This window comes from Coptis chinensis, chromosome 3, assembly GCF_015680905.1.
Source record: "Coptis chinensis isolate HL-2020 chromosome 3, ASM1568090v1, whole genome shotgun sequence".
Classification (NCBI taxonomy): domain Eukaryota; kingdom Viridiplantae; phylum Streptophyta; class Magnoliopsida; order Ranunculales; family Ranunculaceae; genus Coptis; species Coptis chinensis.
Window position 1 is genome coordinate 18,418,340 of NC_141458.1, and position 72,089 is coordinate 18,490,428.

The window sequence follows — 72,089 nt, forward strand, 5'->3', positions numbered from 1 at the left end:
ATCTAGTTTGGCCTTATCTACTTCTATGCCATCACTAGATACGATGTGACCTAGTACTATGCCCTTTTTCACCATGAAATGACACTTTTCCCAGTTTAAAACGAGGCTCTTTTCTTCGCACCGTGTCAAAACCTTAGACAGGTTAGACAAACAGTCTGTGAAGGAGTCTCCATAGATAGAAAAATCATCCATGAAAATTTCCATAAAACGCTCTACCATGTCACTAAATATATGAAGCATACACCATTTGGAAGGTACCGGGAGCATTACAAAGGCCAAAAGGCATTAGTTTATAGGCATACGTTCAAAGGGACATGTGAAGGTAGTCTTTTCTTGGTCATCAATATCAATAATAATCTGAAAATAGCCCGAGTAGCCATCCGGAAAACAATAAAAAGCATGACCAGCTAGGCGTCGAGCATTTGATCTATAAAAGGTAAAAGAAAGTGATCCTTTTCGTGTCATAGCATTTAAACGCGTCAGAATCAATACGAGATCCTCCATTTCATAGGACCTTGTGTGACAACATAGTCACCCTTTCCGATTACGAACCATGGTAACTCCCGATTTCTTAGGAACTACATGAATGGGGCTTACCCATTCGCTATCAGAGATTGGGTATATGATACCCGCATCGAGTAATCGTAAGACTTCTTTCCTAACCACCTCTTTCATGGCAGGTTCAAGCGACGCTGAGGTTCACGAGAAGTCTTCGCGTTATCCTCCAAATGGATACGATGAGTGCAAACATTAGGGTCAATTCCCTTAATGTCGGCTATGGACCAACCAATCGCCGACCGATGTTCCCTAATCACCCGGATTAAATGTGTCTCTTCATTCTTAGATAACAGAGAAGATATAATTACCAGATGACTACCATCCGGATCAAGTTGAATATATTTTAACTCCGGGGGAAGAGGTTTAAGCACTGGGGTGGAAGGAAAATCAATAGATGTTTCGTCGGGGTCCTAATTTTGCATAATGAATACTTGCTTAGGTAGCAAGTCTTCATACTCAGTATATGGAGCAACCGAAGGGTCTACAATTGGTGTGGACTCAAGGATGGTGTTGACTTCCTCTAAGTAGGAGTCATTTACAAAATCTGAAATTCGAAAAGAAAGGAATTTGTACATATTGTTTTTGGGAAATGTGTTGTTAAAATAATCTTGAGCTAAGCTCTCGATCATGCTAACCTCCCCATCTATAGACGAATCTGGTAACTGTTTCATCATTTTAAAAACATTTACCTCAACTGTAAGATGGCCAAAAGATAAGGACATCTTACCATCGCGGCAATTTATAAGTCGTTGGCGGTTGCCAAGAAGGGGCCCTAAGATGATCGATGACAGAGTCGTTAGCGACTTCGTATCGAGGATAACAAAATCAGCCGGGATAGTAAAAATCACGAACCTTAACAAGCACGTTTTCCACTACACCCTTAGGATAGTTAATTGACCGTCCGCTAATTGCAACATTATTTTTGTAGGTTGCATTTCCTGTAGACCTATTTGTTTATACAAGTAATACGGGGAGTAAGTTAACACTTCGCCCGTGTCTAATAAAGCGGTCGCCGTGTGGGAATCTCCTAAGGTGCATTTTCTGATGGGGCGACTAGGGTCCTTGTACTTAACAATTCCATTATTTTCAGATAAAGTTGGGAATTGGGTTAGAAAGCGTCTTTAGGTATGTTGGTCTTACGCCTAGTAGTGCACAACTCTTTAAGAAACTTAGCGTGGTTAGAGAGCTTTTTAATAGCTTCGAGAAAAGGAAGGTTTATCGTTAGATTCTTGAAAACGTTCCTAATCTCCTCAAAGTTTGTATCCCTGGTTAGCATGGCTAACTTCTGAGGGAATGGTGGTTTCGCTTTATATTTAGCGTATGGCTCGACTTGATGTGTTACCTTGGCTTTCTGTTTCTTAGTTTGTTATTTAACTGGTACCTCTACAGTGGTAGGCTCTTCAGTTTCTACTGCGGTATCTAGTTCAATATCCGATGTAGGGAGTACTGATGGGGTAACTATAGGCATAGTTACTTTGTTATCAACCACTCTTCCAAAGCGGAGATTGGTGATGGCATTAAGGTCACCTACGATTGTAGTTTCAGTACTAGTATTACCGTTTACCTCAAAGGTCGTGGTTTCTTGTTTTAGGGTTTGGTATCGCTTGTCAGGAAACACGCCTTTTGGTTGGGCTTTCTCTTGGGCTAACTGTTGTATGCCCTGATTTATGGATTGTAAGATTTGTTGGTTTGATTGAGTCATTAATTGGAAAAGTTGTTGGGTAACCTGTATAAAGGCGTCTATACGATCCGGATGTGATGGTGTAGTAGTCACAGGTGGTGCGACTGGAACTATCTCACGTTGATTATTTATGGGTGGGTTATGATAGTTACTATTGTTAACCGGAACGATACCTCTATTGGTATTATAACTATTATAATTACCCTGACCTTGTGCTAAACCTTATCGTGGTTGCGCTTGGTTGTTATAATTATTATAATTTCCCTGACTTTGTCCCTGTCCTTGCCTAGGTGGAGCTTGATTATAGTTGTTTGCTTGCCTAACATTTTGGTTATTAAACCCTAGAGGTGAAACTTGTTGATTGTTTCGCCAACTAAAGTTGGGATGTTGTCTCCATGGGGCATTAGGAATAGGATAGCTATTAATGGAGCAAACATTGTCTTGCTCTAATTGTTGTTGTTCATAGGCAAGAGGACAATAGGATTCAGGGGTGCTTTCGGGACTCAAACGGACATTACATGGGTTGGAGTTAACATTCATGACGGGGATAGGCTTTTGTTGCACTGAGAAATAGCCTCAACCTTTTTAGTTAGAGATTCGATTAAATTTTTAAGTTCTAGATCGGGTTTCATCTCAAACATACCCGTGACTTAAGCTGTTGAAGAAGAACTAATGAGCGGGGGATATCATCACTACCCCCAATTGTTATTACGTTTAGTTTGATCTTCTAAAAATTTGTAAGCCTCCGGGCTCCTTTACTTAGGAAACTACCCCCATTCATTATGTCAAGGACTTCTTTATGGTGATGTTGAAGTCCTTTGAAAAAAGGCACGAACTAACGTGTCTTTTGCTAGGTTATGGTGTGGACACTCTATAAGCGATCGGTGAAACGATTCCAAGCCTCGAGAAAATGATTCATGAGGATTTTTGTCGGAAAAAAAATGAATCTTGGAAAGCATCTCATCCGTCTTTAGGGGTGGGTAAAAATGTTCCATAAACAACTGAACAAGTTTAGCCCACGAGTCCCTGAAGTTAGGGCTTGGGCAGTTAACCAAGGCGCTTTTTATCGGCTAAGGTGAAGGAAATACCCCGGTTTAATTTGTTCCGTACCAACCGTAGGATGATGGAATGTTGTAAGGACTTGTTCAATCCTACGCATGTGTTGATAAGGTTTTTCATGATCTAAACCATGGAAAACGGGTAACAAATTAAATATGTTTGGGGGAATTTGAAAATCCCCCACTGGGTCTGCTAGAACGATGCAAGATTTAGGGCTATCACTCAAGGCTTTGTAAAAGTCGGAGAGAGGAGTCTCTCTTTCTTTAGCCATTATGTCCGGTGTGGTTGGTGGAATAGTAGCTAGAGGTGTAGTGATTGGTATATTCGATAGATTTGTTTGTTGACGATGACGGTTAATTACGTTCGGTGTTTTTCTCCGACCAGATCTTAATCTCATGCAAGTCTAAGTCTAAACACGACAACACTCCAAACAATCTTGATATTTTAGTATAAACCTCTAACTGGAGATGCGAGGTATGGAAGAAAGGAATACCGATAAGCGTCCTTGCTTAAGCTTTATGAATAGCGTCTTGTTTTCTGGCGTGTTGAGTGTAAATAACAAGTTAGAACACCGAAAAACTTAAAAATCGGTTCAAACAAAACTGTAGAAATCCGAAAATTTAGCTTAGAAAGTATTTGAATTGCGCTCACTTAGGGTGTGGTCGCGCTCCATGTAACTTGAAGTTACAGTGTTTTAGGGTGGGGTCGCTCGATTGTTCTGATCTTTTAAGTAGGTGCTTTTCGCTTAAAGCGTGCTGTCGCTCGTGTATATTTTTGCGGAACTTTCAACGCTGAAACGGACAACCACAGTATGAATCAAACAATGGTGGGTGGGTTTAATGGGACTTAAAAATGACTAATTATACTATGAAAACAATACTAAAGTGAAACTAAGATGGCAGCGGCGCCATTTGATAAAACATAAAATTGATAGTTTACCTACGAAATGAACAATGGAACTCAAAACGTAAGTAAACTAAAACTTATTTACGTGTCTATATTTATCAAAGTTTCTACTCTCAATTCTATCGAAATAGAGTGGAGTAACAAATTCGTTCCACTCCTAGTTCTCTAGCATGGAATGTTTTATAATCTAATTAATCGGGTTTAAGTCTAATGAGAGCTTTACGAAGGGTGTTCTACTACGATACAATATGAAATTGATTATGTTGAATTTAACTACGAATGCTATGGAAATATGATTGTTTTTTAATCTAGATAAAAGATTAGAGGGGAATTGAATCCACCTCAAATCCAACTTAATAACCTAGCATAGCTTCTTGTATCTCGATTCTTACGTTCTTACGGCAAGAAATTCGAGTTCTAATCCCTAGTGTTCATGGCATTTCTACCGAATACTAACTAGCATGTGAGGTCGTCCACCTATTCTTATGGCGAATCACGACCTTCTAGAGTGGAATAGATTCTACAATGCTTCTACACTATACCACTAAGTTTTCATCAAAGCTTCATCAACCCCTCTAATGGAGGTTTTAGCCTTGAGTCATCAACCCATCATTTCCCATTAAATTATAACTACACATCATATTAAAATTCTAACTTAACTAATTTAACTAACAATGTTTCAATCTACTTCAACTACGAAATGATAATCAACAAGAATTAAAATTAGATCTATAAATTGAAATGCCAAAAATTGAAATTGATAAAAATAACTATTTTATTTATCTAATCAATCAAGAACAATGATTCAAGGACTTAATCTAAAACAAGAACTGAAAATGGAACTTAAACTTAATTACTCTAATGAAAACTAGATCTAGAATTCTATATAGTTTTAGGTCTAATTAGCTACCATTAACAAAGAGTTAAGCTTTGGTTTTTATACTTTCAGATCCAAAAATCGTGCATGGGCTTGGAGCCATGTTTTGGGCAAGAGAATCAGGCCCAAAATCCAATTCTTTCAGTCCAAAAAGGCCTCTTCAGCTATAGTTGGCTTCAACAGACGTTTCGTCCACTTCTGCTCCTCTGATTGGATCTAGGCTTACACCATTGGAAATCTCTTTCCGAGCCGGTCGTTTTGACATAAGGTCGGACCCATTCTGAGGTCTGAGTCCAAAGATCTGGCCCCGGAAGTTCTCACGACTTGTGTGTTGTTGTTTACGCCTGGCGTCGACTTTTCAGCTTTTGACTGGGCTTTAGAAAGGCTTTGTCTTCTTAAATCTTGACCTTTAATCATGGAACTCCTTAGTAACCGACATTTGCTCCTTTATCTCGCTAAAGTGGCACATTTCTGCACATAATGGACTTTGAAACCTGAAATGCATAAAAACACGTAATCAGTGTTAACTCTTAATTATTACTCACATAATTGGTCTAAAAGTATGACTATTACAGGGTTAAAAACTACAGTTTTGGGCTCTTATCAATATACAAAGGAAAATAGACTTATAAACGTCTACTGCCTGATTGTGAAACCTTGTTGAACATCTAACCTTATGGCCTGGTATGGAGTTGGATAGTAGCTTCCTCTTGCCTGATTGCAATTTGCACATAACCACCATTAAAGGAGAAAACACACAGAAGAAGGTTCTGACCATTTTTTTTAAAAAAGGCTCTGACCACCACTTCCAAATGCAAAGAACACTAATGTATTAAGAAAATTACACTTCTTAACAAACCTTATCGACATTTAAGAAAGTATGTCAACTTCCATTCAAAGTTTGGATTCACATACAGTTCCTACCACAGCCACCAGCTTGTTCAACATGAATGGAGGGTGGGATTTGCTATGGGAGTGTTGCACACGCTTGAAAAGTTTTGAATTTAGATTAAACCTTTAAAGTACATATATTTTTCTTACATCAGGCAGTCCTTACAATCTTCTCAATCAAAACTGCAACCAATAAAAGTACAAACTAATTTTTATAAAAGAATGTTTTTCATAATGTACAATGAAATATATTAAAGGATCAACGGCTACAAAATTAGTGTATCCACCATTTTATAAAGGTTCCTGCTTTCCAGGTTCCACTTCTCTCATTGTTGATAGGAACTCTACATCCTTCAAAATTTCACAAATAAAGTTGTTGCAGTGCATTACAAAAAAAAAACACAATGATAAAACAAACAAAAAATTGTTTTATCACCACCCCCAGTCTCATTGCAAACACTATCATTATCACCATTACCAAAATCAAGTCAGCTTTGTTATAGCTTGAATGAAATGTTCAAGCTCTTTTATCCCAGTATAAGAAAAATTACATCAAAAACAATATTAAAGGACTATGCAAGATTAAGACCATGAGTTAGCTATAATATCAACATTGTTAAACATCTACTCAGTCATACAAACCATTTAGTTTTATTTTCTTATTATTAAGAGAAATATAACACAGATAGCAACCATAAAACTAAATAACTCAAAGCATATTCATCATTCAAAAAGGAAACACACTGATTTGGTGAAGCTTTTGGTTCATGCAAATTGTAAACTAAAGAAATGATGACTGTAACTAACATTTGCTACTACCCAGGGTTCTCATTAATACTTATGTGACAAATTGACTGTAAACTACATTTGTTCGCACCAGCTAGTTTAAGCAGGAAAGTATAACTCTAGGCTAAAAACATTTCCATTCATGTTTAATTATGGAACGACAGACTCTAGCCCAATCAATTTATTAACAGTTGATTTAGAGTATTGTTCTAATGTATAACTTGAAAACAGTGACTGATGATAATATGCACTAAAACTGAACCCTTAAGTTTATAAAAATGTTTTAAGAATATACAAAAAGATACCAATCTACAAAGAAAATATGAAGTATTAAGCATATTTAAACGCCATTTTCGGTCGATGCACCAATATGAAAAGCTCCATAAACACCATTAGAAAAACTGAGAATACTTGCTAAGCTTTAGAGGCATTTCATCAAATATTTGTAACTAAAGAAAAAAGCCCAAATGTCACTAATTAAAATCATATACCTTAAGAAGCAAAGATTTGCAAAACAAAATTCCTCCCTTGTCCGATCCACCATCTTCTCGTCCCCCACTGATAAGTGCTCAAAAGTAATGATTTATAACCTCAATTATGTGCATGTTAGTCTCCATTTTATATTTAAATATTCTAATATGATGCAATTTGAGTTTTTGCAGGTCAAAGAACCTAAATGTGAAATATGGAGGGAAAAGAAGTCAAACAAGTCAAAAAGGAGTCATTGGGAATTACAGCTAAAGGCCTAGGGCAAAAACGTCATATTTGTCTCCATAAGTGTCAAGCCTAATGGGACTCTAAAAGAGGATAATAATTGAGTTAGAAGAGTCTTCAATCTGATCTTAAAGCCTTAATTTCGACTTCATAGGAAGATGAGATCAACATAGAAAAGAAGTCCGAGTTTCACAAGAATTAGGAAACTGAAAGCTGTCAGAAGCTGCAACTTGGGAAATAGCTTGCAGGACAAAGTGGGCCATGTCCAACTTTGGTCCAACCAAATTTAACTTTTCCAGGATTGCTTCTAGAAAGATTATAGAGAGTTTGACACCAAATAAACATAGGATTCGGATCTCTATCCAGACGAGCATGTAAGCCACTATATAAGGCACAAAAACCTCAGTTTACATCATCTAGGAAATTTAGTGTTTGCATCTTAGATCTAAAATTAAGAGAGAAGAAAGTTTAGACATTTTCACCATTAATAGCTATAAAGATTATTCCTTTTCATATTGTGTTCATAGCATAGTATGAGGGGCTAATCTCCCTTCTCTTGGAGGGAGATGAAGCCTTTTTCATATGTTTTAGTTTAGTTCTTCTTCTATCATGTTTTAGTTTAAATCCCTCATTGAGTTTCTTCTTATTCGTCCATTGATCTAACGCTCTTGTAGAGGTTAGGAGGTCTTAGGGTAATTCATGATTGTGTAGAGCCAAATAACACAAACCCTAGATTCTTTTCTTCTAGTTTTTAGTGTTCTAGTGTGATGATTGGATTCTTTATGGCACCTCAATTAGTTGTATGGTTAATGCCAAATGTGGATTTTCCATGGCACCTAGAGTTGTATATTGAATGTCACTTAAAGCACAATTTGGTTAGATAGAAGATATCATTGGAGATTGAAGAAGTATTTAATGGAAAGATAGAAAGCACGTTGAAAGCCACATATTATCATCATGGTTATGAGCATAAGGTTTGTAGGTATGGTGAGTTTCTATTGGTGATTTATATTAAGAATGATAGGTAGATCTATTAAACTAATTCTATGATTTTGGTGGATTCATCTCTCCTAAGATATTCTCTCTCTTGATTCATATTCATATATTTAATTTAGTTTATTTTATGCATAGTTTAAATCTCAAACCAAATCAACCATATAGTCATTATTACTTAGCTACATCTTTTACTTGCATCCATTAGAGTAATTTAGATTAGAAATTTCTATTATCATCAACTAGTTATTTAGAGTAGGATTGATACCTTGCTAGCCACTATACTAATCAATATTTAATAGGCTAAGTAAGATTTGTAAAAGATACGTAACACAAACAACGACATAAATAATTACGTATTGCGTGCTTTTTCAATGGCGCCGCTGCCCGCTCTAAATTGATTAGGTGATAGAATAATTAATTTAGATTACTTTAATTTAGGAATTCATATAGTATAAATTGCATATTTAGCATAATTAGATTAATTTAGCATAATTCAATTAGATTTGCATAGTAGAAAGTATTTTCATAAAGTTTAGTGTTTGTTTAACAGAAAAGAACAGTACAGAAAATGTATTTATAAATTTCAAAAAATTCTGAAATTTTACAGAGTTGATCTGTACATTATCGGTAATTTATTGAATGTTTTTCGAAGTTTTAATACTTGTCTTACCTGGGTAACTAACTTCGTCTTTGCAGTACCCCGTTTTCAGTTTTCAGGACGCAAGCATCTATAAAAACAGTCAAGCAGAGTTATTTGCACATTATCAAAAATTCTAAATTTTTTACAGGAGAAACCTCGATTCGTGAGGAGCTTCCAGTAAAAATTTGAGTATTGTTTGACCTGTTTTGACCACTTAACTAGTTGCTTGTTTTCAGTGTGTTTCTGCAGCTTTTCAGGACCAAGGTCTCTGGAAGAACAGTCGATAAGAAGGATCTGTAAAATTCCAAATAATCCAAATTTTTTACAGGATCATCCCTGACACGTCAGGAGACTCCAGTAAAAATTTCGTGATTTTTAGTGCTCTTTTACTTATTTATTCAGTCGATTGTTTACAGTGTGTGCAGAAAACTTCTTCACTAGACTCTGCAGGATTAAACAATATAGAAGAGGGACTTAGAAAGCTCCGATTGCTCTGAAATTTTATAGGATACTTCTTGGAAGTATCAGGTAGCTGCTATAAAAATTTTAAAATTTTTGGACTTGTTTTGCTTTCTGTAACAGTAAGTGCTTCTTTTCCACCGTGAATCCCCTATTAGCGGTTTCATAATTAGCATTAATAGTTAGCATCATATAGTTTGATAATATAATTTAGTTAATTAAGTGCATATTAGATTATTTTATATAGTTTTATTATCTAGTGCATGAAAACTTGGTTTCGTGATTCACCTCGTAAACGTTTAATCAGAAGAGCTAATTCTTGTAACATTCTTCCAATTCTGGTTTTGGAGGAGACCACACCATCGAACTCAGGATCTGATTCTGAATCTGAAACACACACACCACTAGTAGACTTCGAAGATACACCAAAGAGAGTACCATTAGCCGCCATGGCTGATCAAAGAATTCTTAGCACCTTGTTTCAACCTATCGCGGTTCAACCACCGAACTGCATAGTGATTCCCGACAATAACAATAACTATGAGATTAAGCCCACCATTCTTAATATGTTGCCAAGATATTATGGCAAAACAAATGAAGAACCGTATAATCATCTGAGTAAGTTCTTGAGCATATTAAGTACTTTTAAAGTACCTCATCTTTCCCCTGAAGAGACTAGATTAAGGTTGTTCCCAATGACTTTTGAGGATGCCGCACTACGTTGGTATAGATCCCTACCCTCTAATTCTATAACTACTTTGGAGCAACTATCACAAAAGTTTATGAAACAATATTACCCTTTACGTAAGACTGAAGCCATGCAATTGGCTATTTCAACCTTCAAAGGAAAACCTAATGAAAAGTTTCATACAACATGGGATAGATTTAATGATTTACTTGTCCATTGTCCACATCATGGTTTTGACATACTTAATATCGTACATTACTTTATAAAAGGTCTTTCACCTATGAACCGTCAGTTAATTGAATCAATGAATGGAGAAAGATTTACTAGTCTTACTCCTGATGAAGCCTACACTTTTTTGCAAAACTTTTATGAGAGTTCTAAGGATTGGGCCAATAGTAGTGACCATGAGGACATGGCACGGGTAGATGGGGGGATGAGTTTTAATAAACCAGGTATGTATGAGGTTAGAAACGATAATGATCAAGAATTAAAAGCTACACTAGTTAGTTTAACCACAGGAATCGAAAACTTAAACAAGAAATTTGATTCATTTACTTCAAACCCTCCAATGAATAATCAACCTCAACAAGCAATGAGTGCCAATCAATTTTGTGAAAGTTGTTTTGCCACAGACCATGATACACTAGTTTGTCCAGTTTTTGTTGCCCATAACTTTAGTAATAACTATAACCAAGATCCACGAAATAATTATCAATGGAGACAGAACATGTCTCCACAACAAAACCAATATGGTTTTCAAGGTAATCAAGGGAACAATAGGCAACAATACATGAATAATAGAGGCGCAGTAGCACCTTCTCCACAGTATTACCCACAACAACAACAACCAAACGTAAACAGAGAATTAGCTATTGATCCTATGGCTAATTACCAAACCCAACCCAACACCACAGATGAAACCATGAAAGCTTTAGCCACCAAAACCGAGAATGAATTCAAAAGAATTGACCAAAAATTTGATATTATGGCTCAACAAGTAACACAACAAATTTCTCAAGTAACTCAACAAATAACTCAACAGATGAGCCAACAATTCAATCAAATGCTAGCTAGTCTAGCAGACAGACCCAAGGGAACTCTACCAAGTCAACCTGAACAAAACCCTAAAGGTAGAAATGTTTATCAAGTTGAAACCACCCCTTCATCCCAGACCACGAGGGGCAGTTAACTCAATATCTACCCTTAGGTCAGGAAAGAAAGTAGATAACAAAGTTGACATACTTAATTCTGATGAAGTTGTTATAACAAAAGATAAGGAAAAACCAGTTGAAACTAAAAAAACCAAAGAGCAAGTAACCGAAAAAATTCCACCCACACCATTCCCCTCTAGGTTAAAAGATAACAAAAAGAAAGTACAATATAATGAGATCATGAATATTTTTAAAAATCTACATATCAATATTCCTTTTCTAAGTGCAATTAAACAAATACCTTCATATGCTAAATTTATAAAAGACCTAGTAAAGAAGAAAACAAATATTCCTAAGGACACTTTTATTGCACAAAGTTGTTCATCCTTTCTACAGAACAAAGCCGTAGTAAAACATAAGGACCCCGATAGTCCTACAGTTACGTGTAGAATAGGAGAGGACTACACTGATCAAGCATTATTGGATTTAGGTGCTAGTGTGAATTTATTACCATACTCAATTTATAAACAGCTAGGGTTAAAAGACTTGAAACCAACAAATGTTAGACTACAGTTAGCTAATAGATCTATTAAGATTCCACGAGGAGTAATAGAGGATGTGATTATCAAGGTCTCTGAATTTTATTACCCCGTTGATTTTATAGTTCTTGACACTTTACCTACAAATGGAAACCAAATTCCTATCATCTTGGGTAGACCATTCTTAGCTACAGCAGAAGCTTTAATTAATTGTAGGAATGGGAACATGTCTATCACTTTCGGGAATATGAGAGTAGATGTAAACATATTTATACTATTTAGAAACCCTGACGATGATACGGAAAAGATGGATGATCTATGTGTAGTACACACAATAGCTAATAAAAGTTTTAGGAACACTCACTACAAAGATCCATTTTTATCATGTGTATCACAATTAGGCATGAATTATAACAAGGATAGTGTTATACACCATATTAATACATTGCTAGACACTGGTCAACCTCATGCAAAAATAGAAGACATTCAAACATCTTTATGTCAAGCTACTTTTAATCATAGATTTACCAAAGATTTAATTAAGATGACTCGCCCTCTACTAAAATGTATAGGCCACGCATGGAAAAAAAAAAGAAAGATAAAAAGAGCAAAAATTGGATTACAAACAAGTTTTAAGTCTAGGGAATCTGACTATAAAATACCTACAAATTTTTAAAAAAAATAATTACCTAAGCTAGTTAGGGGGGTAACCTTAAGTTTCCCCCCTCTGTGTCAGCTGGCGACATTAAACGTAGAGCTTATGGGAGGCAACCCAAGTAGTTTAAATAGATAGTAGCTCATGACAAGGAAATCGAACAAAAAAAAAAAAAAAAAAAAAAATGCGTACCTGAACCTATGCTGAAAATATAAAGCTAAAGAATTTGGTGAGTTGATGATTCTTTAGCTTTTTATATATCTAACTGTGCGTAGTTTTCTCCAAATCCAATTCAAACAATGATAGGGGACTAGGGAAGTTCCAATATAACCAGGAAAACTAACCTAGTTCATGCAAAGCAAAAGAGGGAGAGTGCGATAGATTTTAGAATTCAAGTTAAGATAGGAGTTGAAATCTGTCTAGCGTCAGAAAGTTGTAGCTTCACGATTATGACTAGTAGAGTCGTGGAGTACTTCTGAAAGTTTTCCTATAAAGCTATATTTTGTAGCGTCTCCTGCGTTCACTACATCAACACTTTCTACATCTCTGTATTCTCTATCCCATCGCCATAAAAGGTTCGGGAAGGAGCTTGAAGTATCAAGAGTATGGAGAATTAATCTATTTTTAGTCGTTATGGTATAATATTAGAAAGAAGGTATGTAGAAGTTAATTTTATTTTCTACTGTCATGCGATTAGTTGTTTTTAATTTCTTAAAATGTCAATAGTTTATGGAGTGAGTGATTAGTTTTTATGAATAAGAATTAAATTGATATGAGCTTAGGAGTGTATGTGTGATGCATATATATGTTAAGTTGTGCTTTAGTAAGGTGGAATTCTTCTCTATTACGGACTAGTTCTCTATTCCTGACTAGTAAGTTAGAATCCTACTTTGTTTTGGATCACAATCCTAATCAAAGTATAAATATAATCAATTTGGGCCTAAAAACTAAACCAAAGCCCACCCGACTAGTGTATTATTGGAGAAACCAGAGAAAGGTCTAATATATCATTCTACCATTTTGCTCATCTTCTACCTCCAGCCGCACTAGTAAAACACTCCACCTTCAACCTTAATCCGGTAGTAAAAACTCGATCACTCCAAAACCACCACTCAACTACCTCATCGTCAATTAACTCCACCCACTAACAGGTGCTGCAACTTCCAGTTACACCTACCCAAGACGTGGAGCACTTGATAACCGGCAAGATTGACCGCCGGTCAGTTCCCAATTGTTTCTAATTCTATTTTTTGGAATTCTACAATTCCAAACAGTATTTTGGACGACCTGCTTTCTTGATTAACCGCTCAAATTTTTGCTAGTTGCACCGCTCAGCTTCGGTTATGGGTTGTCGAAATTCTCGATTTGAATTCGGGTTTCTATCTGTTTAATGTTGTATGTAGGAAATAAAGGGCTCATGTGATGAAGAATTGGTATTTGGTTAGGCTGAGCGAAACAGGAGAGAAATAGTCCTAAATTATGAACTTAATAACTTTTCGATTACCCTAACTCTTGATTGATCAGGCGCTTAAGTATTCAGTCCTAAATTTCACCACTGTGGTTCTGTTGTACAAACAGTTGCACATGGCAGCTAAACGAAAAATTCACACAGAACCCTGTTATGGAGAGTTGTTTGATAACAATGCCATGAATGGATTTTTTTTAAACGAGAATGCGAAAATCGGGGTTGGGATTGTCTCTTTTATTCTAAGGGGACAAATGTCATGAAGATATTGTTTAATGTTTTTATGATTGTCGAATCGATTATGAGAAGGCGAGTGGCCTGGGAAAATGGAGTTGTATTGGGATAATCAATCTGAGCTTATTAACTGATTTTCTGGTAGAGAAATTTGAACTCTCGCAGTTCCACATTTTCTTAATAAATATTTTTAATCACTCATGTACTTAATTGTCTATTATGGTTCTATCACTTTTATTTGTAGGTAGAGACAAATCTTGTATTCCGTGCAACAATGAAACTATTGATTTAAATTATTATTATTATTATTATTATTATTATTATTATTATTATTATTATTTATTGTTTAAATTTTTATTTTTATTTTTCAGTCGTGTCATTTGTACATGTGACTCTTACATTCCACTCTAGCACCTTTTCTCTGTCTTTTTAGAGATGTATAACTCTACAGATTGAGCACATGACAAATATTTAGTCGTTGTAGTAATTATTGATCCTTATAAATCATTACTCTTATTTGTTTTGTTAAGGATATAAATTCTACAGATTATAGCTAATGTAATTTTGCACGCATTTAAGGTAATACCCCTCCTTCTCTGATTATTTCAATTATGGTAAGCTTTCAGTTATTTTATTTAGTCATTGAGGACAATGCCTAATTTAGTTAGGGGGGTGAGAATTAAAATTTTGCAATATTTTAATTACAATATTTGGAAAGTTTATATGTGAATTATGGTGATTCTAGGTGAAAAGTATATTTTTATCGTTTAAACTGGCTAATGAAATTGGAAATTATAAGTCATGACCAGGATTAGTAAGACTTTTAGACTAAGTTTCTATTACTAGAAATAGATCTCACTGATAAAAGTCTTAGTCTAGAGTAAGTTCATATAATACACCACTAGAGGAATTTCAAATGAAAGAGCAACTTAAACTTCTACCAAACTAGAGGATTAGTACATAGACTTGACCTGTGAGACTTGAGCATTTCAATTTTAATTTCTTGGAGTCTTTACGTAAATTTGAGTCCAAGTTGACTCAACCATTTTTTTGTGCTTAAATTCGTTGTGTAGTCTCATTTATTCTTGATTTGGTTAATCACGAGGTGGCATCAACTGGGGAGATAGCAATTAGGTCTTGTAGTCTACTCAAAGCGGAATATCATACTGATAAGTCAAGTAGTGAACCAATCAGCCTTTATCCCACCTAGTAGGATTATCATGTTAACCACTTTTGAGCCATATATATTAAACATTTTCTTCTTAAACCAATCATCTTAAACCCAACTCCAGATAAGGAGTATATCCCATATTATTAGTCTTACCCATATTTCTGAGGATTTCTAAAGAACTAAAGAGAAAACTAGAACAAAGAAGATTTTGAAGGAAATTTTACCAAAGTCAAATGAAGAAAATCATTCCTTTTGCTCAAAGAAAAAAAAATAAAAAAATAAAAAAAGAAGAAAATAATATATATATATATATATCAGATAAGGAGTATATCCCATATTATTAGTCTTACCCATATTTCTGAGGATTTCTAAAGAACTAAAGAGAAAGCTAGAACAAAGAAGATTTTGAAGGAAATTTTACCAAAGTCAAATGAAGAAAATCATTCCTTTTGCTCAAAGAAAAAAAAATAAAAAAAATAAAAAAAGAAGAAAATATATATATATATAATATATATATATATATATATATATATATATAATTGAGCAAAAGTAGTGATAGAGTTCAAGTGTTGCAGTCTACAAGTGAAGAAAATTTCCAAGAAAGTCAAAAGCACAAAGTCTTTAGTATATTCTCATAAATTTTTGAATCTTTTTTACCCTTTTCTTGTTAACCTGTCCTAAGCCCCGTTTTAATACCCAAAGTTATCACTAAAGTATGATATGAAGTGTAGAATAGGTGAAAGGATGCTAAAGTGAAGGACCTGACATTTCAAATGTGATTGACATTCTTTCCATGAGACTTTATTTATATATTTGAAAATTTTCGTCTTTCTGACTAAATATGTGGGATGCTCTACTTTTTACTCATTTCCCTGCATATGGAAGTAAAATAGAAAACTTATCTGAGAGAGATTTTCTTGTGAGTGTATGAAATGGTGAGATTTGAAGTCAAAATACTAATCCAAAGGTGAGGTAGAAATTACATTGCTTGGAAAAGAGAAAGAAATCAAAATGGTTAAAAATGAATAAGCTCTAGTTAGGATGATTAGTCAGTCTTTTCTATTTTTATGAATAGAACCTTAGCCTAATGTTTTATGATCATAGGTGTGATAAGTAGTAACCTTTTGATTTAGACATTTTAACTGAAAAAGTTGTTTTCTCTAGATTTCACCATAGTTCATATGTAAAATTGATTTTGTGGGTATATCAACTGAAAACCCTCACGAGGCTATAACTCGTCCTTTAAGGGTAACTTAAAGGTTTAAGGCCTTGTTGCATATGGTAAATGCAACCGTGATGCCTGCGAGAGTGAGTTAGTGTAACGCCCCGAGACCCATCACACATCCCGAGGATGTGGAGATGAATCTCGAGGCAGTCACTATCCCAATTCTATTGAAATTTCAGCGGAGTTTCCTTTGTTTTATCGACGTTTCGAATACGAAAAACCTGTCATAAAACCTAGACATTTCATAATTCATCCTTCTAACAACCATATATATACAAACTAACTTCATACGCAACAGTGATGTACAACTATATCCACAAAAGGTTTAAGTGTAACTATTACTCCAATACATCGTTTAGTACATCAAAATGAACTAGCTCTCTATATATACAACAAAAGAATGAACTAGACTCTATACAACCCAAAATGAACTTGAGTCTGCCCCTCGTCAAGCATAGGGGAAACCATCCAAATCCCCATAACCATCCTCACTAGTGGTAGGGAAAGCCTCCTCCGCAATTGGTTCGGCTAAAATGTTAATGTAGGATGAGCAAACAACTATGCCCAGTAGAAACGCACATATCCAATAAATAGACTACTTATAGCAAAACATTTAAAACATGCAGGTTTTCATAATAATATACAAATATCGTGACTATATAATACATCACTAACTAGCAGAAATCATTTCGACATGCCTCGTTAATATTCAAAATATAGTTTTCACAAACATCGTACAACTATTGTGGTCGTTGCATCCTATTAGAATGGTGAGGGTACGACTTCCCAGTGTGAACCATGCACCGTTGTTTTCCTGATTTTACCGGTAGGGAGCTGAAATGCCTTTTTTGTGTTCATACACACAAAATCCCCAAAGCTTTTAGGGCTCAGGTGGGCCCTACAGGCTGTCACCTAACTTACGGTGGTCAACCGCTCGACGACTGCAGACTGCTCAGGATCTTGACACACATCCAGGAGTGGACTAAACTCTCACTCCTCGCATCTAAACCTCATCGAGGTAACATGTAACCTCACACAAGCTAAGCACCATACAACGTGACACGTGCAAACATGGTTATCTAGAAAAATAGAAAAGCAATTCCCAGACTACATCCTGTGATGCATCCTTTTAAAGATGGCCCACCACCTCAGAAGGTGTACACCACAGTTGGAATCTTAGAGCGAACTGCCGTCTCCGGAAATGCGACAACAATTCCTTCTTTATAGGAATTCACAATTTCTTTTCTAAATCCCCTCGTGATAAGCATAGTAATATATATATATACTCATATTACCGATTATTTCCAAATACTATAGATACATATTTAGTTTTTCTTTTAAAACTGTTGGTTCTGTATGTGTGAGTTCCTAGATTCCCAACCGTCGATTCAATATAACCTATGACTCCCAAACGGGCCAGTCATAGTAAATGACAACCGATGATTCCCAAACGGCGAATCATCGAAAATAACAACAACCATATCCATAGAGCAATCCAGAATCTCACACATAGTTACAAACAATCGGGTAATCCATACCCACATAGAAAAATTCATCTATCTTTCTCCTTCCTGAAACAAGAGACGATCAACCCTTCCCAAAACTAGTTTTTTTCTCTTTTAACGAAAGAAAACAATTCCAGCTACCCAGATTTCACAAAAATCATTTCACACGAAAGCTATCCATATATCTAGTTTATATCAAGGAAAATACAATGCAAAACATGAATATCACATATACATGCATGGTTGATACGCAAACTATCTCTTATCAATTTAAACAATTCAAATCATGAATGAAAATAAGCAGGCTATATATTGGTATGTAGGTTCCTACCTTAGCAAGCTCCGTTCTCCTCAAGCCCCACGTAATCGAATCCACTCTTATTTAACTCCTATAACATCATATACATAAGTAGACTATTAGAATTTATCGAACGAAAGAGAATTTCTTATCTAACATAAGTCGAGAAGAATCTCGACGCTAAGAATTTGGTTTTAGGTATCCTTTCCTACAACTACTGTTAACAGTGCTACAGGCCATTTCTAACACTATTACTCTGATAGGGCTCTGCAGTCCATTTACAGCCACAGTAGGACCTTATGCCAACACCAATCCTATCCATTCCAAATTCCACACCCTTCCATTCCCTTAAATCTAATAATAACTAAGTGGGTGTTCTTTCTTTTTAACTCATAACGCAACATGATCTTAACAAAGCCTAGAACTAACATCAATTCTCTAAAATAGATTGAATATACTATAATCCTTACCAAATTGGTAGAATAGCTCCTTAGCTTTCTGCTCCACTAATTTTGATCCACTCTATCTTCACCAACTAGCTACTGTCAAAATTCAACACACCCAGTTCAATCAATTTCATCAATACACCAACAAGCTATCGAATTTAAATCTAATTATCTATTTGAGACGAAATCACACTCACCTTTCTCTGCGATCCGACGAAATTCCAATAAACTTTGAAGCTTTACACGTGAATTTACTGTTTCTAAGGATTGGGTGTTTGAATTCTTAGGTTTGGATCGATAGAAATTGGCGAATTGAGTTTTCTCTCTCCTAGGTTTTCAATTGGCGAAATGGGGAATAATTTGGTGCGATAATTTTGGTTTGGTGCGATTTGTTTTGTGCGATTTTTCTAAAGTTTGGTAAAAAGGACCATCCTACCCTTACCTGGTAATTTGCCATCCAATAAGATTTTGGTCACCGCTCGTCGCGGTAACTGCCAAATTTTATGCGACGCGATAAAGAATCGCGATTGTTGTCGTCGAACTTGTCCAATTCTACAGTTTCCGAGTTTACAAGCGACAAACTCTTATTGACTATTCAATTAATTAGTTATGCGCAAACGAATTTGCTATGTATCGAATTATTTTATCACTTATTATTTATCCTTCTTTTTTTTTCGATCTTCGTATATTCTAAGTAACCAGTGATATGAAACCTTAGAATTTTTCAAGTGGTTTACCTGAACTAACTTGGTTCCTCGGTCGGTGTTAAATTAATTTACGTTACGTCATGCTAAACGTCTATCCGACTGGCCACGTACGTAATCATCCCTAAGGTTCGAGTGTCTTTTACTAATTTACCCTTAATAAGAATTCAAGACTTTACAGTTAGTTTATTATTTAATTAGTATTGTTAGCTTTAAACACTTCTCTAGTATACCACATATTTGCTAAGAGACTAGCAAAATGCTAGTTGGGGGGTTGTGATAAGTGCTCAAAAGTAATGATTTATAACCCCAATTATGTGTATATTAGTCTCTATTTTATATTTAAATATTCTAATATGATGCAATTTGATTTTTTGCAGGTCAAAGAACCTAAATGTGAAATATGGAGGGAAAAGAAGTCAAATAAGTCAAAAATGAGTCATTGGGAATTACAGCTAAAGGCCTAGGGCAAAAACGTCATATTTGTCTCCATAAGTGCCAAGCCTAATGGGACTATAAAAGAGGATAATAGTTGAGTTAGAAGAGTCTTCAATCTGATCTTAAAGCCTTAATTTCGACTTCATGGAAAAGAAGTCAGAGTTTCACAAGAATTAGGAAACTGAAAGCTGTCAGAAATTGCAGCTTGGGAAATAGCTTGCAGGGCAAAGTGGGCCATGTCCAACTTTGGTCCAACCGAATTTAACTTTTCCAGGATTGCTTCTAGAAATATTACAGAGAGTTTGACACCAAATAAACATAGGATTCGGATATCTATCCAGGCGAGCATGTAAGCCACTATATAAGGCACAAAAACCTCAGTTTATATCATCTAGGAAATTTAGTGTTTGCATCTTAGATCTAGAATTAAGAGAAAAGAAAGTTCAGACTCACCATTAATAGCTATAAAGATTATTCCTTTTCATATTGTGTTCATGGCATAATATGAGGGGCTAATCTCCCTTCTCTTGGGAGGGGAGATGAAGCCTTTTTCATATATTTTAGTTTAGTTCTTCTTCTATCATGTTTTAGTTTAAATCTCTCATTGAGTTTCTTCTTATTCGTCCATTGATCTAACACTCTTGTGGAGGTTAGAAGGTCTTAGGGTAATTCATGATTGTGTAGAGCCAAATAACACAAACCCTAGATTCTTTTCTTTTAGTTTTTAGTGTTCTAGTGTGATGATTGGATTCTTTATGGCACCTAAATTAGTTGTATGGTTAATGCCACATGTGGATTTTCCATGGCACTTAGAGTTGTATATTGAATGCCACTTAAAGCACAATTTGGTTAGATAGAAGATATCATTGAAGATTGAAGAAGTATTTAATGGAAAGATAGAAAGCACGTTGAAAGCCACATATTATCATCATGGTTATGAGCATAAGGTTTGTAGGTATGGTGAATTTCTATTGGTGATTTATATTAAGCATGATAGGTAGATCTATTAAACTAATTCTATGATTTTGGTGGATTCATCTCTCCTAAGATATTCTCTCTCTTGATTCATATTCATATATTTAATTTAGTTTATTTTATGCATAGTTTAAATCTCAAACCAAATCAACCATATAGTCATTATTACTTAGCTACATCTTTTATTTGCATCCATTAGAGTAATTAGATTAGAAATTTCTATTATCATCAACTAGTTATTTAGAGTATGATTGATATCTTGCTAGCCACTATACTAATCAATATTTAATAGGCTAAGTAAGATTCGCAAAAGATACGTAACACAAACAACGACATAAATAATTACGTGTTGCGTGCTTTTTCACCCACCACCGTATCCTTAGAAGTTGAGTCAAGATCTGAACCCACTGACGGAAGTGATCGATTATCCACTGGTGGGTGAGCGAAGAAAGAGATGAGTGAGATGGTTGGCTGCTTTATCTGGCCAGAAGTAGGTGATTCTAGGCCAGAAAGTGACTTCTTCCCTCTTTGCATTGGCTATTCGTTAATACATATATCCGATCAGTTGGTTCCTAACTTACTGGACTAAAAAAAAAATTATTTAACAGTAGGGGTTCAAATCCTCTATAAATTCTAAGTATGTTTTATGGTTGTGACCGAACACAACTCAAGGACCTAGCAAAATGCCCAAAAATCAAAGAACTGCGAGGATTCTCTTAACATTAAATTATTATCATGCAATGTAGTACATAGGATTTGGAAGTTTGAAAGACCGAGTAGCTATTGGTGAACCAAACAAATCACTCCACTGATCTCCAGAGTTTCCATGAATTCTATAGCCTTCATTTTCCAGCTCCTTTCTCTTCTCCGATTTATATACCTTAGCTATTTTCCCGTGATCCGAAGGCTCCCTACATCGCACATTATAATTTTAATTAAACATTATTGATCCTCATAAAAAACATGAAAAACAAAGAAAGAATAGAAACCATACCGTAATATAAGCCTCTCATAGCCACTGTACCCTGATATTAGAAGATTTTTTATAGTGGAACTCCTTTTGTGTTCATCTCGTCCTGTCAATAGAATCATAGTAAATCCTAGGCGTTGGAGCTCATTGTACAACCTTAGACTTGCTGGAATTGCAAAGACACGCTGCCGATTCCGGCCACTGATTGATTGTAATGTCATTGAAAATCTCCGTCCTATACATAACGCAAAACCATCAATACAAGAATATGCATATAGCATAATATGATAACTACATTAAAACTTAATTAATTAGTAATGGCATTCCCAAATCCATGTTCAGCATATTATGGCAAGTTAGAAAGCAAAACTTGTCAATATCAAAAATCCAAACATCCTTTCCGTCACCACGAATCTCAACAGTCTTTGCGAACTCTAACGAATCATCAACAACTAATCCAGAATCGAAAACACACTGATCCCCAATAACATAGTTTTTCACAAATTCAAGACACTTTCTGGAACTTGTTTCCATGACCCAGCGTCATTAGCTTCAACACTAAACCTCCAACTGTTACAATAGACCACATCATCTTTTGCGACTTTCCGATTACCTGAGATGAGAATTGATTGTGTTATTACGCCGGATATTAGGATGTAAATTATTAGTAGATTAATCAGGAGAGTTTGACCGGAAGGGAGGTTGGGTTTAGGAAGAGAAAGAGATTTCTTAATCGCCTTAATTAATCTAATTAGTGTTGGTGTTAATGGTAACTAATATTGTATTTATTCTGCGTACAATTCAAACGGTGCGTGGGTTTGGTTTTTTAATTAATGACCACATGAAATGACCGAGTAGCCCTATTAAACAACAGTGTCAAGCAAAACTTTAATTGAAGGACAATATCGGCACTACACATTTACATGGGTATAAAAAGACCAAATAGTCATTCTTAATAGTATTTAGGTGTTTGATTTAATTATTCATTTGAGGGTATTATGCGTAAGAAAAATACCCAGATGAATTTAAGGGTCTAGGTTAGTTATAAGAGATACTACTAGTAGAGATATATCAAAACGTAAATCAAACTAATGTACATTATTACAATCTAAAGATTCAATTTACATACGGAAAGTGTTCATAATCACATGACTCGATCTATACTCCAATATCCAGACTGATTCCTACGCCTCACAAACCTGCATCTATTCACAAGTTCCACAACGCACCACATAGCTACTGAAAGGATGGCAACACCAAAAACAACGTAAATCAACTTCCTGTATCAATCTATAAAGGTAATTATATCCTCGTAAACCCCATAACTTGAAGCTCCATACATCCTGCTATTTCCGCTTTGGAAAATGTCGTACCAAGGGTAAAGTATGGTTTGATGGACGGGGTCAAAGAAGTTCTCCACACCATGAATGATTACATGTCCATCATTGTATATGTCATGTTGGATGCGAATAAAGAAAACAATGAAGAGACAAGGACAGCAGTAATAAGGAACAACTAAGGTGCGGATTAGGATGTCCTTAAGGAAATATTTTGCCCCTTCTAGTGGTGCAGAAAGGCAGCAGTGACGTCTTCCTCACAGGATACAATGGTTTAGCAGTCTGACTTGCACTTGAACAAGCTGCTCAGTAGAACGGCAATATAACTCTCTCTGGCGGCTGATAGGGTTATATACTAAAAGCATTACTTTTGTAATAACTCTAATTCTTTATATTTTGAATGAGAATCATATGGGTAAATGTTATGCATATCATATATGTTATTAGTTATATGCATGTGTCTAATACTTTATGTTGTAGATGATATGGTGTGGACACATAGAAGATCATATCATCAGTACCTTATAAAGTATAAGCAAACGTTCACAACCTAGATGGATTTGGACAAACCATTGGTACGGTTGTAGTATAATCTGGTATTAGTCTATCTTGACTATAGGATTACACTAGTACAGTTTGTGTGTATTGAACAGGACCAAGTGAGGTTGTTTCTCTTTATACTGACTATATAAGAGAACAAACGCTTCTGCTATTATGGATGCTTGTCCTCTTAATCCAGATATAATAACGGGCACTTACGTGCATTGTACATTGTTTTAAATCATCAATGAGTGAGATTCATTTGTGAATTAACAAACTCAATGGATTGGGTAATGACATTGTATGTAAGGTGTGCTGTTGATTATAAAAGGAATCCGTGTCCCGCAAGAAGTCGGGCTGATGATGTCCCCTTGTGGAGCTCATAAGAATTGTCATATAAACCCTACAAGTGGATTTGATCCGACATGACAATGAGGATGAGTGGTATTACTCAAGGACATAAGAAGTTGATTAATGTAGTTGTCAGTAACTTGACTTAATCAATGGACATTCGATATCTTAAACATGGGGAGATCAACGAGCATATAATATGGAGCCCATAAATGCTAACACGTAATTTGGGATTAGGACGGTAGTACAACAATGACCTTTAGTGGAATAAGCAATTTGTTGATGGACTTGGGTTGTGTGTTCTGGGCAAACATGGGAAGCCCAAGCCCGTCAGGAGGCCCAACCCTAATTTCTCCTCATAGTCCCTGTTGTAGCCTATAAAAAGAAACCTCTTTCTCTGGCCGTTTTCTACACAAGAAAAATCAAGGTTTTGCTCAAGAAAAAAAATAGATCCAGAAATCGGATTCAATTTTGTGAGTGAGAAAGGCCAAGTGAGAAAGAAGAGGTTGGATGATCGTTGCCCACACAACGTCCAATCTAAAGATAGAAATACAACAGAAGATCAAGAGGTTGTTGATTTCATAAAGCTTGGATTCTCAGAGATATCAAGAAGCCGATCTAAATGTATTATTTTCTATCCAAAACCGTGACACCACTTATTCCACTGTGCGTGGGTTTTCACGGTTTGTAGAAATTTGCATTCTAAAATAACGGTTCCTACAGCGGCTATAGTAAGAAGAGAAGAAGAAGATGGTAGGACGTGAGTTCTGTTTATCTAATGGGTTTCACGAGTTCTATTGGAGTGAGATACCTCTATGGATGCACAATCCTGTTTATATAGAGGTTAGATCGGTCACAGCAGTCGGTCTCCTAAACAGATAAGGAAAAGAGACCAACTCGTAATAGAACATCGAAAATTGCTGCTGAAGCAAAAGCAAAACCAAGTTTAGGCAATTGGTCAATCTACTACCCACAACAGTAAGTCCAAGCCCGAATCCAACCCGACTCGGCTTGGTGCGGTGCAAGCGAGTGTGGCTTTGGGTAAGTCCCCCCTCCTAACACAAAAGCATTTGTACCCTAAGGGCACGCCCTTATGGTAGAGGAATTCCTCATATACTTCACTTGTTAGTGGTGGATAACCAATGTGGGACTATCTTCTATGCACTAAAGTGGAGAGAACACTCTTTGTTCATCTCCTCTACTTTGCACACACACACACACTAGTATTTAGAAATACAATAGAGGTTCCAACAATCCCCCACTATTTCAAAATACTAATAGTCCCCCACTATTTTGGAATATGATATTACAAAAAAAAATGGGTTAACGAAATGCCAGAGAGAATCGAAAAAGCAATGCCTAAGATACTGGTGCTTTACGGGCTTAAACCAATCATAGGGTAACATGTCTTATAGTACGTGAAAATGGTTGATTAAAAAATCTTTGCACCAACATTCCCTTCTAGTAAAATAGATCACATGCACCCACACTGCTCTTTCATTAGATAAGGTACTCAAAATAGCATGACGACATACCTTATTCCCATTGAGCCAAATAGCTTGATTTCTTTCGAAAACATTAGAACCCTCCATGGGTATTGTATCAATGAGATATTTTGCATAGTTGAGTACATCTAGGGCTAAGAACACCCTTTCTTTCCATCGCTTGAAGTGTGAACCACTGAAAGATTCAATCTTTGACACATTGGGTAAGTTGCAAGCATTTAGTAGAGGTGCAGCATCTCTCATATTCGAAGTAACCTCCATGACTCCTAAATTGGTTTCTTTGTTTGGCGTGTCTGTTGGTGTAGACATCTTGATTCTTTCCTTAAGATTGTTAGATGTGAATAAGGAAAACAATGAAGAGACAAGGACAACAGTAACAGGGAACAACCAAGGCATGGATTAGGCTGTTCTTAAGAAAAGATTTGGCCTCTTCCAGTGGTGCAGAAAGGCAGTAGTAGCGTCTTCCTCACAGGATACAATGGTTTAGCAGTCTGACTTGCACTCGAACAGGCTGCTCTCTAGAACGGCAGTATAACTCTCTCTGGCGGTTATAGTAAGAAGAGAAAAAGAAGATGGTAGGACGTGAGTTCTGTTTCTCTAATGGGTTTCACGAGTTCTGTTGTGACCGACCTAATCTCTATATAAATAGGACTGTGTGACCATAGAGGTATCTCACTCCAACAGAACTCGTGAAACCCAACAGAAAAACAGAACTCGCTTCTTACCATCTTCTTCTTCTCTTCTTACTATAGCCACCAGAGAGAGTTATATCGGCCGTTCTAGAAGCGCTATTCATTCGAGTGCAAGTCGATCGCTAAACCATTGTATCTGTAAGGAAGACGCCATCGCCGCCTTTCTCGCACTAATCGAAAGGGGCTTAAATCTTTTCTTAAGGAAAACCTAATCCGCGCCTTGGTTGTTCCCTGTTACTGCTGTCCTTGTCTCTTCATTGTTTTCTTTATTTGCATCCAACAATGTGAAGGAAAGAATCGAGATGTTTACACCAACAGACACGTCGAACAAAGAAACCAATTCAGGAGTTGTGGAGGTTACCGAAATATGAGAGATCTTTGCACCTTTATGAATACTAACTTGAACTACCAATGTGTCAAAGATTGAATCCTTCAGCGGTTCACACTTCAAGCGATGGAGAGAAAGGGTGTTCTCAGCCCTAGATGTACTTAACTATGCAAAGTATCTCACTGATACAACACCCACGGAGGGTTCTAATGATTTCAAAATAAATCAAGCTGCGCTAATCAATGGGAATAAGGTATGTCGTCATGCTATTTTAAGTACCTTGTCCAATGAAATTTTTTATATTTATTGTTCAAATAAGAATGCACATGATATATGGGAGAGTTTGAACAAAAAATACATAATAGAGGATGCTGGTACTCAAAAATATGTTGTTGGGACTTTTCTAAAGTTCCAGATGAGAGAGGATAGAGATGTAACGTCTCAAATCCATGATTTTCATGTGCTTATTAATGATTTGAAAACTAAGGGTATTGATTTACCCGAAACCTTTGTTGCTGGATGTTTGATTGAGAAACTCCCCAAGTCTTGAAAACACTATAAGAATAGTATGAAGCATAAACGCAAACAGATGACTCTTGAGGATGTGATCATTCACATTCACATAGAGGAAAAGAACAAGACTCGGGATGAGGTGTTGTCTAAGGAATTCCATCCCAAAGCCAATATCTTTGAAGGTAATCCCAACAAATCCAACAAAACCTCTAAAAAGCAGAAGTACAACAAAAATAAGAATTTCAAGGTCAAAGGCACTTCTTTTAAAAGGAGTGGTACTGGCAATGGAAATTGTTATGTTTGTGGTAAACCAAGACATATGGCTTTTCAATGCAGGCACAAAAAGGACACTGATGATCCTCCCAACGCTAATTTAGTTGAGGGAGATGATATAATTGTTGTTGTAGTGTCACAAGTGTTCATGGCCACTGGGAAGAAGAACTGGGTACTAGAGTCTGGTGCCACCCGCCACGTATGTGATGATATTGAAGCATTCTCAGACTACATACTAGTGAAAGATGAAAATGTCTATATAGGTGACTCAAGGTCTATTTCTGTTAAGGGAACATGCAAGATTTTCTGAAGTTAACTTAAGGGAAAACCCTATCACTTAGTAATGTTCTCCATGTTCTGAGATTTTTCAGAATCTGATTTCTGTGTCATTACGAGGAAAAGTTGGCGTCAAGGTGACTTTTTAAAGTGACAAGTTCGTTTTGAGTAAGAATGAGAGTTTTGTTGGGAAAAGTTATTGTAATAATAGTGGTCTTTTCATGTTAAATATACTTGACAACATTATTATTAATGAGAATAAATCTGCTTCTGCTTACTTGCTTGACTCTTTTAATATATGATATGGTAGACTCAGTATATGAAAAGGATGAAAGCATGTGGTTTATTGTCTGATATTTCTGATTTTTCTAATGATAAATGTGAGATATATGCTGAGACTAAAGCAACAAAGAAACCTTGCAGAACTGTTTCTAGAGATAAAAATGGATTACTAACTCTTATTCATATGGATTTGGGTGAATTCAGAAGTACCATGTCTAGGGGGGAAGTTTTATTATATTACATTCATAGATGACTTCTCTAAGTACACCATGGTATATTTACTTAGAAACAAACATGAGGCCGGTGAGATATTTCTGGGACACCAACTTTTCCCAGTAATGACACAGAAATCAAATTCTGACGAATCTCAAGAACATGGAGAACATTATTAAGTGAAAGGGTTTTCCCTGAAGTTAACTTCAGAAGAATCTTGCATGTTCCCTCAACAGGGATAGACCTTGAGTCACCCATATAAACCTTTTCATCTTTCACTAGTATGTAGTCTGAGAAGGCTTCAACATCACCACATACGTGGCGGGTGGCACCAGAATCTAGTACCCAGTTCTTTTTCCCAGTGGCCATGAACACTTGTGACACTACAACAACAATTATATCATCTCCCTCAACTAAATTAGCGTTGGGAGGATCATCAGTGTCCTTTTTGTGCCTGCATTGAAAAGCCCTATGTCCCGGTTTACCACAAACATAATAATTTCCATTTCCAGTACCACTCCTTTTAAAAGAAGTGCCTTTGACCTTGAAATTCTTATTTTTGTTGTACTTTTGCTTTTTAGAGGTTTTGTTGGATTTGTTGGGATTACCTTCAACGATATTGGTTTTGGAATGGAATTCCTTAGACAACACCTCATCCCGAGTCTTGTTCTTTTCCTCTATGTGAATGTGAATGATCACATTCTCAAGAGTCATCTGTTTACATTTATGCTTCATACTATTCTTATAGTGTTTCCAAGACTCGGGGAGTTTCTCAATCAAACATCCAGCAACAAAGGTTTCGGGTAAATCAATACCCTTAGTTTTCAAATCATTAATAAGCACATGAAAATCATGGATTTGAGACGTTACATCTCTATCCTCTCTCATCTGGAACTTTAGAAAAGTCCCAACAACATATTTTTGAGTATCAGCATCCTCTATTATGTATTTTTTGTTCAAACTCTCCCATATATCATGTGCATTCTTATTTGAACAATAAATATAAAAAAATTCATTGGACAAGATACTTAAAATAGCATGACGACATACCTTATTCCCATTGAGCCAAGCAGCTTGATTTATTTTGAAATCATTAGAACCCTCCGTGGGTGTTGTATCAGTGAGATACTTTGCATAGTTAAGTACATCTAGGGCTGAGAACACCCTTTCTCTCTATCGCTTGAAGTGTGAACCGCTGAAGGATTCAATCTTTGACACATTGGGTAAGTTGCGAGTATTCAGTAAAGGTGCAGCATCTCTCATATTCGAAGTAACCTCCACAACTCCTGAATTGGTTTCTTTGTTCGGCGTGTCTGTTGGTGTAAACATCTCGATTCTTTCCTTCACATTGTTGGATGCAAATAAAGAAAACAATGAAGAGACAATGACAGCAGTAACAGGGAACAACCAAGGCGCGGATTAGGCTTTCCTTAAGGAAAGATTTCGCCCCTTTCAGTGGTGCAGAAAGGCAGCAATGGCGTCTTCCTCATAGGATACAATGGTTTAGCAGTCTGACTTACACTTTCGCAGTTGCTCTCTAGAAACAATGATATAACTATCTCTCGACCGCTATCGTAAGAAGAGAAGAAGAAGATGGTAGGACGCGAGTTCTGTTTCTCTAATGGGTTTCACGAGTTCTGTTGGAGTGAGATACCTCTATGGACGCACAGTCCTGTTTATATAGAGGTTAGGTCGGTCACAACAGTCAGTCTCCTAAACAGATAAGGAAAAGAGACCAACTCGTAATAAAACACCGAAACTTGCTGCTAAAGCAAAAGCAAAACCAAGTTTAGGCAATTGGTCAATCCACTACCCACAACAATAAGCCCAAGCCCAAGCCCGACTCGGTGCGGGCGTGTGGCTTTGGGTAAGTCCTCCCTCCTAACACAAAAGCATTTGTACCATAAGGGCCCTTATGGTAAAGGAATTCCTCATATGCTTCACTTGCTAGTGGTGGATAACCAATGTGGGACTATCTTCTATGCACTAAAGTGGAGAAAATACTCTTTGTTCATCTCCTCCACTTTGCACACACACACTAGTACTTTGAAATACAATAGAGATTCCAACATGTCCCACTGCTTGATCTTGACGTTGTTAATGGAAGCATTATTTTGGGCATGTTCTAGTGTACTAACGACGAGGGGGTGACCATGAAGGAGGGTATCAATCTTGGATCCATGTGAGAGTGTTGATTCTAAATCCTCCTTCTCAATCTTCATGGGAGAAACATGGTATTTGACAAGTGTCAAAGGTGCTTGTGGGTATTTCAAAGAGAAGAAAGCTTCGTCAGCTGGACAGAATATGGTAACTGTTGCTGCATTGTTGTTGCTTAAAGCTGAGGAGATAAGGGTGGGGAGAGTCATCTCCAGGGTGAGAGACATAGCACTGTAACCGCCATCTGATATAGCCTTAACAATCTTCTCGTGTGTTTCTCGATTATTATGATCACTAGATGTGACTCCTTCAACAGGAGAAACTGGAAAAGTTGAAAGAAATAGAAAAAAGAGGAGAGACAACTAAAAAGTTGAAGCCATGAGCAAGAACGAATTCTGGTATTCTTGTTGAAGAGTACATATAGAACTCAATTGACCTGCTGAAGGTTTTGACACATTGGTAACCAACACAAATTCCTATTTCCTAGTTAACTTGGATTCTTTAAACCGGGTGTAACATGTGATTTGGATTCCTAAAGGAATCTGGATTCTTTCAAGGCCAGAAACACCTCCCATCCTTCACGTACTCTGGTTGCTCGGCATGGGGATGCATCAAGGAAACAGGATATAGTAAATAAATCCATGCTTAGTTGGATATTGGCCAGTGACCTAAAAGTTACACCAAGCTCAGCTAGCAGCCTTAGTGGCTTGTTTTCTAACGATATTTTTTGTTTCTTTAACAAGAGCAGAAAGTTTGTAATGTTAGTCTTTACTCCCACAACGACGAAATAAGGCAATCCAATAGGTTATTTGAACCTTTGTGCGAGAGTGATGGATACGACCTTACTTGAACAGGATCTGTTCTATAGGGAAGTACCTCTGTTTCCTTGAGTAATCAAGAGATGGTAACCAAAGCTTGGTAGATGAACCATGACCGTGCCATCAGAGCGTGATTAATGGTAGGATTATCCTGATGGGGTCATTCTTGCTGATGGTAGGATTATCCTGATGGGGTCATTCTTGCTGTAGAGGATCGTTCTCAGCAGCCTCTGGGTTGCCTGGGGTGATCGTGCGGTTGTCTGACAAGCTTCAATAATTTTTTGTTCAATTTATTTAACATAAATCACAGACTAAATTTGGAATACGAAATTTTTTGTTCAATTTATTTAACATAAATCGCAGACTAAATTTGGAATACGATGTGTCAAACCTTCAGACAAAAACTAGAACATCACCATAGAGACTCTATCTTGCACATGAAATTGCTGGCCAGTACTTAATTCCAAAAAAACTGAACTCAATCCAATAACTCCAGCAACAAAACCATCAGAAACAACCAGCCCACAAACATCATCGACAAACCAACCTCACCACGCTGAACTACATAAAACTTCAGTGTCATATTAGAGTGCATAATTCCTCGTTGTATCCAGCAGCTTCGAGCCTGAATACTCCTTCGCGTCCTCATCAAACAACTCAAATATACAATCCCCGACTCTATTTCCGCTAAGGCTGAGGAACTAACACTAAAATTAAAGTGGAATACAACTACGCTTGAAAGGAGATGAGGAAGCCTTCTGAATTAAGTCCAAAATCATATAGACGGCAAGTTGTTATGGTTATGTCTGGCAAGATACACTCACACACAGGTAGTATGATACGATGAACGGAAATAGAGTACGAACCAAAATGTCAACAATTACACAATAAGAGCATCTTTAGCAGAGCAACCAAAAAAATCACCAAAATTTTGAACCAAAAAAACACCAAACAACTTTAGGAGCAACATCAAAAAAACACCAAGCAACTACGCGGTTTTGCCAAAACCGCGCCACTAAAGCCCAACTGACAGGCCCAAGCCCACGCGGTTTTGTCACTTTTCACGCACGGTGTTGTAACAACACCGCGCTACTTCTATATAAAAGCGGTTCCAAAGCAGCGGTTGGTCACTTTCACCTCTTCTCACAATTATAAAACCCTCTCCTTAGTTAAAAAAACAAAAACCTACCTAAACTCTTAAAATTTGATATGGATCCTTTTGAACCTTTCGCCCGGTGATGATTGGCGATTACACGACGACATTAGCAATGAGGAGAAGAACACGAGGAAGTAGAATACGGTGGGGAGAAGGCGATTGGGAAGAAGAACCCAGGATGTCGCTACCGACCGATAGACATCCCTATGTCTTGGAGTATCGGATGAACGACTTGATTGGCAATTTGCACCGGAGAAGCACTTGATATGGAAGTTGTGTCTTCTACACGTGATACAAAATAATATGGTCGAGTGCATGGCTAATACTTTCGTAATTAATTAGTTTTGATTAAATATTTTGAATATTAATTAGTTGAGTTGGACCAATTAATTATTTATCTTATAATGCATTATTTTTTTTTATAATATCGATGTTGTTGACTCACCGAGTTAGATCGGCTTTACTTGGTGTTAGAGAGTGGTGGAAGGTTATTAGGAGTTTGGATGAGTTTGTACATATTAGAGATAGTATTTTGTATACACCTTTGGATATTTTGATTGATACGGATTATGAGAAGGTCGATTCAAGGTGGTCATAGCTTTTTAGTAGAAAGATGGTAGAGTAGAACTCATACATTTCATTTTCCTTCAGGCGGAGTTAGGGTTCACACCACTAGACTTCACTATGATTTACGGGTTGAGTATCGGTATAGGCCAACCGATACCTTTTCATACAAATTATGAGAATATGGATAGTATGCTTATGAGTTTTCCTCATTTGGGTGCGGATGCTTATGATTCTTCTGGGATTAAGCTATCTCATATTAAGACTGCATATATGGAACCCCTCTTGCATCCTGATACACGAGCGGAGTTAGCTTTGACTGTTCTAGGGTAGTGAGGGTGATGATCAGTATGTTAGGGCTTTTTTGATGTTTTTTATTGGGCATGTTTTGTTTCCCAATGGTCATTCTACGGTACGACTGGGATATTATGCTTATGTATCTAATTTGCATACTATGAGAGATTATGACCTGGGTAGCTCAGTATATGCCACATTGATATCGGCGTTAGATAAAGCTTCACAGACATTCGGAAATAGAAGTCCTCAGATTGCAAGATTCACGAGACTTTTAGAGATTTGGTTCTATGAGTACTTTCGATGTCTTTGTCCTAACATAGATATGATTGCTGATACTCGCCCTAGATTTGCTAGTAGGTCAAGGCCTCACTTGACTCGTAACAGAGGGCAGATTAGGAATAATATCTGTATGGCTCGTGCTCAGATTGATATTAGATCATTGTCATCTATTGAGTGGAGACCTTGGCGTTTTTGTCTCGCCTTTGACGATCGGTTATGCAAAGATGCCTTGTGTGTTGTCCGTCCGCGAGTTATTTTGCCGCCGCGGATTTGATCGGGTTTTGGTGCGTGGGCGGCGGATGTTGGAGGCGGATGACTTGACATTATGGAGTTCCATGTGCTCCCATGCCAGATGTTAGTGATGCAAAGTCGTGGGGTAGAATTCAAGTTCATGAAGTTCATGCCAGTGGTGGTCCTTGGCCAGATGTGTCTTCTTTTGTTGTTGAGCGCATCTGGCGTCAAGATTATAGATGGTGGAACCGTGTCTCCATGGGTCCGTTGTTGCCTCTGTTAGTCGGGCTAGCAACTTCAAGTTTGTGGGCTGGAAGGGATGAGGCGTGAGCTACGTATTCCTCATCCGCCACGCTGTTTACAACCCACAACCTCTCGAATGCATATATTAGCGGCTCACGTAATGCGCCAATAATCCTCGGATGTTTGCGTGTGTGGACCTAATAGGGAGCCTACTTATATTTCCATTCACGAGGTGCCTCATGCTCGTTTCTCACGAGTTAGAGCAGATATTGATCGGTATACCATGGTGAGTTTAATTGTTTTATTTATCTTCTTCATTATATATATAATATGTACTCATACTGTATTTTCTTGGATTTTTAGGCTGAGGTTCTAGAAAGATATGAGAACCAGGTTCTTATGTTTTATGGGATGAGGACTGCCCTGTATCATTATAGCCAAGAAAGAGAGGAGGCATATTCTCAGACATATCAGCAATCCCAACGTGCATATGACGAGACTCAGAAAGCGTATGAGGATATGCAGCAAGTGTACACGCAGCAACATCAGGGATATGAGGAACTTCAGGCTGAAGTAGTTAACCTCCGTGCAGACAGAGAAGATCATAAATCTCAGATTAGGAACTTAGAGGAGCGCCGGGCGTCCAAATAGAGAGAGGAGAGGGATCGAGTGGTGGTAAGGGGAATTAAAGAGAGCTAAATAAATTTGATATAATATGATAGGTTTTGAATTATTTTGGATATTATATGATTATATCATAATCATAGATTTTGGACTGCATAATCATAATCATAGGTTTTTAATTTCTTTAATTTTTTTGATTTTGAATTACAATTCTTAATTTCTTCAATTGCACAATTGTTAATTTCTTAACTTCTATGCACAACTCATAATTTTTCAAGTTCTATGCACCACAGTTCTAATTTTCAGAAAAAAACGCACGCGGTTTTGGCAAAACCGCGCCCATTGAAGCCCAAGCCCATGCAGTTTTGCCAAAACCACGCCATAGAAGCCCATTTAGCAGCCCAAGCCCACGCGGTGTTGGAAAAACCGCGCGGTTTTGGCAAAACCGCGTGAGTGATTTGATACAGCACCAAACCTGGAACCAAATATTGGTCGATTTGGTGTTTGGTTTAGTGTTTTTTTGGTGTTTTCATCAACATATAGTTCTCCTGAAGTTGAAAAAGCACCAAATTCTTGATGCTAGGTTGATATCACTACTAAAGATACTCTAACACGACTCTAAACTAAAGGATCAACTGGAAATTAGTATGTTTAGGACTCCGCCATACAAACCCAGTACAGACTGCAAAGGCAAGGAACCAATAAGGACATATGGAGGGAGTAGTATTCACATCCAGTGAATACCACACACGTGTCCAGCACAATTATAAATATCGCACCGACCTCATGTCCGCAGCTCGCTTCATAGCGACTCACATCATCATCTCGCACACCCGATCTAAGGTATTCGTCCTCCGAGCTCGCTCCAGAGTAGCTCAACTCGCACGCCCTCACACAAAACGTTCCACCTAGAGACATCATCCATTATCCAGATGCAATCATTACCAGAGCCATACTAACACAACCCAACCACTCCCCATCATTGCAGACTTCCTACCACCACCAATCCTACACGCATCCCTGATCTTGACCACACATTTGTACTCGTCAGTACACGTGTAGCGCAGATCTTCACACTCAACAGCTATAAATACCCCCCGTTGGAACTACGTTAGACCTGATTCTTCTCTCCCCCCAGAATCAAGAGAAGATACGTAGGCAGTTCGCTCATCAGCGAACTCGGTCTTTCCTAAATCCAATCACATTCTCCTTCCTCCCTTGTATGTAAAGGAAAGCTAAAATACATCTTTACATTGGCGCCTTCTGTGGTCTCGATCTCTTGATAAACCACTTAACAAATCCTTAAACCAAAAAGAAAAAACACTCAAGCCCACGAAGCATGGAAAGCCTCGAAGCTTAAGTCCAGAGTTTAGTCGGTCAACTAGGCACAATGAACGGGCACATTACCCTGCTCCGGCGGGAAAAGTCTCCAAATTAACAGTTTTTTGTTCTAATTTCTTTTGGATATTAGTTCGATCTAGTGCAGGTCAATCAAGCTCCAATGCACACTGGGGGCTAGCCACAACCATCTCCGGACTGGGGCTCATTGTTGCCATCTAAACAAGTTCAATTCTGTTATTATGATCCATGCATCTCCAAAATTACTACTGTTAGTTCGTACTAACTCTTTGGTGCTAGCTCGCATTTTTATAGGTCAATAAAGCTCCAAAACTGGGGCTAACTATAGTCATGCCAATTCAAGGCTAGCTATTGACGACGATCTCCAAAGCAGGATGCCCACAGACTCACTCGGGTCACAACACCCAGCTGAATATAACGCTCACTCGAGCTTAAACGCTACATAGCGTCACCACTTCTCTCCTGTTGACAAGACCCTAGAGGTCATCTCCGCTCCTATTGTCAAGACCCTAGAGGTCGCCTCCACTCCTGTTATCAAGACCCCAGAGGTCGCCCCAACTCATGTTGGCAAGACCCCAGAGGTTGCCTCTGCTCCTGTTATCAAGACCCAGAGGTCGCCCCAGCTCCTGTTAGCAAGACCCCAGAGGTCGCCTCCGCTCTTGTTGTCAAGACCCCAGAGGTCGCACCAACTCCTGTTGCCAAGATCTCCATTCCTCCGGTCGAGAAACAATCACCCGAGACCAGCTCCGCTAAGGTCCCATACCAGATGTTAGTGATGCTAAGTCGTGGAGTAGAACTCAAGTTCATGAAGTTCATGCCAGTTGTGGTCCTTGGCCAGATGCGTCTTCTTTTCTTGTTGAGCAGACTGCAGATCAGTATTATAGATGGTGGAACCGTGTCTCCATAGGTCCGTTGTTGCCCCCTGTTGGTCGGGCTAGCAACTTCAAGTTTGTGGGCCTAGAAGGGATGAGACGTGAGCTACGTATTCCTCATCCGCCACATCCTGTTTACAACCCACAACCTCTGAATGCATATCATCCAGCTCCTATGTCTGCCAGTAATCCTCAGATGTTTGTCGTGTGTAGACCTGATGGGGAGGTTACTTACATTTCCAATCCTGAGGTGCCTCGTGCTTGTTGCCATGAGTTAAAGCCACAGATTGATCAGTATACCACGGTGAGTTTAGTTATTTTATTTTTCTTATTCATTATATATATAATATGTACTCACAATGTATTTTCTTGGATTTTCAGGCTGAGGTTTGGGAAAGATATGAGAACCAGATTTGTATGTTTGATGGGAAGAGGACTGTTGTGTATCATTATAGACAAGAAAGAGAGGAGACATATTCTCAAACATATTAGCAATCCCAACGTGCGTATGACGAGACTCGAAAAGCGTATGAGGATATTCAGCAGGTGTATATGCAACAACATCAGGGATATGAAGAACTTCAGGCTGAGGTAGTTAACCTTCGTGCAGACAAAGAAGATCTTGGTTCTCAGGTTAGGAACTTAGAGGAGTAGCTTCGGAACATCCAAATAGAGAGAGGAGAGGCATCGAGTGGTAAGGGGCGTAAGAAGAGAGGTAAATAGATTTTATGTAATATGATAGGTTTTGGATCATTTTGGATATTGGATCATAATCATAGATTTTGGATAATTTTTATCGTTTTGTATACATAATCATAATCATAGGTTTTAGATCATTTTGGATACATAATCATAATTATTTTTATCATTTTTAGATACAAGTGCACAATTCCTAATTTCTTCATACAATTGCATAATTCCTAATTTCTTCAATTTCACAATTCCTAATTTTTGGAAAAAACGCACGTGGTTTTGGCAAAACCGCGCCTATAGAAGCCCAAGCCCAGGCGGTGTTGGCAAAACCGCGCCATAGAAGCCCACTTAGCAGCCCAAGCCCATGCGGTGTTGGAAAAACAGAGCGGTGTTGCCAAAACCGCGTGAGAGATTTGATACAGCACCAAAGCTGGAACCAAATTTTTGCCGATTTGGTATTTGGTTTGGTGTTTTTTTTGTGTTTTCATCAAACATGTGACTCTCCTGAAGATGAAAAAACACCAAATTATTGGAAATTTGATGTTTGATGCTAGGAAAGTGTCTCTCCTAAAGATGCTCTTAGAAGTTCTTGTTAAGCACATTAATTAAGTATATATCAAAACGTAATCAAACTGATGTGCATTATTACAATCTAATGCCACTTATAAGCGCAAACTAAAGATTCAATTTCCATACGAAAAGTGTTCATAATCACATGACTCGATCTATACTCCAATATCCAGACTGATTCCTACGCCTCACAAACTTGCATCTATTCATAAGTTCCACAACGCACCATATAGCTACTGAAAGGATGGCAACACCAAAAACAATGTAAATCAACTTCCTGTATCGATCTATAAAGCTGATTATATCCTTGTAAACCCCATAATTTGAAGCTCCATACATCTTGCTATTTTCGCTTTGGAAAATGTCGTACCACGGGTAAAGTATGGTTTGATAGGTGGGGTCAAAGAAGTTCTCCACACCACCACGAACGATTACATGTCCATCGTGTTGGGGTTAACACCGATATCAATCGATCCCCACTACACAGATAACTTGTATTTAAACTCACTTCAACTCCAGACAAATTCTAAATATCAACTACATCCTAACTAACATGCCCAACTCTCTAAACAACTATTAACAACATATAATAATGTAAAGAAGTAAAACGCATACCACAACATAAAGATATACCGTGGTTCGGCCAATGGTGCCTACTTCCATAAGAGCTAATCATTTTATAAAGTGGGAAGGAAAATTACAATCACTCATTTCAGTCTCTCACTTTACTAGATCACTCCTCTCTATTTACAAGCTTGTTTCTCTGTAAAGGTTATCTCTCAATCTTGATTGCTTTCAAGATTGGATTTTCTCTCTCTTGTGTTGCCTTGGTTCGTGTGTTCTGCCTGTTAGGTTTTGCCAAAAACCCAAACCTTATATTGCAAACTCGCGGTTTTGCAAACATAGAAATTCTTATGAAAATAGGCATGGACGCGGGCGCGCCTTGGGCAAGGCCAAAGTCGAGCGCGCGTGCCCTAAAAACATTGTAAGTTGTCCACGGCATAGGCGTGTGCGTGCCTTGAGCAAGACCAGACTGAGCGCGCACGCACTCAGCCTTCTTCACGCAGACTGAACTTCTTTTCCTCTTCATGTGAGGGATAACTCCAACAATCTCCCCCTCCTGAACAGTGAGAGGGGATACCTCCATGCAATTTCCAAATCAATAGGAGGAGTCTGCTACCATTCCGGCAGTAGCACAATAAACATCAAACTTACCTTTCGGTAAGACTTTGGTCATCATATCCGACCCGTTCTTATCGGTATGGATCTTCTCAATACACAAATGCTTGTCTTCGAGTACTTCTCTAATCCAATGATAACGCACATGTATGTGCTTGGATCTAGAATGAAAACTCGGATTCTTGCTCAAATGGATGGCGCTCTGACTGTCACATAGAACTACAAACTGTTTCTGCTTTAGCCCTAGTTCCTCGAAGAACTTCTTCATCCATAGCATCTCTTTGCAACATTCAGTGGCTGCAATATACTCGACTTCTGTAGTGGAGAGGGCAACACACTTTTGCAACTTAGATTGTCAAGAAACTGCTCCCCCTGCAAAAGTAACCAGATAACCGGAGATGGACTTCATCGAGTCAACATCACCTACCATGTCTGCATCAGTGTAGCCTTCAAGTAAGGGCTTACTTCCACCAAAACACAAACATGATTTGAAAGTGCCCTTGAGATATCTCAATATCTACTTAACACCTTCCTAATGCACCTTACCCGGATTTGATAGAAATCGGCTTACAACACCAACGGCGAAAGCAATATCGGTCTTGTACACACCATTGCATACATCAAGCTGCCCACTGTGGATGCATAAGGAATCTTTTCCATCTAACTCTGCTCATGCTCACCCTTTGGACACATCTCTTTGGTCATGCGGAACTGGCCACCAAGCCGACAACTGACTGGACACATCTCAAAAGACTTACTCAAGTCTTTCTTCAGCTTGGATATCTTGTTGATGTTTGGGTCAACTATCAACATATCATCCATATACAACAAGAGCACTATGAAATCCCCGTCTGAAAATTTCTGAACAAACACACAATGATTGGGAGCAGACTTTTTGTATATATCCTTGCTTCGCCATAAAGGAATCAAACTTTATGTACCATTGTCTCGGTGCCTGCTTCAACCCATACAAGCTCTTTATCAGCTTGCATACTAGGTGCTCCTTGCCTTTGACCTCAAACCCCTCTGGCTGGTCCATGTAGACATCTTCTTCAAAATCTCCATGAAGAAAAGTTATCTTAACATCTAGCTGCTCAACCTCCAGGTTCATACTTGCGGTCATACCCAATACCACCCGAATAGAAGTCATCTTCACTACAGGAGAGAAAATCTCATCAAAGTCAATACCTTTCCTTTGACCAAATCCCTTCACAACAAGGCGAGCTTTGTGCCTTGGATGTGGATTATTCTCCTCATGCTTGACTTTGTAGATCCACTTATTCTTGAGAATTTCTTTTCCTTCCGGTTTCTCAACTAACTCATAAGTGTGATTCTTATGCAAAGAATCCATCTCATCATGCATGGCCTTCAGCCACTTTTCTTTGTTTGTACCTTCAAGAGTCTTTTGATAATATATAGGTTCTCCACCATCAGATAGTAAAACATACGTATATGGTGGATACCTGGTTGAAACTTGTCTCTCTCTGTCTGGCATCCTTACCCCATCTGCTGATGCCTCAGGAGGATGCACTTCTGCTTGCTCTGGTGGTGGTTCATGCACTTCATATGCATCTTCTATATCAATAGGTTCTATCCCATCATGAGCAATAAGATTCTCATCATGAGCTTTAGGCCCATGGTTCTCTGCATTCTCAATGCCTTCTGCACGTTCCACAGTAGAAAGTTCTAGTTCTGAATCAACAAGATCATTAGTGAAAGTTTGTAGCTTCTCACCTTCCTCGAAATCTGCTATGGTTTGGTCTTCCAAAAACACAACATCTCGACTTCGGATTACCTTTCTTGTTAATCGGATCAAAGAGTTTGTAGCCAAACTTCTCATCCTCATAACCCAAAAAAATGCACAGATTGGCTTTGTCATCAAGCTTGGATCTCTCATCCTTCGGAATATGCACAAATGCCCTACACCCAAATACCCTCAAGTATCCATAATCAACATCTCTGCCTTACCATACTCTCTCTGGATAATTAATATTCAAAGGCTTTGTCACAGCCTGAATTTCTAAACAATTACAAAGTGAATATTTGAAATATAAATATCTCAAACATCACTATGTTCAATTGTCTAAAAACCCAAGCTATGACGGAGTGGATACAACTCATGCCAAAACCGAAAACCCACATCATAAAAGAATCAACTTAACAACAAAACATCTCCAAAATTTCTCAACCATCACTTTATTAAAAGACTATCTTCCATCCAAAAATCATCAATATAAAACTCTAAGAATAATAGGTATTCAACATCGTATTCTCATGTCATATTAATAGAAAACTACGTTATTACATACTTCCAAAAGATCAGACCTAATAAAATAAACTCCCGGACTGCTCCAGAAACAAATCCAAATCAAACGTCGTGGTTCCACTGTCTTCCACCTATGTTCCCAAGAACACACCCATGTTGCCAAAACAAAGCAAACATGGGTCAACAAAAATGGAATTTGCTGGTATGAATAGACTAACCACATAAAAACAATGTCATACTTTAATTATCCAAACAATCACTTTATATTTTTCCATAACTTAATCATTCTCAGCTTGGAAGGTAGTTCCGTCATTTCAACCGGCATAGTTTCTTCCCAAGCAAGACTTCCATTCTATTAACTCATTATAATAACCCATCTTAATTACTTAATAATTGAATTAAATCTTACCGATATCCACTTCTGTATAAGGGTAGGACATCGTCCCTGCATAAAATATTATTAAGTCCTACACTCCTGTAAACGGAAGTTAGAAATTCTAAACAACATATGTAGATATCCTATAAGTATTCAAATGCAAGTCCAAGCACACCCGCACCATCAAATCAATTTCTCTTATTAATTAATTAATTACTTTTCTTATACACCCACCCTTTAGTACATATATACCTTAGGTCATTCCCACCACATTCAATGAATACCCAGGTCATTCATGGCACAGTCAATGAATACCCAGTTATAACGTTAACGGGCCATTTATGGCACATTCTATAAATGCCCACCTATCACATGACATCTTCAGTCATAAAATCTCATTTCCAATACTTGAGGCGTGGAGAGATTCAAAAAGGGGGTGGTAACTTGGTTTACGCATTATAGAACGTTGTTACATATATTATTTCAGATAACGAAGGAGTATCTTGTTTCGTTTATTATTGTTTACGTGTTATTAATTATATCAATGTCGAAGTGTCATAGCATCGTATATCATAACAGAATTATTATAAGAAATGAAATATCACATAGTAGTTAATACACGTACACACGTATATATAAAAAGGTCTTAGCCTAAAGCCAAACACGCTATTTGCCCTAGACTTATCCTACTGGACCTAATCCTAGCAAACAGTCAAAAGTCAAACTGGGTCAAGTGGTCAAAGTCAACCCTGGTCAACAGTCAAAGTCAACCTGCTAAAGGTCAAGAGCAGTCACCAACCAAGTTAACAGCAGTCAACCAACCCCAAACTCATCCAACCAAAAACCCAAAGACTAAGGCCCAAAGGGTTTAGTCTTTCCCAGTCCCAATCTAAAATAACTTAAGCCCACAAATGAAATAGAAAAATAAAACACTCAAGCCCACTTGTCTGATTTGGCCCAAGCCCAAACGAAACAAAAAAATGCAATGTTCACCTTCTTTTTCTTCTTCCTCAGCTCGCCACTTCCACCAATTGGCCACCACAACCCACCAACCTAACTCCACTATAGACCCCACAGTTCCACTCCTCATCAAAAATCCAATCTGCCGATACCCTAAAACTTCAATTCCCTTACACTTTAACAATCGTGATCGACCGCCATTATTGTTCTGCAAGAGCTTCCATCGAACCTAAACCAACAACCCATCTATTCTTCACCAGACAACAACCAACAACCAAGAACCAAGAAAAATACCACCACAACCACCATTCAATTCAATCGACAGCAACAAATCAAAGATATGAAATTCATCAGGCATCAATGCAAAACAGTTTACACCCACAACAATCAATAAGTTTTGATTCAATATAAGAACAATTAAATATTTCATTCAATGGAAACTCAATTCCATTCATGGTTAAACAAAAAGATAAAGTCTTCAACTTTCTATCGATATCAAATGCCGAAGTTGCAGTATATCTGTTCCTCTGCGTTAACAATCTTGTTTTTCTTTGTTATACCATTTAGTTCAAAACAATAACATGCGTATACAACAAGATTTCCAACCTTTACAGTCGACAAAAAAAACGATGATTCAGCAGTAAATCAGAGTTTTAGAAATTTTCAAAGTGAAACATTTTATATCGTTGAAAGTATCTACTCACCATAACGCTCCGACTATCAGCTCGCTATCAGTAGATTTCCATAAAAACTTCCTTTTCTTCTCTCAGTAAAACTCCCCCTTTTTTTTCTGTGTAAAACTCACTGTGTTTTTTTTTCCAAAAACTCTATGTGAGAATCTCATTTTTGTTTTCAAACTCCCCTAAAAACAAGGAAGGAAAGTTTATCTTTTAACCCTACTGGATTTCCTATCCTTACTAATATCTATCCTATTTTGTTTTACTATTATTATTATTATTATTATTATTATTATTATTATTATTATTATTATTATTATTATTATTATTATGGTAATAGGAAAAGTAAAAGTTAAAACACGAGGTGTTATAGGCTTCGATGGCGATATGTTGATCACATGTACAGCTGTGCGCATTGCTTCTACCCAGTAGCTTCTAGGTAGCTTAGAGTGAGACATCATGCATCTCATTCTCTCTACAATGGTATGGTTCATCCTCTCAGCTATACCATTTTGCTGCGGAGTTTTGGAAATGGTCTGCTTATGACGAATCCCATGACTCTGGTAATACTCTTCAAACGGTCCAATGTACTCACCCCCATTATCTGAGCGAATACACTTCAAAAGCTTCCCTGTCTCTTTTTCCACCATGCTATGGAATTTCTCAAACACTCCAAGTACTTCATCCTTGGTCTTCAGACTATATGCCCATACCTTTCTCAATGCATCATCAATGAAGGTCACGAAGTATAAAGCTCCCCCGTGGGACCTTACTTTTATAGGACCACATAAATCTGTGTGCACTAGTTCAAGGACATTGTCCTTTCTGTGAGATGGGAATCTTTGGAAAGACACCATGTGTTGTTTTCCTACCAAACAATGAGTACATCTATTTAAATGTGTACCTTTGATGTCTGGCAAGGCCTTTTGCTTGGCAAGAACTTTCATGCCTTTTTCGCCCATATGACACAGTCTCTTGTGCCATAGTTTGGAGAAAGCTTCTTCTTCTGCCGCATTTACTTCTGCTTTATACAAACTAACCTGCGTTTTGTAAAGAGAGCAAGTTTTCTTCCCTTTGGCTGCTATAATGGAACATCATCTAAGTTTCCATACCCCGTTGCCAAACGAGTTTACAAAGCCATCATCATCTAACTTTCCAGCGAAAATTAGGCTTAGTCGAATGTCAGGGACATGCCTTATATCCTTTAGTGTCAAGGTGTATCCGACATTATTTTCTATGTGAACATCCCCAATGCCTACAATTTTTGAAACTCCACTGTTGCCCATCTTCACTTCACCATATTCACCATAGCTGTAGGTAGTGAAGAATCCCCTGTGCGGTGTGACGTGATAGGATGCTCTTGTATCTAACACCCACTCTGTATCCTGGCATAAGGTACTAAGACAGCACTCACCACAATCTGACACAATTCCCACTAGACCATCATCGACTAGTGCGGTAGTATATTTGCCTGAGTTTCCGTTCCTCTTTACCATGTCTTCATGTACACAGCTATTCTTCTCATCCCTCTTCAGTGTTCTGCACTCATACATGAAGTGACCCTTGGTGGCACAGTAGTAACATTATCTATCTGCCTTAGGAGTTCTAGCTTCACTCCTAGATTTGCTTCTATCATCACCTCTAGAATGAGATGGTTTTCTGCTTCTACCTCTCCCCCATTTCTCTATGACAAGGATCTCTATGTGAGAGGAGCTGCTTCTTGAACTCCTTCTAGTCTCCTCATTCAACAAAGACGCGGTAGCTATCTCCATGGAAATGATTCCATCCTTAGCTGATCTGTGTAGAGAAACTGCTAACGTCTCCCAACTTTCGGGTAGATAGTCTAATAGAAATAAAGCCTTAACTTCGTCTCCCATATTAATTTTCATCAAATGCAACTGATTGATGGTATTCTACACTTCACTAAGATGCTTAGACATTGAAGAACCTTCTTGGTACTTCGTGTTGGCAAACTTCTTAACGAGCAGCACTTTGTTTCTGCCCTACTTTCTCTCATAGAAGCCTTCAAGTTTCTTCCATAAGCCAAAAATTGTAGTCTCTTGGGATACATGGTGAAAGACATTGTCGTCAATCCATTGTCGAATGTACCCAATTGCTTTTCTATCAAGCTTGCTCCACTTAGCCGCAGCAACCGATTTCGGTTTTTCTCCTCCATTTTCAATGGGTTGTGTCAAGTCCTTACAATAAAGCAAGTCTTCCATCTTGGCTTTCCAAATGGTGTAATTCTTCCTATTCAGACTCGTCATGCGAGTGTTCACATAATGGTCCATCTCTACAAGTTATTTTCAACTCAAACCTCCTCTCAGGAATTTGTTCAAACACCTTCTGGGCTAGGTTTGGATAACACCCTAAGTTAATCTAACCTGGCTCTGATACCACTTGTTGGGATTAACACCGATATCAATCGATCCCCACTACACAAATAACTTGTATTTTAACTCACTTCAACTCCAGACAAATTTTAACTATAGCCTAGCTAACATGCCCAACTCTATTAACAACATATAATAATATAAATAAGTAAAACGCATACCACAACACAAAGATATACCGTGGTTCGGCCAATGTTGCCTACTTCTACAAGAGCTAATCCTTTTATAAAGTGGGAAGGAATATTACAATCACTCCTTTCAGTCTCTCATCTTACTAGGTCACTCCTCTCTCTTTACAGGCTTGTTTATCTGTAAATATTATCTCTCAATCTTGATTGCTTTCAAGATTGGGTTTTCTCTCTCTTATGTTGCCTTGGTTCGTGTGTTATGTCTGTTAGGTTTTGCCAAAAACCCAAACTTTATATTGCAAACTCGCGATTTCGCAAAAATAGAAATTTTGATGAAAATAGGCATGGGCGCGGGCGCGCCTTGGACAAGGCCAAAGTCGAGTGCGCGTGCCCTAAAAACACTATAAGTTGTCCACGGCATGGGCGCGTGCTCGCCTTGAGCAAGACCAGACTGAGTGCGCACGCGCTCAGCCTTCTTCACGCAGACTGAACTTCTTTTCCTCCTCATGTGAGGGATAACTCCAACACATCGATGTATATGTCCCACTGCTTGATTTTGACGTTATTTTGGGCATGTTCTAGTGTACTAACGACGAGGGGGTGGCCATGAAGGAGGGTATTAATCTTGGATCCATGTGAGAGAGTGTTGATTCTAAATCCTCCTTCTCAATCTTCATGGGTGAAACATGGTATTTGACAAGTGTCAAATGTGGTTGTGGGTATTTCAAAGAGAAGAAAGCTTCGTCAGCTGGACAGAATATGGTAACTGTTGCTGCATTGTTGTTGCTTAAAGCTGAGGAGATAAGGGTGGGGAGAGTCATCTCCAGGGTGAGAGACATAGCACTGTAACCGCCATCTGATATAGCCTTAACAATCTTCTCGTGTGTTTCTCGATTATTATGATCACTAGATGTGACTCCTTCAACAGGAGAAACTGGAAAAGTTGAAAGAAATAGAAGAAAGAGGAGAGACAACTAAAAAGTTGAAGCCATGAGCAAGAACGAATTCTGGTATTCTTGTTGAAGAGTATATATAGAACTCAATTGACCTGCTTAAGGTTTTGACATATTGGTAACCAACACAAATTCCTATTTCCTAGCTAACTTGGATTCTTTAAACCGGGTGTAGCATGTGATTTGGATTCCTAAAGGAATCTGGATTCTTTCAAGGCCAGAAACACCTTCCATCCTCACGTACTCTGGTTGCTTGGCATGGGGCTGCATCAAGGAAACAGGATATAGTAAATAAATCCATGCTTAGTTGGATGTTGGCCAGTGACCTAAAAGTTACACCAAGCTCAGCCAGCCAGCCTTAGTGGCTTGTTTTCTAACGATATTTTTTGTTTCTTTAACAAGGGCAGAAAGTCTGTAATGTTAGTCTTTACTCCCACATCGACGAAATAAGGCAATCCAATAGGCTATTTGAACCTCTGTGCGAGAGTGATGTATACGACCTTACTTGAACAGGATCTGTTCTATAGGGAAGTACCTCTGTTTCCTTGAGTAATCAAGAGACGGTAACCAAAGCTTGGTAGATGAGCCATGACCGTGCCATCAGAGCGTGATTAATGGTAGGATTATCCTGATGGGGTCATTCTTGCTTGTAGAGGATCGTTCTCAGCAGCCTCTGGGTTGCCTGGGGTGATCGTGCGGTTGTCTGACAAGCTTCAATAAATTTTTTGTTCAATTTATTTAACATAAATCACAGACTAAATTTGGAATACGATGTGACATTCAGACAAAAACTAGAACATCACCATAGAGTCTTATTTAACATAAATCACAGACTAAATTTGGAATACGATGTGACATTCAGACAAAAACTAGAACATCACCATAGAGACTCTATCATGCACATGAAATTGCTGGCCAGTACTTAATTCCAAAAAAACTGAACTCAATCCAATAACTCCAGCAACAATTAGAGTGCATAATTCCTCGTTTTATCCAGCAGCTTCAAGCCTGAATACTCCTTCGCGTCCTCATCAAACAACTCAAATATACAATCTCCGACTCTATTTCTGCTAAGGCTGAGGAACTAACACTAAAATTAAAGTGGAATACAACTATGCTTGAAAGGAGATGAGGAAGCCTTCTGAATTAAGTCCAAAATCATATAGACGGCAAGTTCTTATGGTTATGTCTGGCAAGATACACTCTCTGGCAAGATACACTCACACACAGGTAGTATGATACGATGAACGGAAATAGAGTACGAACCAAAATGCCAACAATTACACAATAACACGACTCTAAACTGAAGGATCAACTGGAAATTAGTATGTTTAGGACTCCGCCATACAAACCCAGTAGAGACTGCAGAGGCAAGGAACCAATAAGGACATATATAATTGGCACGTCAAGGAACCTCTCACTGGTTGTAATAGAAAAAAATTCTAACAATTGTCTTCCATGTATTTCCGATCCAACACGCTGTTTCCGACATAGGAGTCGCTAATACTAAAAATTCGGAAAATATTTTAAACGATACATCCATGTCCCTTCTCCCAATACCAAACATAAATGACAAAATCACATCTCAGTAAACAAGCAAAACGAATAAGAAACGCAAGGAATCACTAGACCAATTAGACAACTAACAATATATGTTCTTTTATTTTTGGTAGATCCAGTACAATAGAAGTATCACAGCATTATCATATTGATATCCATTACAATGTTAAAAGGCCGAAGTCACTAGCAAGTAGAAACTAAAAGATTCAACGAACATACGGAAAGACTTCATTATCACTACTTAAATCTAAACCAACATATCCAGCCTTCCTCCTATGGCTCAGAAGCCAACATCTACGCACAAATTCCACAAGACACCAAGTCGCTGCTGAAAAGATGGCAATGTTAAGAATCAACTTCCTGCGTAGAACTATATAGCTGATTATTCCCGCATCACTTGAACCTCCATATGAGCTGCTATTTCTACTTCTGTTCTCGTCGTACCACGGATAAAGTATGGTTTGAAAGGCGGGGTCAAAAAAACTCTCCACACCGTGAACGATAACATGTCCATCGTTGTATATGTCCCAGTGTTTGATCTTGACGTTGTTAATGGAAGCAGTTTGGGCATGTGTTAGTGTACTGACAACAAGAGGATGACCATGAAGGAGGGTATCAATCTTGGATCCAAGTGGGAGTCTTGACATTAAATCATCCTTCTCTATCTTCATGGGAGAAATATGGTATTCAAGAAGTGTCAAAGGTGGTTGCGGGTATTTTAAAGAGAAGAAAGCTTCATCAACTGGACAGAATATGGTGACTGCTGTTGCATTGTTGTTGCTTAAAGTTGAGGAGATGAGGGTGGGGAGAGTCATCTCTAGGGTGAGAGACATAGCACTGTAACCGCCATCTGATATAGCCTTAACGATCTTCTTGTTTATTTCTCGATTATTATGATCACTAGATGTGACTCCTTCAACAGGAGAAACTGAAAAAGTTGAAAGAAATAGAAGCAACAGGAGATACAGCTGAAAAGTTGAAGCCATGAGCAAGAAGGAAATTTGGTAGCAAGAGAAAAGTAGAAAACCATCAAGTGCGGTGAAGAGTATTTATAGAACTCAATACTAAGCTTTGAAACCGTCTGAGGCAGTAAGAATCCTAAAGGGATTTGGATTTGTAATTTTGGTTCTTCAAAGAAATTACCTCCCCCTTTCTTACGTGCTGGGCATGGGGTAGTATCATATAAAAAAACAGGGCGTCCCCCTTTCTTACGTGCTGGGCATGGGGTAGTATCATATAAAAAAACAGGGCGTTTGATAAACAAAGCTTTAGTAATGGATACAGATAGGTTCAAGAAGGGTGTGAGGGTGCAAATTCATTAATTTCGTGCGAAAAGTTTTTAATTCTCAGGGAGTAAATGTTTGATTGATTCAAAAAGTTTTAAATACGCCGCTAAAAAAAACTCGTAAATTGGTTCATTAACCCAACTCTTTAGAAGACTGTTTCCTACACTTACCGGGAAAATGTCTCTGGGGAAAAATGGGGGTTATTTTCCGTCGTTACTAACGGAAATCCTGCTGCATATTTGCTACAAAACGGAATCCGCTCGCATGCATGATGCATCAATGTAAAAGCTTTCAAAGTGCAAAAGAAAAGCCTAAATTCTCATCAATTCATTACTACACACAAAGTATTCCAAATATTGCAACAAGATCAAGACTTCCAAGTATGAGCAACAACATATACACCCCTAGCAGTTTTAACTTCTCAGACATGTAGCAAATCATAAAAGAAATAATAACATGATCATAGGACTTCAAGAGTGACATCACACTCCATCGTCCTCCACGCATAACTACATGAGAAAAATGATGAAATATAGTGGAAAATCGATAGAATAGGGAACACAATGCAAACAGTCTCAAAACTCCAATCTATAAATATAGGTGGTTCAGCTATAAAGTGATAAAATTAGGGGTTGGGAGTTGAGACCTTGCCATACAAAACCAACTACAGACTTCAAAAGCATATCTGACCTTATGGTCTACAGGGAGATGCAAGGAACTGATATAGAACATCTAATGTGCACATCAAAAAACGTGTCACAGACAAATTTGAAAAAGTCTGTACTGATAACAATTACTGTCTTTCTGACGAGATAGGAAAATGAGATAGGTATTACAAACAAAACCCTAACGTCAGGTCCTCCCCAATCAGGTTTTATGGAAATATGAGCATCAAGTATCATCCTCTGAAATGAAAGTCGTTATCAAAGATATGAACATCTGGTACTTTGGTGTCGATCTCCTCTGCAACTTGAAAATAACCATAAAAAGGATCTGCCTATTTAGACGAGAAGAAGTAGTAACAATGTTCGTATACAAGCCACACCCCAAGGCACAACCACAACACCGTAAGCAACATAACCAAAGAAAGAGGCCTCAGACTGTTTAGGAAATTGCTACACAAGATGATGACTATATAGAAAATTAACCAGGGAACCAGATTCTTCGCATTTTATTCTTTTAAGGCAGGAATAAAAGCAAAATAACCTACCAAACTATATGATCCTTTCTACTAACTCCTACACAAGTAAAACCATTACACAGTATCATGACTGAAACTCTGAAAGTGCATTTTTTTCCTCCTAGGTCCTACAAATAACTAAAATCATTCACAGAAAGTGCATTTTTTTCCTCCTAGGTCCTACAAATAGCTAAAATCATTCACAGTACCATGCCTGAAAGTGCCTCACACAAACACTTAGGCGATCACCAGAAGTTTGGGTCTGCGATCATTCAGACACTGGTAAAATACTAAAAAAGCACATCAACATATTTATGTGTCCACGATTTTCTAATACTAAAGCACGTTCCAATGCCAGCAATTTCTATATTTTGATACGCACAATTGGGGATTGCAGATTGGCACTTTTCTAAACAGATAATTGGAGCTCTCTATTCACATTCTCCTATTTTGTTCCCAAGTTACACATAAATCAACAATCAAACTAAACTATACAATTCCAACAATTCACACAACCTCACTTGATCATTCATAACACTTTTCCTCGAGCTCAAAACCACATAACAAAAACAAAAACAAAAAACCATTCTAACAAACAACAAAAATCTAATAAAAAAAAAACTGAAATTAACACCAACCAAACAGCTTCATACAACAGTCATTTATATATAAACCACAATCTTATTCACATAACCATTCAGACAAACATACCCATTACACTGCCTTCACCATCCCCATTCTATCATACCCATTAAACAAGATAAATAATAACACCCCATCTCACTAAACCAACAAAATAACACAAATACAAAACACTGATATAATTATAAAAAAAACACTAATCAAATAACACGACCAACAATGGGATACTTAGCTTCAAACTTCTTTTCCCAATCATTTAAAACACCCATCTCTTTTTCAGAAAGCCCATCAATACAATCAGTTACATCTTCTTCCTCTTTACTCATTTTACCTAAAGCTCTACTTGCATCTTTTCCAGCAAACATATAATAAGATCCCCCTGGTCCATAAAAGCTTTTGCCTGTAGACACGTCGTAGATCTTTCCCTTAATTGCCACGTAGATTGGTTTGGAAGAGTCAGTGCCGTTGAATTGAAGGAGTTGTTCCTTTGTTAGCTCCATTGGTGAAGAAAGTGTTTGATGAAATTACTCAGAGAGACAAAGATAAGGTGATTGATATGAGGATGTGATTGGCCCTATTTTCTTAAATGACTGATTTGCCCCTATTAACGAATTCGTATCTGGACTGCCATGGATGGGAGCAATATTAAGTACGTGACAGGATTGAAATCAGTGACACGTTACTTCATCTTCAAACTATAATTTACACAAGTATGTGTTCAAGAATCACAGTAATGATAAACCAAGTATCGTAAAATATAAGAAAAGAGCCATGGGAAAAACTTTACTGATTTCTGATTGATAAAATACATAATAAATCTGTTCGAGACACTATCAACCTAGAGTTATTGAATCATTGAAACAAAAGCCAAGCCAATGTTGTTTTTGCTCTAATAAATATTGCTCTTTAGCACCCAGACAATCAATGACAAGTTCCATTGATAAGAGGAAAAAATGCAGTTTTTGAGTGTCGGACGAGATGTAGGCAAAGTGGACTTCCATCCACTTCTGTCGGTCCACTGATTTTGCAGGCCAGTCGGAATCAGCAAAGTCAGAAGAGTGGAAAACCCCCACCCGAAAATTCAACCTCCTGAAAAGTAAAGAAGGAAGTTTTTGATGTCAGAATAAATTTGATACAGCAGCACAGATGCATACAAATACTTAAAACACGGAGAAACCAGAACAAATTTCCAAAGTAAAGTTCAAGGTTAATCACATATGATACGCTAATTTCATTTATTCGTTGTTTCTATGCCATTTCCGCTTGCATCTGGCTTAAACTTCCTCTCATACTCACAAGCGAAACTTTTCACAGGAGCTCTAGGTAATAGACATACTTCAATTTAAAGACAGCATATCTACCTACACGACTAGACGTAGCTACCCCACAATTTTCTTTATGATCCCACCAAATTATAAATTAAGACACCATGAACCGAATCTAAATGTCTGAAGGCCTATTCAGACTTTCAGATTACAAGTCCTTTCCTATCTTGCATTCACAAGTCACAACACTTTGTATCAGTCAAATAAATATTCATTAGAAAACACAAGCATTCTACAACAGTATGGCAAACGATACTAACAGTCTAGACAAGAGGAACTTACCCGAGCAGGGGGTAAGGACGAGACCCAGTCTGATGCATGAGTCGGAAGAAGACCCAAAGAGTTGAGCTGTGCAGATTTAATAAAGTTTTGATTAAAATAACGTCAAAGAAAAACAAACCAATCTTAAAAAATGTATCACTGCGACAAACAGGGCAACCGGACAACTAAGTCATCTTACCTTCCAAACACCCAACAGCAGAGCTGCCAAGTTCAGCGCTGCAAAGACTAATTTAGGTGCAAGAGTATCTACTTTTGGATCCTTGTAAGGCTCAAAAACTGCAACATTCGAATGAGAATATGATATCATTGAAGTTGGTAATTATATATCATATTTGATGAATGCAAACTGTTAAAAGAATCTGTGAAGACAGGCAATGCTCTTAACAGATGGCATATAATAGCAATAAGAATCAGATTTCTAGGGATTTACAATGGTAGCAAACAACACTCCATCTCCAAGAGTTTGTGATGATAAATACTGCTTTGAAGTTTGAAATTTGAACCTCATGTGTTAAGATTCACGCTGAAACTAGGCTTTGTTTTCCATTAAAATAGAAGTAGAGGAAAACCTTTAATTAAGGGTTGTGTTTCGCTCTTCAAAACACATGTTCTGGATAGACATCCAAAAGAATCAGTTGTACTCAAAACAATCCGGGAATGCATATACTTTCCTGTTTTGAAGGAGAAATATACTTGAAAAAACTTTATGTATGTTACTAAATGCAGAAGGTTGAGTCACCAATCGCTACTTCAAAAAAATAGGTTGAACCATTTGACATAACTCACTCTCTCAATTCAATAGACTCTCTAAAGTGCCAAAATCATACAATTTTACATGTATAAATGAAGATGAATATATGAAACCAAAGCAAGGATGACTTGTAAGCCAACAAAAAAAAACAAACAAAAACAGTTTGGTGGCATACCTTTTCCAAGACCTTGAAGGGCACTTAAGGGCTGCCAAAGAGCTGAAAATGTGATGCCAATGCTAAATAAATGGACTGTGTTTCCAGCCATCCACATCATGAAGCCCATCATAAACAAATTCTTGACAGGGGCTTGAGCCACTTCCCAAGCTTTCTATTCATGCAGGAAGAAGAAATGAAGTTGATTAGTTATACTTTTGGCTAAATACACAATGTATCAGAATAAAGGTGTGAATAGGACAAATAACACAAATTCTTTCTGAGCTTACGTGTCGTTTTGACTGAATTCAAATTATTAGTCAACTTTATACTAGGCATCATCAATAATCTCAAACGCCCCCACGTAACCAGTAAATAAAACGAATACCTTGAGTCCGTGGAACCATTCAAAATTAAAAACTTAGGACAAAAAATAGGAAGCCTACTGAAGTAGCATGACAATTGGGAAGACCAAAAGAAGCAAATCTTGTTCAATCTTAAGTACACAGGTAACAGGTTCCAAACTCAATGTGAAACCGAATATTAGACGTGACACATGTAATTCATTAGCTAATATACTATTCGAACTATAACTGATTAGCCCAACTTCACAAGTAGTTACAATTATTTCATTTAATCGATAGTCTTTCGACTTTATGAGTTCACCACCTTCTACCACACTTTTTAAAACAGGTGAACTTCAGATCATAGAAGTTACTAACAGAAACTCCTAAAGATAGTTTCTTTTTACTATTCATGTGGATGGCCATCTTTACAAATGTTTCAATCAACTCAACTAATATGTTAATACATATGTTTCAATGTGGCAAATAGAACAAAATCAAAGGAACATAACCTTGTTTTGCTTGTACCTCACTCGAGACACCTATAACTAATAACAATATTGTAAATTTACAGCAAAAAAAACACGGTAATTCAACACACTCATTCAATACACTAGTTAAAAAACTGTACTTTACACGAAATAAGACATGCCCAATATAAAAAAAATAAGAAAACCAATCTTAAATTTGGTACCTGAGATTTCCATGCTGCTTCAGCATCCTTTTTTTGACGACTAACTGTGGAATCATCCTATAAAGAAAAGGGCGCTGTTTAATTGGGTAATATTAATGAATATATATATAAAGAAAAGGGGTGGTGGGGTTGTTACCTGATCTTGGGAAGCTTTGGTGTAACCAGGAGGATCTGGGATGTCTTTGATAGAAAGAGAAGAAGTGTCTGTCAACTCTACTGCCCATCTTCTTAGCATAACTCCTTTCCCTTTCTCCATCTTCTCTTCTGGCCTGCTCTTCTCTTCGGGGAGTTTTATGTTTTTAAGATCGGGTATCAACTCTACGGAATATTAGCGAATATACCGAAATTCCAATAGGGTAACGGAAAACGATACTACTTTCCGAATTTCTTTAGCGTCGATATATCTCGGTAGCAATTTGCAAGTCATTTCCTTTTTCAACAATTCATTATATATGTAGAAGGTTTAAATACATGTCTAATTTTATCCTACGGGATTAATAGTATATTACACCGATGATCTAAGACTTAGCTCTAGTTTAGATGAAGGAAGGGGATGGTTTTGGTTGATGGAAATGGTTGCTCTTCGCAAGTAAGATGTCTACGTATCTAGCACTGTGTGCGAGATAGAATCATGAGTGATGGAATCAAACCAACATAGTTCTGACCCTTTTATAGGCCTTGAGGGTGTATATCTGGTAGGGCACATGTGGTAGTATAGACAAATGTGTTGTTGAAATGAGCACATGTGTAAGTAGCTCTAGGTGTAAGGTTGTTTGAGTTGGCATATGGTGTAATGATGGTAAACAGCTATAATGATTATTTAGGTATTTGCGGCGGGTGGAGGCCTAATGCTAATGCTAGCAATGATGAGAGTAGTGTGTGATGATATCATGAGATGGAGTCAAGTGAAGACTCATCGATGTTGTTTTGATCTCTGACGTGTGAGCGAGTGCTCGTGTTCTTGGAGTCGATATGGTGAAATCGTTATGTGTGGACTGTGTGCACATCATGTGTTTGATAGGATGTCCCTTATGTTAAGGATACACACATGACATAGCTCATGTGTTTCCTTTAACACCTTACAGTTACCAAAACATTTACACACCAGAATCAGCTACATTAGTAAGGAATTTTAATCTATCACATCATATTAATGACAAAAAAGTTTGAGAAAATTTTGAGAGCATGTGTTTACTTTTCTAAGAGATTTATTACAATTCTTTGCATACAAGCGAAAGACTATCAATGTATATGTTACTAGATAACTGCTAAGCAGTGGGGGCATGAGCAAAGGGTGGAGAAGAGAGAGGGAGAGATGGGTTTGTGGGTGGGGAGAGAGAGAGAGAGAGTTAGGGTTTGGTTGAGAGGGAGAGGACAGACAGACAGAAACCTACCAAACAACTTTTTAGTCTCACGTACCCCTCACTCCTCCCAAAAATGTTCGCTCCGCTCACTTGATTATAAATTTGGTCTTAATTTGCTCAATTGCTTGACAATGATTTTATCTTTTTTATTAATATCATCCACAAATTAATGGTGAAAGACTCACCGAGTCATTTTCACACAAAAAATATATATATAATGAATAGACATATAACATACTTGTGATAAGTTCAAATAAAATTCTCCTAAAACAACTATTCTAACTAGCAAAATGCACGTGCTCTGCACATTGAGTATATGAAAATACTGCCTAACTCTCAACTCTGCACTAAAGCATGGAATCTTTTGTAGAGTTTGTCTAAACTCAAACAAACAAATATCAGAGTACGATATGATAGTCCATAGAATTCTCACTAAGATGGAGATGAACGGCATCAATAGGTGTATTATTTCGAGGCCAAAGTATCATGCCTTCAGACTGCAAGAGCTAACATAATTGAATCCATAAATTGAATACCAAATCTTAGAAAGTGTTTCAAATTTCCATATACCCCAATTGTTTTATCTAAAATATATTGAATCAATAGGGAACTTTTATATTTTACCCAAATCTAGCGTTGAACCTTATATTCAAGTTAAACTTATATTGAACAAAATATATAAATCAAGATTATAGACATTCCACTCATTTGACATTTCTTGATAATTTGGCCAACGCAAATTCATTTGGTATCACTTAATAGAAAGTTGTGCAAACAAAGTGAATCATTGTCCTACATTGAAGATTCACTTGATTGTGCATGTACACATCCAAAATCAATTTAAGACAATCTTCTCATTAGAGAAGTAAATATTCAATAATAATGAGAGAAAAAAAATACAAAATCCAATTGGAGCTCACAATGATGGACATGCTCATAAAAATATGATGCACTCTCGTGCATGTACATACAAACACAATACAAATACGAAAGTTTCCTTTCTTCTTCTTCTTCTTCTCATTAAGAAAGTAGTTAATGATAAATACAAAAAATGGGAATACCCAAAAAGAGCATGAGTCTTTGAAGAGGTTTTGAAGTAGTTTCTGATCCTTTCATCACAAACTCCCGAAGAATGCTGGTGTGTCCGGCCTAGAAGAATAAAAGCTAGCAATAGTTAGAAAATAACACTAACTTCACAATGAAAGTTGAAACATTTTGCTAAAATATTGCTCAATTTCTCAAGTAACCTGAAAAACTAGCAAGGAGTGATAGGCTAATACACTATTTACATCAAGGACAATTCTGAAACTGAAGCTTATTTAGTGACTACCAAACCTAACAAATCCAGTTAACCTCTTCAAGTGTAGCACAAAAAAGTTGTTTGGATATGCAAATACACAAGTTTAAAGTACAATGTTCAGTCTATGGTATTGGAACAACTGCACCAAAACCTTGAGTAAAAACTTGGGAAATTGGTTGATATTTAAGCATACTAAAGCTAAATTTCTAATAAATCTTACAATTGCACTCATAAACACAAAATTGAAACTCTTCTATATCATAATGTTTGATAGCGGTCCGTAAGGATGCAAAATATAGGTCCCATCCTATTTTCGTAGATATTTGCAAAAAGTATAATCAGATTCTTGGCCTCTTCCATCTATTTACTTTTGCATATAATTTTGTTATTAATGTATTTGTATAAGATTGATACAAACATGGTGCGATCTTAGAAGATGTATATGCAAACATGGTGTGATAATCAGGCATCCAAGAATAGTAAAGCCTAAGCCTTAACATTGGAATAGCAAAACATTAACTAATGAACATGAAGGTTCATGTGTCATACATTTGGGTTCAAAAACCATAAGCAAAGCAAGAGCATTATAGACGGCTTGATCATAATGATCAATCCCCTATCCCCTATGGAATGCAAGACATTGATAGTGACTAATTCCTGGCAATTTGTGTCTAAGTCTACTGACAATACAAAAAATATGATTTGGCAATACAAACAAAAATGGTGTTTTAACAAAGATGGTCAATAACAACTTTCTTACCAAGGGGATGATCTTAGTCACACAAACCGCCAGGTAAGGGTACCGATCTCGCTCCTAATCCGCGCTCTTGCGGATTTACACCCAAATCACCCAAAAACCACGCTCTGCAAAAACTAAATCCGCGCTTTCGATTTTGTAGTCCGCGCTCTCCACTTTTTTGCTCATTTCTACATCTGTATTGCTTTCCAGTAATAGTGTATTGTTTTAATACTCTAACAAATTGCAATCTGGGATTCATGTTTGAACTAATTCAAAGATCTTTTTCAATTAGAAATTCGAAGTTGCATCCAATTTTCAAATTTGGCATTGCAAATGCCACCTTCAAAGTTTTAACAAATATGGATGATCAATTCATTAGAAAAGGGAATAGAATTGAAATAGAAAGAATTGGCAGTTGGCCTTCATTAGCAAAGGGAATTTGAAGTTGCAAAGAGAAGAAGTACATAACAGAACTTATGAGGGTTCTCCAAGAATGAAAAGGAGAAAAATAATGTATTTTGAGGTTTTTTCAAATGGAGCACACCTCTGTTTCACACGTGGCCCAAGAAATTGATTGTTATTTGTACCAAGAGCACATGACACATCATTGTATTTTGAGGTTATTCAAAATAAAGAGGGAAATAAAAATTATAAAAAAGTGGTGTAGTAACACAGAAGTAAATTGTGTATGTATAGTGTATATATATACTTGTAATATGTATATCTACACACGCTCTCGCAACGCTCTAAAAGTGAGAGCTTATCAAGTTAGCCGCTTTAACGCTCTCGCTCCACGATCTGGTGACTAAGGGGATGATACACTAATTTGCAAGGCAAGGGGTAGCCGCAACATGAAAACCAAGCTGCTCTCGTAGATAAATCTCCTTTTTGGAGCAAACGGGTTACATAATTCACTCTGAAATTTATGGAAAAAAAAAACTAATTTCAAGTCTTATAATCAAGTAACTGGGCTTTTGATTCAAGTGTTACTGCTTCACCCATAAATCCAACCGTATTTACATATAATGAAGTAGAGTTGAATAGAACATTTTTAAGTCGATCATGAATAGACATGTAAGATGAGACTCACCTTTAAGAAGATTACATGATTGCATCCCTGTTAATTTTAAAAAACAATATATATTCATGATTCCAAGTGTAGTAACTAAGTGCAGTACTATTGCTGAATGTGAGGTTATACAATTAAGCTGCCAAATTAAGAGGAAAATAATAGCCCTAAGATAACTTACCAAAAGCAATGTTAGTTGTGTGGATAATGTGGTGCCATATGTCTGTAATGTTTGCACCTTATGTTCCAATAATTCTGACATATATCTCAATTAGCGTTCCTTGGAGTAAGCAGTTGAATTGTTTGGCCTCGCCCATATGTGCCACGTTAGTGTCTGCATATTCGTATTGCAATCGAAGAAGTTAGGAATACAACCATCGAGATGATTCCTTCATATGTTATAAGTACTTCAATATCCTCACACTGACCTGTAAGCTCATTTATACTAAGATCAATTACATTATTGGCTAATCTCCAGAGCAAAGGAGCCCACCATATTGACTGTTGCAATCTTCCAATCTCTCTAGCAATATCCAAGGGAACAAAAGCCAAATACAAATTCTAATTACACAAATCTAACAGCTCTAACATATTTGACGAAGACACTACTTAGAAACATTCAACCAGTTAAAACACAAAGGCCTTAACCATGCCATCTTTAATGTTCAGCTGTCAAGCTTTTATTGAAAATCAATTGAATCAAATAACTAAAAGTGGAGTTGAATTACCGAAGACAAATATAATTTCCACACAATCTAAAGTAGAAAAACTGAAGGAAACTCACATGCAATTGAAAATCATAACACAATTGTGTTTAACGGATAAGTAAACAACCTCATATGATATGATAAAGTTCATATTTGTATTCGAAACCCAAAAGTAGCGCACTAAAACAGACAAATATCAATAAATAAAACGATATATGGCTTTGAATATTTACTGTCTCACTCAGTCCTTGGAAATCAATACAAAACTCTTGCACGCCATCGTTGATCATCTCCACCTTTGAAGTCACATGTCATCCTAATCATCAAAAGACAAAGAAAAAGGTCTTAAAAAAACACCAAATAGATGAAGAAAATAAATTAGAAAAGGAGCGAACTGAAGAGTTTTTTTAAATCCATCTCTTTGTATTAGTTTGGAGTCTAAAGACACGAATACACGATGATGATTACTTGGTTATTTTTTCTACCTTTCCATCTGCTTTTCCATTATTTTTTCTTCCTAGTAGGAGGAATGCTTTGGTGGCTTGGTAAATGCATCAAGTTCGAGAAAGACAAACGGTGGTGATAGATCGAAAGTATTGGATGTGGTGATGAAATTAATCGCTTTTAAAATCATCGATGCTACGATACCACAGATAACACTGTCATTATAAACTTCAGAAAACAGATAAACCATCTACATCAAGTAGCTAATTTGGAACAGAGTTGACTACCTATGAAAAATTGATGAAGATTCTAAGATATCTGCATCAATGCTCAAACGCCACTTTTGATCAACTCATTCTATGTACGTATACCAATACAATAGGAAGTATTCATGGCTTCAGCAAGATAGTTATCCAATTCCTGGTTCAGCTCATATGGGGATTTTTTGATGGGTTCCTTCATCCCATGTTGACGACCACGCTAGAAACCACCACACATAAAGGCAAAATTTGACAGAAGTCCTTCTTTAGTTCTGTTCGATCTAACAGGAATTGGAAGCATAAAGCAAAAATCAATACTGGAAATTTATCAGCATACCTTACTCTGTCATCTTTGTACAACAATAAGGTAAAGTCAAATCCAATCTGAAATCTACACCTATAAATCTAAATTGGGGCAAAAAGAAAGAGAGAGCACCTGCAAATGAGTCTTTGTCAAGATCTGGAAAACCAAACATTAGAAGAAGAGTTGCTTAAGTTGCTTAAAGAGTTGTGCTCGATTTCCACATCCAGGCATCCCACTCTTACATCACGTTATAGAGATACTTTGATTGAGTTCATGAAGAAAGGAGGGGAAGTTGAAAGAACTAAGTTGTTTGGACTGTTTTTAAGACCCGGTATTAAGTATTTAAGTGGGTATTAATGGTAAGGCTACCCCGCGTACATTTCAATATAGGCGTGGATTTGGTTTTCGACCTGAATTTACATAAAACTCCTTTGTGAGTGTGTTGTAATTGAAGGGTATAAATAAAAATAAAAATTTAAATGAAAAAATAGTCCTTTTTAAAGACATTGAATAATTTTTCTTTATATTTAATTATGAGTATTTGGTGGTAGAAAAAAAGCTGGTCTAATTTAGAAGGCTAGGTTAGACTTAAACCCATTACATATGTCAATCCATCCCCGCATATTTTGCTCCTAAGAACAATTTTCTATAATAGTATTTCTTGTATACCAACCAAAGTATACAAAATTTGAGGGAGAACACAATAAATGTGCCTGCTCAAGTTTAAACAAAATTGATAATCACAAACTCTACCTCAATTGACATAACCCGATAAAAGCTACTATGGGATAAAAGTTGAACCATTGTACAAATGAGGTCTTGTGTATCCAATTATATTTAACCATGTTAATTGGTAAAAAGTAAAATCAGGAGTTGATAGGATGCAATACAACCTAACTCTCAAATTTCAGATCTGAATGCATAGGCACAGCCCAAGTCTGATCACCAAAGCATGTTGAAGTTCTCCTTCAGTTGTCTTCCCTATGTACCCTCACTCTCCCTTTAAATTTCCAGCACTACACTCTCTCATACGAATATATAACAATCCCACTCTCCAAGATACTAAACACCGAAAACAAATGAAACTGATATGTAGCTATTGACATTCAACTTGTAAACAATTATAGCTAACAACGAATCAAAAAATGCATTACACTTAATATCAATTTATCTAGTAAGCATTTAGCTAGTTGGGGATCATAATGATGTTCCAGGAAATGAATTATGGAACTGCTTCTAGACTAATGAAGCGAATACCAAAACTCTATACGAAATATGTACGTCCATTCTAGAGGTGACTGGTTATAACTAATCTTTATAATCTCGTTCTATTAGGTCAATTGAACAAAGTAAACAACAAAATCACATATAGATATTGTACCATTGCAACTAACCAGTAACTCTATTTTTTTTCATATTCAATATAGAGATATATATAAAGAACGACTAAAGCAAATCTCGCCACCGTCATCGAGTACAAAAACCTCTCCATGTTCAAAAGGAGACATCGTACCAGCATCTGTGTTCAAATAAGGATATGCATGCATTCATTCATTCATGGTTTATTCATTAAGTAATAACATTTACACAAATATAAATAAAAAGGGGTGAACTGAAATCAAGAAAAGATAAAAACTTTGTTACCTATTTTGATGGAAGTAACACGAAGACCACATGCTTTAAGAACAACACCAATACTACTTGTTGTAACTCCTTTGCCGAGTCCACTCACTACTCCACCCGTCACGAAAACGTACTTCATTTCTTTTGATGACTCACTTTGAGGTTTTACCTATCTGTGGGTTTTTGACTTTGTGAAATTACTGAAGCGGGAAATAAAAAGGTTAAGGAAGAGGAACAAAAAAATAAATTTCTAGAAGTCTCAATTCTCAAAGAGGAAAGCATATACTCATTCTATGTACGTATACCAATACAATAGGAAGTATTCATGTCTTCAACGAGATAGTTATCCAATTCCTGGTTCAGCTCATCTGGGGATTTTTGGATAGGTTCCTTCCTCCCATGTCGACGACCACGCTAGAAACCACCACGCATAACAGCGAAATTTGACAGAGTCCTTTAGTTCTATTCGATCTAACAGGAATTGGAAGCATAAAGCAAAAATCAGTACTGAAAATTTATCAGCATACCTTACTCTGTCATCTTTGTACAACAATAAGGTAAAGTCAAATCCAATCTAAAATCTACACCTATAAATCTAAATTGGGGCAAAAAGAAAGAGAGAGCACATGCAAATGAGTCATTATCAAGATCTGGAAAACCAAACATTAGAAGAAGAGTTGGTTAGGTTGCTTAAAGAGTTGTGTGCAATTTCCACATCCAGGCATCCCACTTTTACATCACGTTACAGAGATACTTTTATTGAGTTCATGAAGAAAGGAGGGGAAGTTGAAAGAACTAAGTTTTTTGGACTGTTTTTAAGCCCCGGTATTAATGGTAAGATTATCTTGCGTACATTTCAATATAGGCGTAGATTTGGTTTTCGACCTGAATTTACATAAAACTCCTTTGTGAGTGTGTTGTAAGTGAAGGGTATAAATAGAAATAAAAATTTAAATGACAAAATAGTCCTTTTTAAAGACATTGAATAATTTTTCTTTATATCTCTACTACTAGTATAGCCTATAATGATCGTGGCCTCTTAAATTCATCCGGGACTTTTTCTGATGCATAATACCCTTGATGAATAATAAAATCAGATGTCTGGCTATTTATTAATGAGGACTACTTTGTCTTTTTATGTGTTTATAAATTTTCAGTACCGATATTGTCTTTAAATAAAACAATTGCTTAACACCTTTAAATAGGGCCAATCAGTCTTTTCCTTTTCATGTGGGAGTATATTAGAAAACCAAATCCATGCCATTCTCATTTGTACACAATACTATTAATGTCATTTAATTAGCAATAATTGTGTTATTTAATAAGAGGTTAAGAAACGGAAAAGTCTAATTAGAGAATAAGAACCGATTCTTTTACATTCTCTCCCACATCCTGTAACTAGCAAACCAATACATACCCCTTCTTCTCACATAAAATCTCTTAGAAGACCTCTCCCATCTCAAAAAAAACACACACATACGTACACACTCCCATAAAAAAAATTTGTGTGCTTTCTCTCAAAATTTGCTGCTTCCAAAAACCCAATTTGAAAATTAATAAAAAATGGTGAAGAAGAAGACTTGGTGTTTTACGAAACCCCAATTGAGCGTGAAGAAGATATAACAAGTTGAAAGAAGAAATCAGTTGCTGAAGCTACTGGTCAATTACGTGCCGTTGTACCTTGGCAACAAGAGGTATTTTTTTTTCTCTTCAAATCCCGATTTAATTGTATGAACAGTTCTTTATGATGTGTTTTTTAGATTGGAACTCTATTTAGCAAGGATGAAGTCATATTAATCAATCATATACTAATTGCAACATCATAAACTACTAAAAACACTTTCCTACTAAATTTAAGAAACTACTAAGATTCTGCCAACTTGATAGAAGTGGTGGTGGATGTATTTCTTCTCGTGAGTTTTTATCTATTCCTGAGTTTGTTGTCAACCCTATTTCTCAGGTTTGGGTTTTTGTTTAAAGTATTTTAGTTAAAGGAATGATTTTTGTGAGTTTTTTGAATGGTTTTGATGGTTTTTGTTTTGATGCAGAGATTGTTGAGATTTCTAGATGGTATGTACCTGGTGTATTATGTTTACTGTGTTAATGGGTATTCTCCCTTGGTTGATGTGTTCTGTTTTTCAACTATCAGATCCTCTGGCCAAAAATTGTTTTGAAGAAGTTGCTTAATATTAGCACTAAGGATTATGATTTCTTGGCTGACTCAGATGAAGGTGAAAGTGACTCCAATTCTGATGATGAAGGTGAGAATGGACTACTTTAACTCATTCAACAATACCCATAGTGTTATCGAGAATAGAGTTTCTTAACTTTAGTTGAAATTTCAGTCCAGGTTATGTGTTTTTCTTTTTGGCGTAAATTGGTGGGTGTAGTGAGAAGTTCATTCTTGGGAAGTCGGGCTTGAATTACAACAAGGAAAGTGAATTTGGCTTTGAATCTAATGGTAATTTGTTTTAGAACTCAAAGTTGATTCATTTTTAGTCTCATTTATTGGAAATGTTATTCTATCTTGAAAAATAAACTTATTCATAAAAAAGCGAGGCCTTACGTTCACGGAGGTTCACAGCACGCCATTCAATTCAAACTTTCACTAATTGTATGGTAGTTATAGCTGGCTAGGTTGCAATTTGATAATATTGTTTGGTTCCAGATAAATCATTTTGTTTACACATATTATAATTTGTGTCTAATCAAACTCCGAGTCCTCCAAGAGTTCACATATGCAAATTAGGAGGTGATAATTATTCGAATGTTATTAGTTACTACAGTTCACCATTGGTTCACATGGAAACTCAAAAACTTAGATCTTAACGTCTGTTTAAAAGCCGAAAGAACAAGACCTATATAGTTAACATTGTCAAAATTACCTCCATCATCATCATTTAAACATTTGCCCCTATATAGTTAACATCTTTTGATATTTTCGTCATCATCATTTAAACATTTGATATTTTCGAATTTCAGAATATTTCATATATCTAATTGCAATTTTACTCCAAATCCCTTATTACTGTAAACTTGTAATCTAATAATCTTCAATGATTGCAAAACAAGATAACTCTATAAAGGTGTTCATCATATTAGTTCTTTTATTCGAGGATTAATCCATCCATTTTACGCGAATCGAACAAGCGGTGCTACTCTGACTATTGAACTAAAATGCCCCAGAAACACATACAAATTGGTCAATGCACTATCTAAGATAATGAAGGAAACAACAACATAAGATTGAGATATGGTATAAAAAGCCAAGCTATCTCAACCTGTAACTTCTATATGCAAGATGACAATCTTCAAGTGAATGCTAAAATGCTAACTATGATCATCGCATGCTAACTGCAACCTAAAGGATGAAGTGGGCTACTCCAAAGAGAGGAGTTTGGATGGCCTCTAATGTTCTAAGAGGACGATCTTAAGAGAGTTAGAGCTGATGGTACTGCTGAGCTTCATTCCTAACTAATCTTTAGTTTGAAGTTTTCCATGCAGTTTTCGTGTTTAGTTGTAGGATTTAAGTAACTCTAACAGTCTAAAATAGTTCAATAGGATTGATAGGTTTGTCGGTATATCTTAGATCAAATTTTAAAAGGATTATGACATGTAATCAGAATATAACTTGGAGTACTCATAAATTGGATGAACTTTAGTGACATATTAGATGTGGACATGTTTTAAGCCCCTCTTTCTTCATATCTCTGTTTATATAAAACTAAATAAGATCTTCCTCTTTCTAATTTTGTTTTTAAATTTGGTTCGTTGGCTTTAAGTTTATTTCTTTCGTACCACCGGAGGGGGGGAAACTAAAATATATAAAATATTCAATATTCTAAGGATTATTGATTGACTTTCAGTTTTATAGTGTACTAAATGACTGCAACTACAGGGAAAAATAAAAGAAACTAAGTAGGTTGTGGTTTCATCTTGCACACAATAATATGTGAAGGTGTCAATGGGGATGACTGCATGCCGGTACCTCAATTTATAAATAATATTGTGAGTTGTAGGGATCTCTTCTCTTCAGGTAAATTGAGTCAAATGGACGGCAAAGATCCATCATAAGAATCGCTAGGAAGGTTTGTTTCATTTTCTCAACTTCTGAATTTCATTACAAAGGAAATGCAAAGGAAATGGCACATTTCTGTTTGCTTCAAATGCAAAGGTCAAAGCGTGGGATAGAAGACACATATTTGGAGAGATCTACAAAGGAATCTAAGAATGATGTCCTACAACATCTTTCATGGCTTGGCCTTGATTGGGATTGGGATGAAGGTCGATTTTTTAATCAAATTTTTCTAATTTATTGTTGAGTGTGGTAGATCATCAAATTTACCCTGGCTATGCAGGTCCTGGTATTGGTGGAGATTATGGTCCTTATCGACAGTTTGGTCGCAACTCTTTATACAACCATTATGCCAAGAAGCGTTTGGATTTTGGTAATGTTTATTGCTGTTTTTGTTCAAATGAGGTACTTCATCTTTCTATCTATTTCTATTTCTATCCTGCTTTATCCCCAAATCTCTCCGCTCTTCCGATGACCTTTCAAATAATAGACTTATTCCATATGTATCTATATAAAGCAGGTGATAGCCAATTTCTTTTCTTCCACATAAAGAAATATATATTCAATGATAGCTAAATTGGACTGTTTGTGCCCAGATCAACATTGATCCTGAATCTTTGAAGCCCAAGTTACCAAGTAAGAAAGATCTAAAGCCTTATCTTTCCACATGCTATCTTGAATATAAAGGTCATAAGGGCAGTGTCATGTCAATTTCCGTTCAAGTGTCAGGCCAATGGCTAGCCTATGGTAAGGAAAGCTATACTTTAGTTTTTCTCTTCATTTGGTTTTCCATGTCATAAATTACACATTCATCTCCAATCTGATTAAAGGTTCGAGTGATGGAACTGTTCACGTATGGGAGGTTGAAACTGGTCGATGTGTTAGAATTTGGAAAGTTGGTGAAGTTGTCCACTATGTTGCCTGGAACCCAATACCGGAGCTAAGAATCTTGGCAGCCTCTATGTGAGTCTGTCTGTTGTTTCTACTTTTAGCTTACCAACTATATTTGCAACTACTTGAGGAACATCACTCTTAGATTATCTTAACTTTTTAGGGGGCACGATGTGCTTCTTCTGAACTCTGGACTTGGTAACGAAGAAGAACAGGAACATATTAAAAACTTTTACATATTGAGGCTCCTCAACCACTTGATGAATCCGGGTTGGTAAGATTTATATTCGCTTTCATCTTATTATTAGATCTTATAGTTGCTTATCCTTTTTCTATTTTTATAGGCCATGTCACATCCGCTGTGAACTAGCTTCAACATGACAAGTACGACGGTATAAGGTTGAAGCATCTTAAGGTGACACTATTCTTCGATCATCTCTATGTAAAAATCATCTGTTGTTTGCATTAATACTAGCGCCAGGTTTAGGGTTTTATTGACTCCAATTGGACCACTTTCAATGGCTCTCGTCAGGCAGTGTCCTCAATTGAATGGCATTATAGAGGAGACTACTTTAGTACAGTAGTGCCGACTGATATCCTTTGTGATTTGATTCATTATACAGTAGTGCCTTTTTTTTTTTTTTTTTTTTTGGTCTTCACTTTGTTTAGTATTATGTACCCTATTTTCTAAAAGTTTGTTAACTTTTGTCATCCGCGATTTGTTTTTTAAGCGATTTTGATCCCACCAACAATTTCTGAGATAAATGACATTATAGAGGAGACTACTTCAGTGCAGTGGTACCGACTGACACTACAACAAAAGGGGTCTATTGCAGCGCACTCTTTTGCCACGCCTAAAATTTGTTGCAAAAAACCATCTTTTACAACACCATTTGGCGTTGCTAAAGATCATCCATCTTAATAGAATTTTCAATTTGGAAAATACCTAGAGCAACACCTTGTGCGTTGCAAAAGTGTGCACTTAAATTTAAAAAGATAATTAAATTGAAAATATTTGTTGTTGGCAACAACCGTGGTCTTTGCTATAAATTAAATCCCTATTGCGACCGGCTTGGCGCATTTGGTGTGTAGTCCCTTGTTGCGACCTTCTGGTGTTGCTAATTGGCTTTGGTTTGGACGGACATATAGTTTTTGGCTGAAGCCCGCTAGAGTTTTCATGTTCCTGCTTCCAGTCCTCAAAAATTAGAAAATAAAATTAGAAAGAACAAAAAAAACCCTAGATTCCATTCTCCCTCTTCTATCTCAACCAAAACTTCTTTCCTCCATCTCCATTACACGTCCTCTTTCTCTCCACATCTCGCAATCTTATCTCTCCCAATCTCGCTTCATTCCTTCAACGAGCTCGTAAACGAAGCTTTCATACACAATATCTAATTTAGATTCACTAACATTCACATACACCATCAGATCTACTTTCCACTAAATTCTACTCACTTTTCTGTACATTTTCATATTCATTTCACTTAATTTCATCTTCATTTCGTCTTTAAAAGTTCAAATTTTAATCTTTACTTATTTTATTTCAGATTTTAAGAGTGTGTTTAAAGGGTGGATTGATGAAAATTTGCTAATCGCTACCAAGCCGGGACCGGTATTGTTATTCTTTGTTAAGGCTTAACCAATAAGGGTTCGGGGACACAAAGAATGGTTGGTAAGAACCGCTTACTCGCTTCTATGACGTATTCATGTTTAGCAATGCATGTGAGTTTAGAAGCTGGATGCAATGATTGATGATGGACCAAACTAGCATCCTACTATAATTTTAACAAAATTTTCTCATAGTAGCTTTTTGAGGGTGTTTGTGTTTTGGAAGTTTACTCAATATTTGTCATCCCTTTGCAGGCGGAAGTTAATTATTTGGGATAGTTCTACCATCCTAATCTTGTCAGGTTGGTGGGATATTGCTTAGAGGATGAACACCGCCTGCTAGTCTATGAGTTCATGCCTAGAGGGAGCTTGGAGAATCATCTCTTTCAGAGTAGGTTACCGCGTTGTCACATTTTGATATTCCCAGTTTATATGCTTCATAAATGTATCAGCATATGCTCTGCTCCTTTGCATGTGTGTTATTTCTTGGAGATGGGCATTGTTTATATGGCATTAATATCCAATTTCTTGTGAATGCAGGGGGTTCTTATTTCCAACCATTATCCTGGAACCTTCGTATGAAGGTTGCACTTGGGGCTGCGAAGGGGCTTGCATTTCCTTGATCTGGAATAGGTAGCTTTTAACTCCTAGCTGCCTACCTAAAGTGAATTTCATAAGTGGAAGTATTCCTTTAGTAGTATGGATGGGTACTGCCTCGGTCGATGTCTCGCCTATTGGGGATTCGCATCGTTGAGAAAGCAGCAGCCTAGTTTGCAAACCACATTACCGGTGACGGCACATGCCTTCTCTTCGTGTATGAGGAGGCGAGAGCTATAGAACGGGAATGTTCATAACGCATCACGGTTGTTGGCAGCCCGTCCGAATATGATTTCACCCGCACTACACTAAAAATTGCTTTTATTTTCTTTTTGTCTTGTAGAGCACAAAGGCTCTTATGAGCCTTTTATAGAGATAGTGTCAAGTAATCTCGCAATGCGGCATGAATTTGATGCGAGGCATAATTGTTACTAGTTTTCTGCGGTTGAGTACTAACATGCCGCGTGGTCGGAAGGGATGCCGATGCTTCCATTCCCGGTTGGGGATTCAACCGATAGAGATGCAGATGGATCGGATTCACTTCGCCTTGAGGCGTTGAAAGACATAGAGAAGAAAGGCTTACAGGTCCGGTCCTAGCAAATGGAGACGAAGAATTTGGAGGAGAACAAATTTGGGGAGCTAGCTAGGTATTCTGAAGAGGTCGAGATGGGATGAGATCGGTTCCGCTTTCACTTCCTTTCTCCGGTAGTGATGAGGTCTTGCAGAGCCTCGACCGCCCTCACGCGACGGATAGAGCGGCGGGCTCCAATCTTCGCTAAGTCTGGTGAGCTTGCCCCGGGCTCAGAGCGGGGATAGGAAGTCGAGGGATGCTTATTGACGTCATTATGATCGCTTTCACGATCTTTGAAACAAATGTTATATATCGAGGATTTTAAAACTTCTAATATACTTTTGGATTCGGTATGTGGCTTTAATGCATAATTTATTTGTGTGATCATACATTTCTCCCTCTCTCTGTCACACACACACAAACACATGAGACACACACAATCTCCTATTGACTTCTAAACTTTTTATAATTTTCATTCACGTAACTACAATGCAAAGCTTTCGATTTTAATCGCCAAGGATGGACTAACCGGTGATAAGAGCCATGTCTCTACTAGGGTAATGGGGACATATGGATATGTTGCTCCCGAGTATCTTGCTCTGGTATATTGAATGTCTCACATGTCTCTGTTTACCTATTTTAAATATCCATGTGCAACTTCTTGCAAATGATCCCAGTCCATCGGGTCCATGTCCGGTTTCGAGGCACATTCCTCCATTCTTTTGGTTGGTCCGAAATCTATTAAAACTTCTATTCATTTTGCACCTCTTCAAAGTCAACACAAATCCAATTCTTCCATGACTATGATTTTGACATGGCTAATCTATCGAAGCACCATCGTATCAGACATGTATGATGTGTGGTGAACCAAAGATAACGCTCCTTTGGAATACCCGTTGACAACTTTATTGGGATTTCATGTCATTTAGTTATGTCTTGTCTCTATGTCATTTAGTTGTGGTATCTTTTTCAAGACATCCATAAGACAATCATCGACGGACGCAGCTTTGAGCCTTGATTCACGTAATTTTCTATTCCACCTCCCTCAATACTATAACCCGGATGGCGTCTTTAACCTGTTTAGAATCAGGCAGCCTTGCCCCTCTCTCTCCTTAAGAGCCCTTAACGCATTCTATAACTGAATGAGCTTCCTCGGAGTCAAAGTTCGTGGACTACAACACTC

At 37.2% G+C, this 72,089-nt stretch overlaps 2 protein-coding genes, 2 long non-coding RNA genes, 2 other non-coding genes and 2 pseudogenes across 6 annotated transcripts; 4 read left to right on the plus strand and 4 right to left on the minus strand.

Moving 5' to 3' along the window:
* Nucleotides 1-10,380: 10,380 nt before the first annotated feature.
* On the minus strand, nucleotides 10,381-10,489 carry LOC147508412 (small nucleolar RNA R71). The gene has a single exon (XR_015219630.1). It is a non-coding gene; the product is annotated as a small nucleolar RNA R71 (small nucleolar RNA).
* An 11,303-nt stretch (nucleotides 10,490-21,792) lies between these two features.
* On the minus strand, nucleotides 21,793-31,100 carry LOC147508413 (acid phosphatase 1-like; annotated as a pseudogene).
* A 234-nt stretch (nucleotides 31,101-31,334) lies between these two features.
* Nucleotides 31,335-31,586, plus strand: LOC147508414 (small nucleolar RNA U3; annotated as a pseudogene).
* On the plus strand, nucleotides 31,350-31,598 carry LOC147508415 (uncharacterized). The gene is made up of 2 exons (XR_015216363.1): nucleotides 31,350-31,491; nucleotides 31,527-31,598. It is a non-coding gene; the product is annotated as an uncharacterized LOC147508415 (long non-coding RNA).
* Nucleotides 31,599-47,631: 16,033 nt separating this feature from the next.
* LOC147508416 (small nucleolar RNA U3) lies at nucleotides 47,632-47,849 on the plus strand. Its single transcript, XR_015219731.1, has one exon. It is a non-coding gene; the product is annotated as a small nucleolar RNA U3 (small nucleolar RNA).
* A 3,959-nt stretch (nucleotides 47,850-51,808) lies between these two features.
* MAPR2 (membrane-associated progesterone binding protein 2) lies at nucleotides 51,809-52,428 on the minus strand. Its single transcript, XM_086600947.1, has one exon. It carries the CDS (start codon nucleotides 52,302-52,304, stop codon nucleotides 52,005-52,007), a length of 300 nt encoding a protein of 99 aa, XP_086457073.1. The 5' UTR covers nucleotides 52,305-52,428; the 3' UTR covers nucleotides 51,809-52,004.
* A 134-nt stretch (nucleotides 52,429-52,562) lies between these two features.
* Nucleotides 52,563-55,669, minus strand: LOC147508418 (ER membrane protein complex subunit-like protein). The gene is made up of 6 exons (XM_086600946.1): nucleotides 55,491-55,669; nucleotides 55,355-55,411; nucleotides 54,338-54,491; nucleotides 53,590-53,687; nucleotides 53,412-53,477; nucleotides 52,563-52,893 (listed from the first exon to the last, which is right to left on the minus strand). The coding sequence occupies exons 1-6, from the start codon at nucleotides 55,608-55,610 to the stop codon at nucleotides 52,855-52,857; spliced, it is 534 nt and encodes a 177-aa protein (XP_086457072.1). The 5' UTR covers nucleotides 55,611-55,669; the 3' UTR covers nucleotides 52,563-52,854.
* A 14,113-nt stretch (nucleotides 55,670-69,782) lies between these two features.
* On the plus strand, nucleotides 69,783-70,382 carry LOC147508419 (uncharacterized). Its single transcript, XR_015216364.1, has 3 exons — nucleotides 69,783-69,802; nucleotides 69,994-70,129; nucleotides 70,279-70,382. It is a non-coding gene; the product is annotated as an uncharacterized LOC147508419 (long non-coding RNA).
* The last annotated feature ends 1,707 nt before the right edge of the window (nucleotides 70,383-72,089 follow it).

Excerpts from the sequence above, each read along its gene's own strand:
- LOC147508418 (XM_086600946.1), bottom strand. The coding sequence starts at position 55,610 with ATGGAGAAAGGGAAAGGAGTTATGCTAAGAAGATGGGCAGTAGAGTTG. Across the intron at positions 53,688-54,337 it reads CCTTCAAGGTCTTGGAAAAG|TTTTTGAGCCTTACAAGGAT; the intron begins GTATGCCACCAA and ends CGAATGTTGCAG. Across the intron at positions 52,894-53,411 it reads CGTCCTTACCCCCTGCTCGG|GAGGTTGAATTTTCGGGTGG; the intron begins GTAAGTTCCTCT and ends TTTACTTTTCAG.
- MAPR2 (XM_086600947.1), bottom strand. The coding sequence starts at position 52,304 with ATGGAGCTAACAAAGGAACAACTCCTTCAATTCAACGGCACTGACTCT.